The sequence below is a fragment of the Phalangium opilio genome, unplaced genomic scaffold (genome assembly GCF_054372755.1).
Source record: "Phalangium opilio isolate 3A_F unplaced genomic scaffold, DU_Popi_V2 ptg000094l_1, whole genome shotgun sequence".
Lineage (NCBI taxonomy): Eukaryota > Metazoa > Arthropoda > Arachnida > Opiliones > Phalangiidae > Phalangium > Phalangium opilio.
The window spans coordinates 6,902,087-6,974,175 of record NW_028324199.1 but is presented as its reverse complement, the minus strand read 5'-3'; the positions used below and the strand labels follow the sequence as shown (position 1 = coordinate 6,974,175).

The following is a 72,089-nucleotide window of genomic DNA, read 5'->3' as shown; positions in this document are numbered from 1 at the left end:
AGCGTGTACCCACAAAAGAAGCGATACATCTTTTCGCCACTAACGCGGAAGTAAACCAATTCAATTAAAATACGTTTTTAAAACATGAATACGGAAAAGGCTGTTTCGGTTGGTTTCAGTAGATGTTGTCAATGGTGATCTTAGAAGTGTAGTTAAAAATAATATACTTTCCCAAGTTGAAAAGTTAGCAACGTCTGATACGTATGGTCTGCCCAAACAATTGACTCTTGCGTGTGGCGCGAGATATATGATGACCATCAATGTTGACACCTGTGACGGACAACTAATGGCGCGACCGGTTGGTTAAGAAAGATAGAGTGCGGCACAAATAGGCTCGGGGATAAAATCCAGTTCAGGGTATGGATGGATTTTGACGATCCCAAAGTTGGGAAAATGTTGAGGCAAAAATGTCACGGTTTATATATGAATAGTAATATTAACGCTTCGTGGACGCCTGTTGAAAAGGTCATCAAGTCGTTTAATAGAAAATGGAGACAAAATAATGCCTCAGTTTCTAGGAAACAATTGCCTTTGGTTGTTTCTGAGGCCATTACGATACATAAAAGTCAGGGTGATACTTACTCGTCGGTAGTGGTTCAATGTAAGGCTACAAAAAAATTTGAAAGAGCGCATTTATATGTGGCTTGTAGTAGAGCAAAAACCGCTTCAGGTTTATATATTGATGGAAACTTTAAAGTTCCTAATTCACCCAAAAACAACCTAGTAGAATTGAAACTTTTTACTTAAGAGGTTGCGATACACAAAAAGCATCGAACTACCTTTCTTAAATGATCCCGTTTACATTTATGTACATAACGTGCAGTTTTTTAAATACTCATTTAGAAGATGTTTTAGCAGACAATGTAATAATGAAAAGTCAAATGTTATGTTTTGTTGAAACGTGGAAAAAAGAGACGGACGATTTTAGAGTGCCATCTTTTAAGGAAGTAGGTGGTATTTACTTGCCAAGTACGGCACGCAGAGTTGCTTTTGGTTCGTCCATATATTTAAGAGAGACGCCTGGAAACAAAGTTAAAGAGATAGATACTAGAGTTTTACGAAGCGACAGTCCTGTTAGAAATTCTCACGTGGAACGTTGCTGGTTAGATGTTTACATAGAAGGAGAACTTATATCTGTGGTATTGTTGTACAAATCTCCCTTAGCAAGTTTGAGAACTGTGTTTGAGGACTTTAACACTTTGTTTGACATGAAATATGATTCGTCTATTCCAACAGTTGTGGTTGGAGATTTCAATATTAACTTTTTAAAGAGCCAAACGGCACTGAGAATGTTCTTTGATTCATCTGGAATATCTCTTTTGCCGGGTCTAGAACAAAAGTATTCCACTGACTATCATTGTCAATTGGATTTGGAGTTTGGTAACCAACTTTTTCGAGACCGATACGAAGCATGTTATAGAGAGTCTTATTATATCTCGCCATTGCCCACCGCCGGGTTTTTTTTAACTCTGCGACCGCGAACGCCATCGCGACCGCGAGCGCCACCACCATCGCGACCGCGAGCGCCACCACGACCGCGTCCTCGAACGCCGTAAAAATAGGCGTTGTTTATTGTAATTTTTTGGCATTCCATGCTAGTCTAAAATGGCAAACCAGGAATTTCATTGAATCATTTACCATCTATTACTCACTATCTAGTTTAAAATTTGACAATAACTTTAAACATTTTAATTTACATTTTATGACTTAGCTTCAAAAACCCTTAATTAATAATATTAACCATTAAAAATACAATTCCAAACATACTTACAAGGTGTCAAAACAAGGTGTTTGAGAGAGTCTAGAGAAAAGTTTAGAAAACACAGTAAATTTCCGCCAAAAATTAACGCCTAAGAACAGAAGCATGGAGCCATTAAACTAAGGGGAGTAGAAATAGTGATTTCAAACAGTATGCACAGCGACATTACCACTTTCAATTACTCCGTGCTATAGCACCACACTCCAGAGGGCGCAAATTATTTTTAGGCCGGGAATTACTCCTTTCCTATTACTAGTTTACCACTTCGTTATCTTACAATTCTGAAGACTTGTAAGACAATTTTAATTGCCACGAATCTTAATTTTTAAGATTTAAAAGGTTTTGTATAATTTAGAAATGAATTAACTTTGATTTTTATTCTACCTATCTTTTTATTCATTTCAGACTGTAAAACTCTATTCACTCTTAGCCTTAATTCTTAGGTTTTTTTTTCACTTGTAATTACATTTTTTTATTATCATTATTTTAAACTATTTTTTTTTTCTTTTTACGATTTTCAATTCTGTCAGAAGTTTTTTTTGACACTGGGTTCTTTCTGTGCGCCTAAAAGGTTCCCTGTATACCTATTATTCAGCCAATTCTTTGCGTTTGGCAAGTGGGTTCTCTGTGCACTCATTAATTGGGTTCTCTGTGCTCCCATTAATTGCATTTCTTTGTGTTCCCATTAATTGGATTTTCGTGTATCCAAATTGCAAGTTCCAGTGTGGGATTAAGGTTTCCTTGTGATCCTATTGCAATCTGTGTCAAATAGGTACTGCTTGTACTGATTAGAACTCTGCAGAGGTTGAAAAAGATTTGCTCTTTTGTGCGATTCATTAATTTTCATAATTTTTTGTCGGAAGAAAATAAAGAGAAAAAATAAATGCTTAGCAAAGCAAAAAGAAACAGCCCAAAATAAATTGGAACTCTTAGTTAACAGTAAAGCTTTGCAAAAAAAGCAAGCTAAGCGAGTTAAGAATAAGAAATTATATCTGAAAAAAAAGACAATTTTCAGAGAAGAAATGCAAATAACTATGTCCAGCGTTAGCTTGCGCTTGATACAGCAAAAGGTTGTAAAAGGGCTATAGCACCAGGTGGCACCACTAATGTTGCTTTTTCCTCAAAAAAATTAAAACCCAAACATAAACCAACTAAAGTAGATAAATTTGGTTTTGCGAAAAAGCTCCTCAATGCGGGGATTTTCAAATCGAAAAACCAAAAAATTATAGCCGAAAGCTATAAAAGGTTTCTAGTCAAACGTCTCACTGAAAGATTGGCGGCGTCAATGTCTTTTGACACCGAGACCAAAAATAGACGCACGAAGTCTATCTCTCACAAGCTAAAATGCCAAGTGCTAGCTGGTAGAATATTGCACTTAAAAAGGCATTTATATCTGGGTGCACGGCAGTGCACCCGCCAAGTTGTCGTGCACTACCAGCAATCCTTTACCCGAAACATTTCAGCCCCATTTTCACCCCCTCGTAACTCGGTACTGGGGAATAGTACACCACTCATATTTACACCTCAAGGGCACAGTGTTAATCCTAGGAAGTCCTCCAACTTCCAGCTTTCTAACTCATCTGGTTTCTGTGATAATCTTATGTGAAAATGACACATTATGAGACTGACTGACTGACACATCATCAAAACCTCTAGGGCATTTCCGGTGGTGCTAGAATGATGAAATTTGGCATACTTGTTCCACTAAGCATACAAGCAAAGGGAAAAGTCCCAAAAGCGGAAGTTTTCCCCTTTTAGCCCCTGAAATTGGGGTTTAGAATTAGAGTCATCATCTATACCTGTAGGGCATTTCCGGTGGTGCTAGAATGATGAAATTTGGCATCCTTGTACCACTAAGCATACAAGCAAAGGGAAAAGTCCCAAAAGCGGGAGTTTTCCCCTTTTAGCCCTTGAAATGGGGGTTTAGAATTAGAGTCATCATCTAAACCTCTAGGGCACTTCCGGTGTTGCGGGAATGATAAAATTTGGCATACAAGTAGGACTTAGCATACAAAGAAAGGAAAAAAGACCCAAAAGCGGGAATTTTCCCCTTTTAGCCCCTGAAATGGGGGTTTAATAATTTAGATCCCCTCGTAATAGGACATTATAATTTAATTTTTTCGTCTTTTAATATTAATATTTTTTACTAATATGATTCTTTCGTATTGTAAAATTATGATTCTTTCGTATTGTAAAATTAATGTTTTTTACTTAATGTTTTAGTAAATACATTTTTTACTCATTTTCTTTTCATTTCGTCTGAAATGGTTCTATAATAGGTCATTATAATTTAATTTTTTCGTTTTTTAATATTAAAGTACAAATGTTTATTTCACTTCATAATCCTACTTCTATAATTCTACAAGAACATGCACGTACAAAAAGGAGTGAAATCCCAACAAAAACATCTCTGTAAAAATATGCCAAGTTGTTTGGCCATATAAAGAAGTGAGATTGTTTGGCCGTAAAAAGAAGTGAGATCTAAAATACGGCCAAGTTATTATCTCCAGGTGAACCAACATTTTATTCGACTTAAAACTTCTCAAGAATGTTTTTCTGACTTGGCCATTAGCATTTCAAACTTGCATCCTTCTTCTTTGCGCCCGTGAAGGTGAAGAACGAAAGTTACAAGTTTAACCACAAAGGCTATTCAAGAATATTTATCCAATTTGATTTAATATTTTAATTTCGATCCATATCTGGAATTCAACGAATCTTTGAAAAGCTAATGGCCAAGTCAGAAAAACATTCTTGAGAAGTTTTAAGTCGAATAAAATGTTGGTTCACCTGGAGATAATAACTTGGCCGTATTTTAGATCTCACTTCTTTTTACGGCCAAACAATCTCACTTCTTTTTATGGCCAAACAACTTGGCATATTTTTACAGAGATGTTTTTGTTGGGATTTGGCTTACCACGTCCAACTAACGGGGGTTGATAGTGAATTTAAGAATTTTGTTGAGAAAATCAAACAAATTGGGTCCATTGATCTTGGAAATTTGTCAGAAGTTGTGGGTGGCAAAAGGCTTCACAGTAGCATGAAAGAGGCCTATTTTCATGAAACTTCCGATTGGAAATAATGGTAAAATATCGAAAAATGACGATGAGTCACATCACGGCAAAATTTTTCAATTCGATTCAGATGGTCGTGTACGGAAAGTTCTGAGAGACCGTGCTACCAGATCGACTAAAGAATTGTTTGTTGACGAAATGGGAAATTTCGTTGACATAAAAAACAATAACGCAACTAGTAACGTTGAACGAGTTTTACAAGTTAATGAGTCGGTAATTGTTACGAATCTTTTCAAAATTGTTGAAACTCAAGAGTAGAATCCGAAACCAAATTTTGTGATCAATGAAGGGGGGTTTATTGAAACCCATAACAAAACTGTATATCGGGAATGCAGTGATATTTGTAATGTTCGAAATCGAGCCATTGCAAAAGTACTAGCTTTCGTAAACACAGTTGCCCATGCTAATGAAAAATCTTTGACTAAACTTTTTCAGTCTGATTTGGACCTTTGCGAATTAAGAAAAGAATTTTGCAAAAAATCAAACTTGTTTATACCACCAGATGATGACGAAATAGTGGTGAGAATAGTTCCGTTATTAGGACACACTTCTTACTGCGCTGATAGCGAAGAGTGCCAAAGTCATTTGCGCTCTTTCGCTGAATTGGCTCCTCATTATTCGTGAATTAGAACTATTCTGAAAAAGATCTATCAAGCCAAAGCGTTGCTCAACGCGTTAACTAAAATTTCAACTGAAATTGAAAGTGGTGATAACGATTCTCTGACGAATGTCATTGCGGAATCGAGAAAAATCCTAGCCACACGTGGGAAAAATTTTAATAAGGAAATAAACAATGCTCCCACAGGAAACGTTTACGCTCCTCGGCCGAATCTCGATGAAAGTGACATCTTGAGTCTTTACTAGAATCAATTCGCTCGGGCAATGCTACATACCAACGAATTTCACGATACGCCCTAAGACTGCTGTTTAAGATTACTGAAAAAATCTGATTTAAGAGCTGTAGAAAAACTGGTAAACAGTGCTGTTTTTGATAACGATGCCTATCTGATTTTAAGAGCTGGCTGGATAATTAATAATTCGGAGGCTAGAGAAGCGGAAATGCTTCTATGTCGTTACTGCGCTACGGATTTGGGAAAGGGTAAAGTTCCCATTAGATGTTTTCTGAACAACTTGGCGGTTGACAATCCTCCGCTAGATGTTACCGATTTAAACATGTTCGAGAAAGTTTTAATTCAGCTTGTGAAGCCCTTCCACACTGTGTTGCGGTTATTCCAACGTAAAGTTTGGTACGGTTAAAGCTTTAAAGAGAAGAGTAATTTATCTTCCAATACCAGTGGAAAAAAATTTGAATATGATTCCCAAGACGTTGCCCAAAAATCAAGAACTGCATATCTTGGTGAATGGCGTTCCCACTGCGGACAAAAAGGTTTGGCAGCAGGTTGTTTGCCTCGAAAAAGAAAGGTTTAATTAATTTATTTTAGTCAAAATGGTTCTCAAATTGCTGAAAGGCAAAACTGATGAACGAAGTATAATATTGAAAAACAAATTTAATTGGCATGAATTTTCCACTTCCAAAAATATCAAAATCAACTAAACAAATGACTAAAGGGAAAAATTGCAAATGACTATAACAATTTACAACTCACTTAGATGACTTTATCAAAAAAAAGATGACCAACAATATTTAAAATATTTAGATTGGTTTGGTAGACAAAATTGAAAAATTACAAACAAACAAGAAATGACTATCAAAAATTGTGAACTCATTTTCATGAATTTAAGCAAACAAAATGATAAATTTCAAACAAACAAAAAATGACTATCGAAAACTTGAAATTCATTTTCATTAATTATTTTTGAAAGAAATGACTATCATATTCAATTCATGAAATAGCAATAGGAACAAATGGGAGGAAATAACTTTCGAAATTTATAATTAAATTTCATTAATATTGCGAAACATAACTACATGACAAACAAATTAATATGAAAATTTTAAGAACAAAAGGAACAATTGGGAGGAAATAACTTTCAAAATTAATAACTAATTTTTTTCATTAATATTGCAAAACAGAACTAATTGACAAACAAATTATTATGAAAATTTTAAGAACAAAAGGAACAATTACGTGAAAATGACTTGAAATATTTCTAGACTTGTCACAAATTATTCAATAAGTGAAGTTATTGCAAAAATAAAAAAATGAACGGTGCCCCCATAAACCATCTACATATATCGGTGTGGTTTGTATCCAGTATATACTCCATTAGGGTTTGGGTAGAAGTCCCTAATTTTACATACAACACAAAAGGGTATCACTCTACGGTTACCTTTCCCAAGTTTGCCCCATTGTCAATAAATATACTGCTTATAAGCGGCATGGCGGTATTTTCTGTTGTAATCGCCTTCCTTCACGAGAAGGTGCACTAGGTTTTGCCGCATTTCAATTTTTATGTCTAATACACCTCTATTTAATATCAAATTATAAAAATCTGGATTGTCCAGAATGCAACCTGTGCCCCTTCTCCTGGAGCAGCATTTCCACTCTTCTGGGGTGGGCATTTGCTGGCGCCTTCCACATTTACACCAATGTGGAATGTTTTCACCATCAGGATTTGGTGGAGGTGGGGAAGGCTCATCAACTTCAGTCTCTAAATACTGACTTATATCAATAGCGGGGTTGTCTTGCTGAATTTTTTGTAAGATTCGCCGAAGCTGCACCTCTGTCAAATTCTCACTATCAAAAATTGCACTATTGTGAGGATCATTCAGCTGAATTTTTATAATTGGTAGACTTGAGCTATAATTAGGAACTTTGGAAATTAAATGAACTAAGCTAATCCACTTTTGATTTACTGTTTAAAACCTTTTTAACGATACCACCAGAAAAGCTACATCCAAATTAATGTGAGCTTTCACGCTCAAAACCAAAAATTAATGGACACTTACATTCTAATTTAAGTGAGCAGTGAGCTGTGACACTCAATGAAAGGTTACGTTCAACACTTGTTGGTTAAACACTAATTTTAGTTCAGCAGGTTGGCACATATCAGCTTTGATATCAGATATGTATACCACCACCAAACTTACTTTTTTGCATTCCAAGTTTATCCACAGCCCTATATCCAGTAATAGAAAATATAAACGATAAATACCTCATTAGAAACTATCAGGGATGGTGTTTCGCTTCTTTCAACCTCTTGGAACGAAGCTAGAGGCTGAGCTACGTTCTTTCGGGCCTTTTTCTTTGGGGGATGCTTGTTTTACTTACGCCTTTACCATTGTCCTCCTCTTTACCATAAACGATTAATACCTCATTGGAAACTATTAGGGATGGTGTTTCGCTTCATTCAACCTCTTGGAACGTAGCTAGAGGCTGAGCTACGCTCTTTATGGCCCTCTTCTTTGGGAGGGTACTTGTTTTGTTTACGACGCGGCCTTTACCATTATCCTCTTTGCCATTGGCACATTCTAAATGTTCTCCGCATTTGCACAAAATTGTGCATTTTAGGTTTCCAGTTCTACATGTACAAATGTTTCTGTTTCTGGCGCTCAAACAGTTGGTTTTGCAGAAACACGGCATTTCGATTATCAGAATCAGTAAGAGTCAGTAACAAAAAAGCCGAGGCTTAAAAAACACGTTACTTTCAAGTGGCTGCGAGCCTGTACCTCGCTGTTACCCGGTTTATGTCACACTTTTCTAATTCGATAGAAGGCGCTCTCGGCGGCCAACTCATGCCTACAAAAATCTATGTCCTTTCCCATAAAAAGTAGTTCCCTCCTTGTTCATATCCCCCTTCTTTCACTCCCTCCCTCTGGCTAGGTAGGGGGGTTCTGAAATCCGCGGGGCCATGTGTCTAAGGGTCCGAAGGAGCCCTTTAAGAACCATTGCTCGCGTTGTAACTTCCTAGTTACACATTAGCGCTTTATCTAAGTGGTTTTTTAGATGTGTAGATTTTGTTAGATATATACAACTTTGTTTGTAGTCATTTTATGAGCGGCTAAATGTGCGCCAGTTTTTCTTATTACCAATTTTTGTCAACTGAATAAAGTTCCTTATTTCCCAAGTTTTACCAATTGTGATATTTTTTACCCCTAAATATTGGTACCTTTTCATATTATTACTAATTTGCTTCATTATTGCCAACTTATCCACAACGTTCTTATTTTGGTTTTTTCCTGCCCTAAAACTCGATACACGCTCTCTGCGCCAGTTGCTTACGTCCTTGAGCGCGTGATCGAGTAGGATATGTCTATAAAGACGCGCCATTTTATTAACTCAGACCACCATTTTCTGCATGCCAGTGGAAATGAAAGGTAGTCAGCCATTTTGTACCAATTGTTTTTGGTTTTTGCTGTTAAGTTTAAGTTAATTCTACTTTAAAACACAACGCTGCTTGAAAAGCCATGCCTTGCTTCTAATTTTCTTAACTTTTTTATTTCAGCAGTTACAGGTGTATCGATAAGGTTACTCAAATTTCGCGGGCTCTCCTAAAGAGCCCATCACAAGTCGATGGCGTAACTGTCTACGGCAGTATTGATTATTCCGGGATTCCTAAATGTTGTAAAACACGAGTGGGGTCGTCACTCATGTAACGGCCAGCCACCAAGGAAGTTATGATTAAAGTATACTCTCACAACAAACTGGACTAGATATTATAGACACGGTAAACATATCAACCGTTAAAGACATAACAATACATGGTGTCAGAAGGTTTATATCTACGCCGCCTCGTTTTCCGTTTCGTTTTTTGAAGAGATGGGAGGTTTGGATGCCCCGAAACCGCTAAGACTTAGCGGCAGCGTTGACGCTAATTGGAAGTTGTTCAAACAAAGGTTCGCCTTCTATGAAGAGGCTACTTCTGTTACTGCCCGGACTGACGGTAAGAAGCAGGCCTTGTTTTTACATGTAGCAGGACAAGAGGCTATTGATGTATACAACACATTCATATTTGATACAACGACGCCGGAAAATTATGACAATGTTGTCGCTAAATTTGAGGCACATTGTATCCCGAAGAAGCACGAAGTACACGAGAGGCAAGTTTTTCGGTGGCGCATGCAGTTAGAGGGTGAAAACATTGAACAATATGTAAGGCAAGAACCTGTGGTTTTCCGGACCAAGAGAACAGGATTCGAGACCAAGTCATAACAGGTCTTATGGATACCAAACTACGGAAGTTGATACTGGGGGAGGAGTCCTCTGTCTTGAGCCTTTCTAAGATAATCTCCATATGTCAAGCGTCTGAAACTCTGGAGACACAAATGCGCACAAGGGGCAATAAATTCTCACCCTATGAACATAATAAAGAACACATCGAGGTAATACAACACCGCAAACCACAGCGGAAAAAGAAGCCGGCAGCAGCACAGCAACTGCCATCGCGGCCCGCTCCAGCGATGCAGCAACGATCGGGTTCTACCTCGCGTATGGTTCGGACTTGCTATAGGTGTCTGGGGACACATGAACGCGGCAAATGTCCAGCTTATGGTCAACGGTGTGGCGCTTGTAACGAGGCTGGTCACTAAGCACGAGCCTGCCTCAAATCCAAACGTCAAGGTAGGACCGTCAACGCCATGAGCTACAATGACAGCGACAGCCATAACTACATATTGGGTACAGAAGAAGAAAACGCGATAGTCGTAGACCAGACGTCATGTTTCAGGATCAATAGTAAAGACGACTCTTCAGATAGTAAAGATTGGACAGTTCAAGGCTTATTGGGAGAGTTAAAAGTACCGTTTAAAGTAGACATGAACGCACAAACAAATCTCCTCCCCTTCGGATATTATAAACGTCTGAAGCCGCAACCCCCAACAAAAGAGTACAAGAAAACGGTTACGACATATATGGGAGAAACAATCCTGACATATGACGCTATTCGGGTGCCAGTCCAAGTTGGTACTGTAAAGGTACTCACAAAGTTCGTCATTGGGCCCGATAACAACAAACCTATCTTGGGCCTCCGAACCTGCACAACTTTGGGCTTGGTGACACCCAGTAATGGGACGGCTACCATAGAACAAGTGATAACAGGAGCAATCCCATCCTTGCCAGATGAGGAGTTTACTGAGAGCATCAAGAAGCAGTATCCTAAGGTATTCACCGGCATAGGCTGCCTACCCACGGCTTGCAAAACAAAGCTAAAGCCTGACGCTATTCCGACGATTATTCCGACGCTACGGATACCATTCGCCATGAAGGACAGACTGCGGGAGGAGTTGGATAGTTTGGAAAGTCAAGAAATCATCCGAAAAGTCGATGAGCCCACAGATTGGGTAAGCCCCCTAGTTATCGTAGAGAAAGGCAAGAAGGAAGGGCAGCATGAACACTCCGGCAAGGGTCGATTGCGGCTCTGCCTTGACCCGCAACATTTGAACACGCACATTCGGCGTGAGCACTTTCCCATACCGACAAAGGAGGAGATTGAGGCTGAGTTGGCAGGTTCAGCTTACTTCTCGAAATTAGACGCGGCATCGGGGTTTTACCAAGTACCATTGGATAAAGAAAGTGAGCTGATAACCACTTACAATACCCCTTTTGGGCGCAATTGTTTCAGGCGGATGCCTTTTGGCATAGCTTCGGCCCCAGAAATTTTCTTTAAGGCTTTTCATAAGATATTGGAGTCAGTGAACGGAGCGCGGCCCATTCACGATGATGTCCTTGTCTGGGGCAAAACATTGGCGGAACACGACAGAAGGTGGGGTGGCGTAGCGGTTAGCGCTTTCGCCTCGCAGGAAGAGGATCCCGGGTTCGATCCCGGACTGTGGCACCGGGTGAGAATCTCGGAACAAATCCTTCTGCGTAGAGTTTGCAAGTTCTCTCCCCGCTTGTTAAAAGTAGTTTTCCTCCGCGGTCTAACCCGGTTTCTCCTTTCCATCAAAACTTGCTGAGGTTAACGGTAATAGTTAGTATAGGGCGCTGTAGGTTAGCTGTGGCATAGGGGCTAGCCACCACCCCTCTATGCATTGTAAAGGGACCCACCTGTAAATAATCCCTTCGTAGACAAAGCTTAGGTTATTATTAAATCTGCATCACGCTTTAACCCAGTTAGAAGCATCCAACGCGACGCTGAACCCTGCTAAATGCATCTTCAGGGCAACATCGGTCACGTATATGGGAGAAGTAATTTCGAAAGAGGGAATGCGACCCGATCCCAAGAAAGTCGAGGCAATAGCCAGAATGCCTACCCCTCACACCAGAGCCGACGTCCAAAGGACGTTGGGCGTCGTGAATTTTGTTGGCAAGTTTGTGCCAAATTTGTCATCACACACCGTACACTTGCGGTCCTTTCTCAAACAGGATAAAGAGCCTCAATGGGCTGAAGAGCATGACAGTGAATGGAAGAGGATCCAGACAATCTTAATGAGTGACCCTGTCGTCCAGTACTTTGACTTAGCTAGGCTAACTAAGGTTTTAACGGATGCATCATAACAGGGGATAGGGGCAGTTCTTCTGCAGCAACATGGAGCCCAATGGAAGCCAGTAGCATACGCATCGCGGACCCTAACAGATGCAGAGACTCGATATGCCCAGATCGAGAAGGAGAGTTTAGGTGTCGTGTTTGGATGCACGAAGTTCCATAACTATATATATGGCAAAGAAGTACTGCTAGAAACGGACCATAAACCTCTGTTAGCAATGGCTAAGCGACCATTAGCTGAAGTTCCCCCACGCTTGCAGAGGTTGTTTCTAAAAGTGGCTAAATACCAATACCAGATGGAGTTTACACCGGGTAAAGAACTGATAGTTTCAGATGCGCTATCCAGAGCCACTTTGCCGTATACGATAGCTGATCAGGAGTGGCACGAGGCAACACAGGTTCATGTAAGCTATATAGTGAAGCAATTACCAGTTACCAACGAGCTGATGGAACGCCTACGAAGCGAAACAGCCAAAGACCCGATACTGACGGAGCTCAAGGTCTTAATGCGTACGGGTTGGAAAGCGGGAGGCAAAACAGCGGCTTTTTATGGTTCCCTCCAGGCCGAGCTCACAGAGGCCGACGGCTTAATCCTAAAGGGTAATCGCATCGTAGTACCAACGGTTTTGCGTCCGGCCATACTACACTACATACACGATGGACACCTGGGGATTGAGAAATGCCGTCGACGCGCTAGGCAAGAAGTTTACTGGCCAAATATGAATGCTGATATAGACATCAAATGCAAGTCATGCGCTGCTTGTAACAAGTTACAATACACGCCACCACACGAACCGTTGTTGATGCGAGACGTACCAAAGGCCGTCTGAGAAAGATTTGGAACAGATCTAATCCAGGTCAATGGCAAAGACTATCTTGTTGTCCATGATGCATTTTCAAACTACATAGAAGTGGAAGCGCTAAGCTCAGCTACAGCTTCCGTCGTGATTAACGCGCTAAAAAAATATTCGCCCTTCATGGCATTCCACAAGAGTTGTTGTCGGACAATATGCCGTTTGATTCTCAGGAGTTTCGACGATTCGTTGCAGAGTATGGGTTTAAGTCGACAAAGTCTAGCCCTAACTACCCCAGGTCAATCGGGCTAGCGGAAAAGGGAGTGCAGATAGCAAAACGGTTGTTAAGAAAAGCGCAGGAGTCGGGATCAGATTTCGAACTCGGTCTCTTGAGTTATCGAAACACGCCTTTGGACCAAGGAAAGTCCCCTGCACAGCTACTCATGGGTCGTACTATACGTAAGCGGTTGCCGATGTTAGGCATACAGCCTACAGCTACTTCGTCTACGCTTGCAAAACCCCCTCTACGGTCAACCGGGAAACATCTCCGACAAACAGGGCGACATAATCAGAATCAAGAGCCAAAACACCACCACTTGGGACCGTAAAGGATGCGTCGTTAAACAAGTGGCCCCTCGCTCCTACAAACAACAACTCGACGATGGCGCGATACTACGACGCAACAGACATCAGATACTACGGACAGAAGAAGACAATGCCTCAAGACCTTTCGTAAAAAGTGAAGAAAGTCCTTCGGGTTCGGCGGATACACCATCCCCGCAAGTCAAAAACAACGACCAACCGCTCAACATACATTTGGGACCTCTTGCTCCCCCAACGCCATCGAGGGCAAACGCTACGCAAGGAGCAGTCGCCCTGGTCACGGTGCGTCGTTCGAAAAGAGTCAGGAAAGCCCCCGAAAGACTGGATCTTTAAGACTTAAAGTATGAAGACTTTTCTTTTAATTATTGTAACTCTGTGTTGTTTGTAGTTAAAAAATTGAAAGATGTATTGATAAGGATACTCAAATTTCGCGGGCTCTCCTAAAGAGCCCATCACACGTAGATGGCGTAACTGTCTACGGCAGTATTGATTATTTCGGGATTCCTAAATGTTGTAAAACACGAGTAGGGTCGTCACTCATGTACCGGCCAGCCACCAAGGAAGTTATGATTAAAGTATACTCTCACAACAAACTGGACTAGTTATTATAGACACGGTAAACATATCAACCGTTAAAGACATAACAATACAACAAGAGTCTAAGAATATGTGTAGATAGTACAGTTTGTATAGATTTTATAGTTTCGGATTAAAAACAACACGTGCCATTTAATGTAAGTTGCTTAATTTTACTATAAACTAAAAATATTTAGCGAAATTTGAGAAGCCTTGATCCTAAATTCTCCCATTTCGGGTAAGCCCCATCTTAAACCTGTTATTATTAACACTCTCTGATGTAAGACTCTCGTGTCAGCCTCATATTAGACCTATTCTAAAATTTGATTAAGAACCAAAAAGCGTGTATTAACGCCGTAGACCCATCTTATCCTTGTTTCTAAGTGGTATCGTAGATGTGTAGATTGAGTTAGAAGTTTTTTTTATCTGGGACATGTGGGAGTAGTCCAAAGGCTTTCGTCGGGCCCGTCATATTGATATAACATAGGTTACAAATGTTTATAAATCTATCTAAGTAGAGATAGTACTTTTTTGTTAACTTTAAACGGCGTTAGTGTAGCTTAACAACAGTGTGGATTAACGGAGCGTTATGAGCTGGTCTTCACGGCCCCAGTGTATGCGGCCCAGACTTTGATTACCAGCGCAATGATTTTCCTATCCCCGGCCATAGTCTGTCGAAGGAGCTGGTGGGGCGAGAGTCTGCGTTGCGGAAGAAGAGCTTGGAGTTTGGTATGGAGTGTTCGGTATCGTGGGCAACAACATAGGATGTGTTCGCTCGTGTCTAAAGTGTTACACCAGGCACAGTTCGGGCTCGAAGTTTTGTGCAAGGCAAAGAGACGTTCTTTCGTCAACCAACGGCAACAGTGGAGGCGGGCGAGTATGGTTTCTTGGAGGCGGGGGACGCATAGCCGCGTTACGTGGTCTAAATACGGGTGTAGACGGTAGTCCGCCTGAATGAGACCCTCGCGGGAACCGACCCAGTCTTCGAGGAACCGTACTCGGCGGAGTTTAGAGAAGGTTCGTTGTAAAGTCTGTTGGGTAAAGCCAGTAATAGGGTACGTGTTGGCCCCAGTCGATTGCTTTCTTCGCCGCCCGATCAGCCCTCTCGTTCCCGGGTATGTCAACATGAGCCGGGCACCAGATCAAGGTGACTGTTTGTGTGCCAGTCGCAATCATCTGTTGGATAGTAGCCGCCAGGTGGTTTTGGGGATGGCTTTGTAACTGTAGCCGAAGAGCCGCTTGGATCTTAAAAAATAACCCCCGTTTTTTGGTTTTAAAATCACAAATTATTAGCTTTTTCTTTCACTCAACGTAATTTGTCGCATTCACAAAATACAAGGAGGGAGTGGGAAAACCCCGTGTCATGTTGTCAAAATATGTTTAGGATACAAAACAGAAATGTAAAAAACACTTTATTTCGGGTCTTGGTGTGACCTATTCAAGATCTTAAAAAAAACCGTGCCAGGATTTTTACTGTCCTTCGTGACAGGCAACGAGAGTAATAATAAATCCGTGTACCATATCAGAGGCTAGGCGGTTGGGACGGCCGAGTTCAAGTGACCGAGGAAGTCCTGAGTAAGGGCGTTTTGGGGAGTGTCCCCCTTTTTAGTGGCGCCCTGGATGTTGAGTATATTGGGGATTGCAGGGTTCAAGGAGGAGGCCGAGTCTTCAGCAGGGGGATAGGCTGTGCTCCATTTGCTTCCAAGACAACAGTATTCATGTCACGTTTGAAGTAGAGCATGAGCCTGGCTGCTGGCGGCCTCTGGGCAAGGGGCGGGAGGTATGTTGAGGGTGTGTCGTCCCTCTGCAGGGGCTTCTCGCCGGGGTGAGCTAGCTTCCGGGCCAACAAATTCAAGTCCAGGATACGTCTTCTTTCTGAGAGAGGAGTAACGCAGAGTTACGTTTCTATAGCCTGTACGCAAGTAGACCGGGGCGTACCCAAAATAATGCAGAGGGTTGCATTTTGCACAGCGTCAAAGAGTTTCAGATTAGTGGGACTCGCTGTGCCGTATTTTGTAGCTCCATAATCCATGATGGAACAGATTAATGGAACATATAGTATCTTGCCGATAGCCCTGCTAGCACCACAGGTAAGGCCAATTCCTGCCTTCAGTACATTGAGGCGCTTCCGGCATTTAGTCGCTAGATCCTAGATGTGGTCTTTCCACAATAGCTTTCGATCAATCCAAAGACCTAGGTATTTATAAGAAATCGTTTCCTTAATAAGGTTGCCATCAATATGGAGAAATAGGTTGTGAAGTTTGCTGCGCCGCCTGGTGCAGATCAAGAATTGGCATTTTTCGTATTGAAGTGGTAGGGAACATTGTTCCAGCGTAGCGGTCACCAGAGTGAGGCCAGTCTGTAGTGTCCTATACACTATAGATTATATAGTGTCTCGGCTTGGGACCACAGCGCGATTTCGTCGGCATGAAGGCCGTAGTGGCACGAAGCGGGGAAGTCTAGTCCGACGTCGTTAACCGCAAGGAGGAAAATAGTCGGGCTAAGAGGGCTACCCTGAGGCAACCCCGAATCCAGAAGACCGGCAGTTGAACGGGCATCATTGTATCGCACCGTAATATAACGCTGGAGGAGATAATCCCTTATCCAATGAAATAAATGGCCTCCAAATCCTCAAGGGTGAAGACAGCGGAGCACCATCTCCGGGCGGATGTTGCCAAAAGCATCCTTAATGTCCAAGAAGACCGCGCCGAGATATTGACGAGTGGACAACGCAGCGCGGACCGCTACCAGCAAGCGTTCAACATTTCCCATGGTATGCCTGCCCTTAAGAAATCCTGTTTGAGCAGGGTTGAGCAGGCCATTCTTTTTCAGGAAATATTGGAGGCGTTGGTTAACTAATTTGTCCGCCAGCTCTTTCAGCGTGAACATCAACGCTATAGGACGATAACTCTCGGGCGCGTGTTTATCTTAGCCCGGCCTTCAAAACGTAACAATAATAGAATCATTCAAATTTTCCGGGTACTCACGACTCAGCATGTCCAAGATTTTCTGATCAAATTCGTCTGGGAGCGCTTTGAACATAGCCTTCGTAATGCCATCGCTCCCCTCCGCAGTATTCTTCAGAGTTGTGAAGCCCCTGTGATATTCTTCTAGGGTAAAAGGTTGATTGTAGTCCGCCTGCGGTACTGAGGGCTGTGGTAGCGGGGCAACCTCGTGCTTTTTGAAATATTTTGAATGGTAAAAGTTGGCCAGGGTCGTGGCCATAGCCGGATCATCTGCGTGTGGGGTAGGCCGGAGTTGAGTACGAGGGTCCTTAGTGGCCCATTTCAGACTCCCCAAATTTTGGACATAGGGCTGTGAGCAAAAGAGGTGCCAACCCTGTCGTCGTTGAGTTTTGAGATGTCGTCGAAAAGAGGTTCTAATCCTTTTATAGGCACTAAGTTCGGCAAGGAAATTTGGTCGTCGAAAGCGGTTGCAGTGCCATTTCATTTTTGCGTGGCATTGGTTTAATTTCATGGACCACCAAGGTGGCAAAATTGGCCTAGAATGGGGTTGATCTGCGGACTGGCGGCTGTGCCTAGGTTCTGCTTAGGACTGGATGGCGTGACTGACGTCTTGGTAAGTGCATTGAACGTGAGCGTTGGTTTTCATGAACTCCCTAGCCCTAGACCTGAAGACTTCCCCGTTGAGGGGGCGAAAGGTAAACTGTGCCGGAACCTCTACGCCAGAATGTCGCCTGGGCTGAATGGTAGGAAGATGGATCAGGAGGGGAAGGTGGTCGTTACCTCCTTTCGTTAAAGGAATCCATGTAGCGCCTGCCGCCAGAGAGGGGTCCGTAAGAGTGAGGTCCAGAGCCGTAGGGTGGGAGGTCCCCGGTACTCTGGTGGGCTCGCCTGTGTTCAGCAACGTGATGTTGGGGTCATCTTGTAGCGAATCGGCTAGGATTCGGCCTTGACAGTTTGTCACATGATCCCCCCACATAGGGTGTCGACCATTGAGGTCCCCACACAGCACATAGAAGGGCACAAGGTGAGACGAGAGAAAATGTGGAGCGGGCGCCGTCGTCCGGCCCTTCGGGTCGTATAGAGAATAAATTTCTATCTGGAGGCCATGCCAAGTGATTTGCACCGCTACGCTCTAGATCGGACCGGGAAAAATCATGGATAAGTGGACCGAACGGAGATCCTTGTGTGTAACCGTTTTTACCTGGCTCTGCAAAATAAGTTAAGTTTCCCTACTAGCGGATAACATAAGGCACGAGGCTTCTCGAAATCTAAAAGTGGGTTCAACTTAAGTCTAGGGGTACGAATAGGTTTAAGAAATGGAGAGGTTTGAAATGTCCAAGCGAATGACAGAATTTAATCGAATAATCAAAATACTTTCCAAGGCAGAAGGCCTTGGCCAAACAAAGATAAACAATGACAAATCCCATTACTATATATTTACACTGGCCCGCAAAATAATATAAACATGCGAAACAAATATTTAAACATTGACCCCCAAAGTAAACATGCACACTATCCCCCAAAATAATATAAATACACTGTACAGTTTCAATCAAAAAGTTTACGATACCCAATCGTCGCTCGCGAGCTCTCTCTCTCACTCTCTCGTTTTCGCGGAATATTTCGCTGAAGGAATCGTTCGCGCACAAACTTCACCCGGTAATTAAACTATTGCCACGCACGGGGACTTCTAAACTGGCTTCCCAAAAGGTACTGGAACCCTCCTTCTCCGATTAAAGTTGGAGTCTTGGAGCAGGTTTTCCACCAAAAATGGCTAAATATCGAGCCTGGTTGTTCCCCTAAATGGCTAAGTATCGAGCCAGGCTGTTCCTCTTTGAAGCGGTGAACACCGTGCTTAATTCGTGGTCTAGCTCTCCTTCCAAAGTGTCCTCTTTTTATTCTAGGAACCATGTCCCTTGATTATCCTTTTCGCGGGTCTTTTTCCTAAGCCAATCAGGTAGCGCGACCCTGTCCAATTTGTTTAAGTTCTCGGAACTCAGGTAAGGTCGAAGGTCACGCGAGAGAGAGCTATTTCTTGGGTTCAAAGGCGACCCGAGAGAGAGCAATTAGGGAATAGTCTTCCCGGTGCCATTAAGTGGCGACCCTAAGACGCGAATGGTCTGGTGCCATTAAGTGGCGACCTTAAAACGCGAACGTTGAACACAATACATTTTTGAAATATAGCAAAAAGATTAAAATCAAAGTTCAAATGGCCTAAGCCGCCTAAATACAAAAATAGTTTCTTAACCCTTATATACCAAAAAACCTTCGCTTGGACATTTTTGTAATACAAAGAGATAGGGGCATGATAAATGACTGTCAGAAGCGGGGCTCCACGAGAAGCCTAGTCCTACAGAGCCGCCGGTTACCACTTGGGAATAATTAACCAAAAATCGGGGAATTGATAGAGATAAAGCTTAAAAAAAGTTCTCGTTCGGAAAAATATAAAGGATCTAAAATTATAGCCGTGACATGTGCCAAAACGGCAACCCCACCTCGTCTTTGGGTGTCTGAGGTTAGACTCGCTTCGCGATCTTGCCGGAAAATCAAGTATCGGTGAAAGGTGTATAAGCTTTTTGCCGGGGTAAGCCAAGTTTCTTGAAGAGTTATGATATGGGGATTCTCTTGATGGATAAGCGCCGTGAGGTCCCCAAAATTGGTCAACGCGCTTCTTATGTTCCATTGGATAAGGTTTAAATTATCTTACATCTTGTCCATTGCGAAGAAAGAGCTTAAGGCCAGATTTTAACTGATCAAGGAAGAGAGGGTCAACTTCCTGTCGTTTGAGCGGAGTGGATTGGAGCCTGTTAGCAACAAGGGTGACGAGTGAAACAATATCCAAGCCGTTACTAACGTTCTGAATAAACGTCAAAAAGGACCTTGATAAGTGTGTCAGCTGGTTGAGGGGGAAACGGGGGTTTGAAGGGTTGGGCTGTAGAATGAGGCTGTTTGAGCAATGACGTTATTCGCAAAGGAGAGGCAGGCTTGCCCTGGGTTACCGTTGCATAGGTTTTTTGTTGTAGTGTGGCTCGGAATTGTTTTGCAGCGACAAATTTTGGGATATTTTCTTTCTGTTGGATCCTCAGAATTTGTTTTTCCTGTAGCCGTCTTGGGCAAGTGTGGGTTGTTACGGTGTGTGCACTTTTGCAATTGGGGCACGTCGGTTGAGCATCGCAGTCTTTGTTGTCGTCGTGTTCAGCCCCAAAACGACTTCAGCGAAAGGCGGCTCTACAATACTTTGAAGGATGGCCCTAGCGTTTGCAGTTCTTACATTGCATAGGACGTCTCTCATAAGGCGTAACTTTGTAATTGCGATAATGGAAGCGCACCTCCGTCGGTACATCCTCCGTAGAGAAGGACAGGAAGAACATTCTGCTTTCTTGACCAAGTCTGGTTACTGTATTAATCGCGTATCCCGCGAGATGAAGGTCTTCTTTGATTTGATCGTCTGTGAATCTGCCTTGAACATTGGTCAGATTTATTAAAAGTAAATGCGGGTTGTACCTCAAAGAAAGGGTGGGGTTGGGTTGTCCATAAATGCCTCTATGACAAGAACATGTTAGTTCGAATTGTTACTTGATAAATGTAACTTATATGATTTAGATAATAATATATTAAAAACTTTCATATTATTTTTCTTATTCAGATGGGACAAAAACTATAAAACAAATGACGATAAATACTTTTTCCATAATTTTACCCAGGAAAAAAAATTACAAACATTTTCAAGCAATTATATGCTCTCTTTTGGTAAAAATATACGTGAAGTTTTCCTGAATTGTAAAAAAATTTACCAATTTTGTTAAACTAAACATTTTAAGTTTTAGATGCAAAATTTTCCAATTAACCTTCAAGTTTAAAAATATCAAAAGAATTTCCGTCACAAATAATTGATGCGTACAATACGTACAAAGAAATTAACCCCATAATGAAGAAAAATCTATGTGTCACCAGTGACATGAAAGTTTTACTAACAGGGGCTAACAATTTGGAGGATCCTCCACCCGAAGCTTTAGGTGAATGTCTGTATACAAAACTTATCTCATTACCCACATACTAGAGGCAATTTGAGAATCGTGAAGGGGGCATGACTAGTCTAATTTAGTTCAGTTTCTTTTTGAGATTTTCTAATGCCATTTTATTATACCTATTTTATTAATTATATTTTTTCTAGACTAGTCATACTCTCTTTGAAAGGCAAAAAGGACACTTATCACCAAATTTTAATGTCTAACTGCATAGTAAAATTGTAGTTTTGTCCCGCGTTACTGCCAAAAACTTGTGGGTGCTTGTAGGTTTTTGTGGGTGCTTGTAGGTACTTGTGGGTACTTGTGGTTGCTTGTAGGTACTTGTGGGTACTTGTGGGTGCTTGTAGGTACTTGTGGGTGCTTGTAGGTACTTGTGGGTACTTGTAGGTACTTGTGGGTGCTTGTAGGTACTTGTGGGTGCTTGTAGGTACTTGTGGGTGCTTGTAGGTACTTGTGGGTGCTTGTAGGTACTCGTGGGTGCTTGTAGGTACTTGTGGGTGCTTGTAGGTACTTGTGGGTGCTTGTAGGTACTTGTGGGTGCTTGTAGGTACTTGTGGGTGCTTGTAGGTACTTGTGGGTGCTTGTAGGTACTTGTGGGTGCTTGTAGTTACTTGTGGGTGCTTGTAGGTACTTGTGGGTACTTGAAGGTACTTTTGGGTGCTTGTAGGTTCTTGTGGGTGCTTGTAGGTACTTGTGGGTGCTTGTAGGTACTTTTGGGTACTTGTGGGTGCTTGTAGGTACTTTTGGGTACTTGTGGGTGCTTGTAGGTACTTGTGGGTACTTGTGTGTGCTTGTAGGTACTTGTAGGTACTTGTGTGTGCTTGTAGGTACTTGTAGGTACTTGTGGGTGCTTGTATGTACTTGTAGGTACTTGTGGGTACTTGTGGGTACTTGTGGGTGCTTGTAGGTACTTGTGGGTACTTGTGTGTGCTTGTAGGTACTTTTGGGTGCTTGTAGGTACTTGTGGGTGCTTGTAGGTACTTGTGGGTGCTTGTAGGTACTTGTGGGTACTTGTGTGTGCTTGTAAGTGCTTGTAGGTACTTGTGGGTGCTTGTAGGTACTTTTGGGTGCTTGTAGGTACTTGTGGGTGCTTGTAGGTACTTGTGGGTGCTTGTAGGTACTTGTGGGTACTTGTGTGTGCTTGTAGGTACTTGTGGGTGCTTGCAGGTACTTGTGGGTGCTTGTAGGTACTTGTGGGTGCTTGCAGGTACTTGTGGGTGCTTGTAGGTGCTTGTAGGTACTTGTGGGTACTTGTAAGTGCTTTTAGCTACTTGTGGGTGCTTGTAGGTACTTGTAAGTGCTTTAAGCTACTTGTGGGTGCTTGTAGGTACTTGCGGGTGCTTGTAGGTACTTGCGGGTGCTTGTAGGTACTTGCGGGTACTTGTAGATACTTGTGGGTGATTTTAGGTACTTGTGGGTGCTTGTAGGTACTTGTGGGTGCTTTTAGGTACTTGTGCGCGCTTGTGGGTGCTTGTAGGTACTTTTGGGTGCTTGAAGGTACTTGTGGGTACTTGTGGGTGTTTGTAGGTACTTGTTGGTACTTGCCCCGGGTGCCTCTGGGTGCTTGCCCCGGGTGCTTGTAGGTACTTGCCCAGGGTGCTTGTAGGTACTTGCCCCGGGTGCTTGTAGGTACTTGCCCCGGGTGCTTGTAGGTACTTGCTCCGGGTGCTTGTAGGTATTTGCTCCGGGTGCTTGTAGGTACTTGCTCCGGGTGCTTGTAGGTACTTGCTCCGGGTGCTTGTAGGTACTTGCTCCGGGTGCTTTTAGGTACATGCTCCTGGTGCTTGTAGGTACTTGCCCCGGGTACTTGTAGGTGCTTGTAGTTGCTTGTGGGTGCTTGTAGGTGCTTTCCCCGGGTGCTTGTAGGTACTTTTTCTTCTACATAGGATTAACATTACACTAAATTTTGGAAGCTCGTAACTCTGGTTATATTTGAGATACGGGGATATCCTTTGATAATGTAATAGTCCTATATGCCCCTTCCCTCCTTCGTTAACATTTGTTCCATAGGATACTCCATATACGGGAAAAACCTGGAAAACTCAGGGAAGTATATAGGGAAAAGCCTGGAAAACTCAGGGAAGTATATAGGGAAAAGCCTGGAAATCTCAGGGAAATTTTTTTCCAAAGGTTTATGAACCTTGTTATGGAACATATCTTATAAACTTATGGTTTTAGTTATATAAAGTTTTACCAAGAAGCGATATCTAGTTTACTAGGGAGAAGGTATAAGATGCCCAAGTATTCGCGCGCCATACTCCCAGACCCACTTTCAAAATACAAGGGGGGACGTAAAAGGAGGCCGGGCTATTTTGCCTCTCCTCAGTCGGAAAATACGTAGTTTTCGTCATTCGCGTCGCGTTTACGTGAGTTTTCTGGTCCGTGACCAAATAAGGATTTTTTAAACCGGACATTAGGCCAGCAACTTTCCTGACTTGGAATAAATAAACTGGTCCGTGACCATTGACCAGAGCACGTCGTCTGCTAAACTAAAGAAGTGGATAATTAAAATATTATAATTTTAATGTGTGGAGTCTGGTTACCCTTGAACTTTCTTAGTAGTCTCGTGGACCACTGACCCCCCCCCCTCCGATTTAATTTTTGAACTGACCAGGCAATTTTTAAACTGGTCATTTGCCCTGTGTAACCGCCTTATTTCCCACGCTGGCGCGAGTTGCTTTGCGTTGTCGAGTGCGTGATGGAGTCGGCTATGCCTGGAGTCCCAACATTGAAGGAGAGAAGAATGGAGTGGTAACCCCTATACCTATAGCGTTGCCTGTGTACCCCCACCAACGGCACCATAGTCCTCCCAGCATCCTCAGCGGTTTGGTACGGTCGTACTGGACGAAATTGTAAAGTGCGCTCCCTCTATCTTCAAAATAGAAGCTAGTTCTCATACAAATAAAATGGCGCTACGCGGCAGCACTTAGCAATCGCCTACCGAAGGGTAGGGGCGTGCACGAGGTACATTGGGAGAGATACGGTGCCGCAGGTCGCCCATCATCATTTCAAATCCATCAAAACTCCATTATTCCTGTCCCAACCGCCGAGACTTCCAACGACTAGCATAGCCCACTCGATCACGCTCTCTTTTCCCCGGCTACATATTTTGAAGATGGCACTTTTTAGACGTATTAACAATCTTTGTGAACTTTTAGGGTAGCCCTGACTATTTTTTGTTTAAGGTTTTAAGCTTAATATCAAACAGACGCTAGTTTATGCTACAAAAAAGTTTGAAATGGACAATCTCGGATCGTCTTTATGAAGTTTTAAGGATATCCGAATTTCATATTGGGCTTATGAAAATTTTGAGCTAAATGTTAAACGGACATAAATCAGCATTTTTAAAAATTTTGTAAAATTGTCCCTTTTTCTGGAATTTTTAGGGGGGGCAACTCGCGTTTCAATAAATGATTGAAAAAAATGTATTAAGTTAATTACAATAAGAATACAAACTTTTATTGACTTAGTGCAGATTTTGAAAATGTAAAACAGTTTCTTGACATTCTTAATTAAAATGAAGACTGAAGGAACAGATATTAATCAAAAATGTCTTGATTAGAATCAAGACCTAAAACTTATCGATAAGACTGAGGTTATCACTTGTCTGAAGGATCAGATATTAGTTGTTCTTTTTAATTGAAACTTAAATGCATGCTTAAGAAAAAACAACGTTCCATTACCGTTTTCCGTTCAAATAAATTATTTTACTGATAATCAATTTCAAAAATTTACTTATCTCGGCTTTTCGACCACAATTCCATTCCCCGAAAACATTTTATCATTACATTGATTACTTTTTGGAGATAACGTGTCAAAATAGCCTATAAAACAATAAAAAAACTTTAAAAGCGGTCTGTTTAGCCATGACAACAACCTTTTAAAAGTTACAAAGACTATAAAACCCTTTTGAGACTAACAGGACCTGAGCAAACTGTAGCTTAACCTGCTACTAGTACGACCAGGGAGAATTGATGTAAACTGGAGTTGAAATTTCATCATGTGCGACCTGCGGCCATGAAACTCTCCCATAGTCCCAGTGTGTGTAGAACATAATTTTTTCGCTGTTATCTGCCAAAATCAATCTTTCTAGGTAGTGCCGCCTCCTCACTTGAATTTTTCATGATATATTAAGGTTTGAACGAACAAAATTCTATATTACTATTTTCACTACCATGTCCCTCTGCTAACTTGAAGCAAACTTTCCTCTCTTTTTGCTGCTCATTACCGGTGCCATTCCCTTAACTTTCTGTTCGTTATAACTACTATCATGAGTTTATTTATTTCAAACCAAAATATAAAAAATGGACTCTTTTTCCTTTTGTGCTACTTAGAATTTACAAATGTATATAACGTTGTGCCGTGACATATCAAATAGTCTCTAACCATTGTTAGAAACTACACTGAGAGAAATTTATGTTATTTTTACAGAGAAAAATTACAGTAGCTATAATTTTATCTAATTTACAGCATGTTCTGTAATTTTAAAATACAGATACAGTAGTTTTTTTGAACCGCTGAAAGGCTCTGTAACTTTAACATTAAATTTAGGGATTTTACAGTTTCAACTGTAAATTTTACAGGATCAATTTAAAAAATGCAATACAAACATTTGTTTTCTAAAATATCTTGTTTAATGTACTTCAAAAATACAGAATATTTTTTTAATTGAAAATTGCACTGGCTCTGTATTTTCCACGCAAAAGACCTAAAATTATGGAACTGTCTGAAAAGTTTACAGTAAATTTTTCAAAAGTCGAAAACTAACCGTTTCTGCTTCCAATCCTAAGAAACACAGAATTTTAACTTTTTCTTCAAAAATTTATATATTTAGGAAAGTATCCATCGACTATAAGCTTCCTGGGCAGTAACTAGTCCTTCGTTTATTCAAATGGTTCCGTCCATTTTTCGTTTAATTTTTTGCAACCCTGTTAAGGGAGTGTGACTAAAGAGATGGTGTGCAAAATGCTCCCAAGAGCCTGTCATGCAAGTTACGTGACTTTATTTTGTTACAATTTAGGAATTCTGATGGAAATAGAAAGGGACGTTTCCAAAAACAATACACCAGATTTTAGCCAGAAAGGATACTGAAATGAAATATATTTCCTATTTGCTTTTGTGATGATAAATGTAACCAAATTGTCACATCAGTCTTAAATGGTTTTTCTTCCCGTAACTTACACAGGGTTGCCACAGTACCTGGAAAACCTGGAAAAGTCAGGGAATTTGAAAAAGGGTGTAAAAAGTCAAGGAAAAGTCATTGAATTTGAAAATTGTCGGAAAAGTCAGGGAATTTCCGTTGCATACCGACTTGAGAAAATCTATAGTCACGACAAACTAGGCGCACCAGCTTAAATACGGGACAATGATAAACATAATCCCGGATTCTAAGCAGGCAGCCAGTTATAAGTTGGCCATGTAGTCTAGTAGATATTATTCCCGCGCGAGCAGCGTGATCGAGTAGGCTATTACTTTCTCAGCAAAACTAAGCGAAGAGTCGTCTGCTCTTCAGGCTATGGATCCAAGGGACCGGGACTTAAAACTGTATGTCTGATGGTAAGAAATATACAATACAAATTTGAGTTTACATGAATATTATTAATGTAGTTAACAAAAGCGCATCTCAGTTTCATAATCTGTAAAAAATGCCGAACAAACTGACTAGATTTAATTTGGATTGGATAAATGAAGAACTTCACGAAGAATGGGCTTTGTGGCTGAAGCCTGTAAATAATGATATATTTTCTACATACTGTAAGGTTTGCAATAGAAAATTTTCCCTAAGTAACATGGGCGTCCAAGCAATAAAAAGTCATCAGACAGCCATAGGAAAAAAGTTAATCAAGGAATTGCTTGTAAGGAACAAACCAAAATAGACTCTTTACTAAAAAAGAAAGAACTTGCATGCGTCGGTGAAGATACAAAAATGAAACCAGAATCTTCGTCCAATGTATTCGCAAGCTCCTGCCCTTCCACTTCTACTGGCGAAGTCTGTGATAACTCAAAGAAAGAGACTGAAAATCAAATAACGTCCAAGAAAAGCTCAATTAGCAATTTTCTACTGAAGGAAGAGGTTATTAAAGCTGAAGCTTTGTGGACAATGCGACTTGTTATGACTCAAGCATCATATAATTCTGTAAACCATGACTCCGAAATTTTCAAAAATATGTTCCCTGATAGCCAAATTGCTGAGAAATTTAGCTTAGGACGAACAAAAGCTAGTTATATCGTTACTTTTGGATTGGCACCTTATTTTGACAATGTTTTGCGCCAGAATTTGGCAACTTGTTCCCTTTATGTTGTTTGTTTTGACGAAGCTCTAAATAAAGTAAGCCAAAGAGGCCAGATGGATATACACGTGCGGTTCTGGAGTGGAGTTGGTCAAACTTCAACACGGTATTTGAAGTACAACTTTGAAAAAGCTTCTTGCAATTGACTTTTCAGAAAAATCAGAAAACCTGCTTCCGTATAGAGATGTGGATGTAGGTTTTGGTGCTGCAAAATATTTTGGAGAGAAAGACCTCAGTGAACGTATGAAAGTCGAATTCAAAATGGAATGTAGCAAATTTTTATCCGCGACTGTCTCAAAAATATTGGAAAGATCACCATTAAAATATAGCCTTACGCGAGGTATATCTGCGTTTGACCCAAGAGTCGTCATTGAAAAACCGGATATCGCCAAAGATCGTGTAAAATTAGCTTTGAAGATTCTTCACGAAAGCAACCGAATTGACGAAAGTGTTGCTGAAAGATCGAAACAGCAATTCGTTTCTTTTGTTAGACTGGTAAAAACGAAGCACAAAGAAATTTTTAATAAGTATAAGGAGAAGCATTTTGCCCTTGATCAATTGTATCGTGATATATTTGACGGTGAAGATGACTTTAAAGATCTTTGGCAAGTTATAACAAGACGGCCCAAGGGCTCGTAATAGTAGCCATATCGTACGAGTGAATAGCCCCTCTATACCCTACCCTAATGAGTGGATAACCCCTCTATACCTTACCCTAATGAGTGAATAGCGCTATCTTTTTCAATGCTTAAATGATTTACCGTGCATAAAATCAGAATGAATAGCCCCTTGATTCCCTACTCTAAACAGTGATTAAATTATAACCGTATAAATTTACTTATGCTGTAATTCTAATATTCCGGCGAATCGAAGAACAGATAGTTTTTAGTGATAATCCCCTCGATGAGTTTACAACATAGACTTATACCGATGCACACTTATCGCATCTTATAAATTTCTAACAAGGACTTATGCCCAGAAACGTTTGAAAGAGAAAGTTTAGTTATAGTGATTACGCATTTTAGTGATTATCCCCTCGAATTACCTTTAGCAATGCTAAAATGATCAAACGCATAACGCTCATTTAACACTATGTTTGCTCTATCTAAACCCACATTTGAATTAACCGCCAAAACGTTCCAGTCAAACATAACATTGATGACGATAGCTACCGAACGAGAACGAAACACATGAGGAGCGCGGTAGAAAAATCGTTATCTATTTAATTAGCACATACATAAAAAGAAAATAAATATAAAAACCCCAAACATACAAATTCATAAGTATCCGACCCCACAGATAAAAATTCAAAAGTTTTCGACCCCACAGATTAAGAGGTACCCCACCCCATATCACCCCGACATTTTAGAGATAAAAATAAATAATAAAAAACTCGGAGTTTCTATCAAGTCTCTGTGGTTTAGTGGTTAGAACGTTTGTCTACTACGCCAGCGACTCGGGTTCGATTCCCGGGTCTGACCTGAAAATATTTTAATTATAATTAAATCTCTAACCGAGCCCAGTAACCCCTATGGGTGGGTTGTGGTAATATAAAGTTCCTTTTAAGCTAAAATCTGACGATAACGAAGCGACAACCCCGGCCACTACTACTACTACTACTACGACGGCTCGGGTCAAACTAAGAGCCTATCGTATACTACGATATGGCTAAAAATTGTTTTAATTTTATCACATGGAAATGCCTCTGTTGAGGGCGGATTTTCAATCAACAAAAGTTTACTTGTTGAGAATTTACATGAAAACTCAATTATCGCTCTGCGACAAGTCTACGATGGAGTTAAAAATCTTGGAGGAATTAAAAATGTTACAGTGGATGCAAGTTTAATAAGGTCCATTCGTGGATCCAGAATTCGATACCAGCATGAATTAGAAGAAAAGAAAAAAAAAGAGGAAAACGCAGTTAAGTCGAAGATACTAGAAAAAGACATCTAAAGACGTTGAAGGAGCTTCGAGCAAAGAAATCTAAGTTAAGTCAAACCCACATACTAGAAAACGAAGAGGTGGACAAAGAAATTCTAAAATTGGAGAAGACCTTGAGTCATCTTTTGCCATGAACATGTTCAATCCTATATTATTCTAGTCTTAAAGACAAGTGATTTTTTTAAACTGTTTCAGATAGTTCCTAATAAAGTTTTAAGTATTAAATAGTAGTTTCAATTAAAAACTGTGATAAATTTAGCATAATTGTACAAAGCAGATGATAAATAAGGAATTTTTAAAGGTTCCATTCTGACTTTTCAGCTAGTGTAAATTTCAAAATTGGTCAGGGAAATTGGCTTTGGATGGTCAGGGAAAACCTGGAAAAGTCAGGGAATTTTGAAATGAAAAATCTGTGGCAACCCTGTTACAATAGAAGAAAGGGACCATTCATATATTTTCATCAAAATCTTTCACAAAGTATATTCACTCAAAGCAAATTTAGAATCAACCCACTTTTCTAAACTAAATTACAATTCAGATCCTCAATTGAAATAAATCACTACCAGTTTTACACAGGTTGAACCTAAAACCATATTTCTTTGGAATTTCGGTAACATCTTAAATTAGAATTATGATAGTTTGAGAATTAATGCATATATAGTCTTGGCTATAATCTCACGAACTTTTGTTGGTTTCAAATTAGCGTTTTTCTACTATTATTTTTTATTTCGATTTTGACAAAGTTAAGCTTATTTATAAGTATTTCTCCTCAAAAATTGTTAACATTTGTTTCTGAGTCATTTTTGTTTCAAGGTGAAACTTGATAATAAAAACAGGTATCCCAACAGTAAGTTATTTTTGTATCCCATTCATTTTATAATTTGTTGAAGCCCATAGTGTAAATTCTTTGTATCTCCTAATGAAAAAGAGAGAGCTGATCTGCTGACATCATAAGCGAAAATATTTTTATTTATACTTCACATTGATTAAAAATGCCCCATCCCCCTCTGAAACTGTTATCGGTTTTGAAAATTTCGCTCCATTCTCGGGATTTGGAGCCTCGTAAACGAGGTGTTGGTCTTCGAGAGAAATTTTTGTGAAACGAAATGGAATCATAAACACTAAATAGGACTAGAATTACACTGATGACGCTATGTGTAATTTAATAAGGAACTGTACGGATCCAAACTCGCCGTCTAACGAGATATTTGACGTTCCTTTTGTGTTGCTAGAAACTTGTGAGAACAGTCTAAATCACAGATAAAGATACTTTTGAAATAATAAAGACTAAATTACATTCACGAGTGATTAGTAACTCAGCAACGACTATCAAAGTGAGATAGATGGGATGAATTTTCCCTTGCCCATAGACTAGTGATATCAATAGAACACGAGTCATTCTAATTTTGATTTAAACATAACATGATTGTCCGTCATCCCCACCGGGTATGTCTTCTGTTCCATTCCTTATGCCTATTGTCCATGATAGGACCGGTTAGAAAGAAAACATTCTTTTCTCATTCGTGGGGGTGAATAATAGGAAGTAATCCTTTAGCATCGGCCATTTCTCGTCCACTGTTGGCTACCATTAAGATTTCAATGGCGGACCTCTCGGAAAAACTATTCAGTCACTCACGTGACCCAAATTCTAAGAAGAGGAAACTCTAGATACTTCTAGGATGGAATTGCCAAAGGTCTTAGGCGCGCTGGGTATTTGAACTGATCTGTTAAGGAATAGTAGAATTAAAACTACTACAATTTTTATTACTCCAGCAAGTGTCTTACCTCTATATTCTTGCGGAATTGTTTTATAATCGTCTTTTTTAAAGTGAGAAGAGCAAACAACCATGGTATTACTAGGTTTCTTTCCCATTTTTAAGGTAACTTCCCAAGCCTTGGCTAATTTCGGTAGTTTTGAAGGAAAACGATGAAACCGCATACCTTTCATGGTGCCATTGTTTTTACACCCGTAAACACAGCAATATGTAACCATTTTTGTAATTTAAAACACAAGTAAAAGAGTGTTTACTTAATTATAAATTAGTTAATGTCTGACTTTACTTTCACTCCCTGAGATTTGCGCCTAATAGTCTACCAAGTCGTCTGCTCTGTTTCCTCGATTTTCCCCTCTTTCCACTCCTCCCCTATACTCCCTTTGGTTTCCTTAAGATCGCGCCATATTGGACAAACCGAAGCGCCCCCTTTTAATTCTTTCGAAAAAGCCAACAAAGAAATAAAATTTTGCACAGTTTTTGCAGTCAGTAGCACTGTAGCCTGTAGAGTGTAGACTTGGGCGCGGCGTGTCAGGCGACAGACGTGTTGCATTCACGAAATTGTAGCGTTCGCAACTGGAGAGGAAAATTAAGTTTGCCTATGTGAATATTCTGGTAAGTAATTTAACGCTGTCCATACAGTCATTTTATATATATATATATACATTTCATAATCGTTTTATGTTGTTTAGTTGGAGTATATTCTACAAAAAGCTCGTGAATTGAAATTGGTAGATGATAACAAGTCTAAGGTGAGTTTAAAATGTTGTTAAACGCATTAACTGAAATCATACGTAATATTAGCTATGCAGTTCAGTAATACCATAGAACAAAAAGACCAAACAAACGATTGTAGTCATAAAATTCAGTTGGTTTTCTTTTTAATAGTATAGCAGAAGTAAATATTTACTTCTGAGTTTAGTCAAAGTTAATACTTCAGATTCACATCATTTATTGATAACTCTTATTTCACTTTAAATTACGTTGTTCAAATAAAAAGAAATGACGCCATTATGAACCGCCTTCTCTTCTCAACCGTTTTCGCGCCAAAATGTAGGGCGGGGCACGAAACAGTCCTGCTAGTCTCTCTCTTTATGCGAACGTATCATATACAGGGTGTTTCTGGCAAGTCTAGCACAAATTATGGGGGCAATATAGAGTTAATAGAGCTATCTCAGCTGTGACGTCAGTGCCTAGGTAAAACGTCATAGGCTTAGCTTTGGCAGTGGGCGGCCATGTTTGGTACCTCTTTGGTTATACAATTTTATCGACTTGAAACCGCATTTATTTTGAGCCAATGAGGAGGCCGGGATGGACAAGGACCTAGATTTTGTGGCAATGACGCCGTGGGTTTTTGGGGTTTTTGGTGGTCTTGTCTTTTCATCCATCCCAGAACTCCTCCGTGACCTTTGCGTTTTCTCTTGAGCATTGAAAGGCTTTGGAGGGGCTTTTGGGTAAATTTTTCTTGTCCCAAAAGCTTCCCTTTACAAAGAAGGTCAAAGCCCTTCATGCTTTACAATTATAATGTTTCTTAAGGTTTAATACATTTGAATTTTGTGGTTTTAATACCATTACATTTTGAATAGTTAACAATTTTATATTTTATGTTTAAATAGTGTTTAGATTTTACATTTTTTATTCTAGTTTATTCTTACAGTTTTATTAATTAATTACATATTTTTACACATTTTGAATTTTACGCTAAATAATTCTACACCCTGTGCCAGAGAAACGAAGGGAAAGGGCCGCGTTGAGAGAGAACTAGCTGCCTCATATATAAATGATGGGGGGAAGGGAGAGAGGGGGCGTTTACCAAGCAAATTCCAAGGGGGCTGCCATTGCGTCTTAGTAGTTTTTGAAACCGCCATCTAGCGTCGAAGTAAAGCGTAAAATTCGGTATTTTGTCTCTTTATACGTCGGTGCTTAAAGCCATCTAGCGTTCAAAAGCAGGAAGTTCAAAACCATCTTCTGAAATCCTTTGGCGCGGTGAATCCGGTGATTTGAACATATTTTTTAATTCTCATTGGTAATTAGTGTGTTTTGAAAAATAAAAGTGGCAAGTTGGGGTAGAACATGTTCCGTTCTTGGCTGTTAAAGTAGTGATAGGGATTTAAGGGAGTGGACATCGCGCGTTTGCAAACTTCATTCGGGGCCTGACAAAGGGTTAACTCTGTGTCATAAAGATTGTTGTTGTCCTCGGCCATTTTTAAAATACGGAATAAAATCAAAGTACAGAATTCGCTCACTAGATGGCGCTTATCAAAAACTACTAACATTTAAGAAGTGGGAGGTAACCTCGTACATCGCGTATAGAAGCGAAGGGAAAAGTGGAAAACGTTGCATACATAAGTGAGGGGGAGAAATGGTGAGGAGAGATGTAAGATGGGTAGGTTAAATTTCGCGGCCTTTTTGAGTGAAGGATATAACATGATAAATTTCGTGCACTTTGTGCTGGATGGTTAGGTTAGGTTAGGTTTCGTTAAATTGAGGGGACTGTGTTACTGGCGCATTCGTAAATGAATAAGTATTGCTTTGAGGGGTGTGATTGTAAAATTTTTAAATTTAGACAGACTTGTAAGGACTGTTTTCCTTCTTTTATTTATAATTTAGATTGCTTTTATGATACGTTACATTACGGCAAAATCAAAATGTACTTTAAATGCACCGTAAGGGACTGTGAGGGTTTTTCAACAAACGAACTGGGTTTATATGTTAGTCACATCTCACTAAACAAACGTGAACCGAATGTAAAATTTTCATGTGTCGTTCCCAACTGCGGTATGACGTACTCCTGTTTTGACTCCTTGAAAAGTCACACACAGCGTATTCATAGAAATAAAAGCGTTTGTATTAAATCACATAGACGCGTTGAAGTCCAAGAACAGTCACGTGGGAATTATACTTGCAACTTTGCGACTTGCCAAGCCATATTTTTTCACCCAAGACTTCTTATATCACATTTGATCAAAGAACATTTGAAGAAAGGTGACACACTTTTGTGTCCATTTAATCATTGCGACAAACAATATAATATACTCAGCTCTTTTACCTGCCATTTGAGTCGATACCACAAAAAGGATATTTCTAACATTCGACCAGAGCTCGTCACAGGAAATATAATTAGCAACGAGTTTGAAACTTCGGATATAAATCTTAATGACCAGACTGATATGTTGCAAGAAGAATGGGAGGGAGAAAATCTGTTAGAATTAGAAACTCAAGACAACCTGCCATTGAGCGAAGCAAGTGATGAAAATTCTGAAGATTATAACCTGTACATGAAATATCTTGGGCTATTTTATCTGAAACTTCAAGCGAAAAAATTTGTTCCAAGTTCAACTATTCAATTTATAGCACAGGAAATGCATGAATTAAAAACTGTAGAGAACACTTTCATTGCTCAAAATGTTTCTCGCATTCTAAAATCTTCAGGGGTGGATGATGAAACTATTAGTAACATCATGGCAAAACTACCAACCTCTAGCCTCGTGCAGCAGTGCAACCAAGAATTTTCATCCATTCACCGTCGTCATAATTATTATAAAGCTAAAATGAATTACGTGGACCCAATTCCGGTTTTCTTGGGCTATTCGGAAGGTGTTAAAATGTTTTACCATTATGTCCCCATTAAGGAGTCCCTTTCCGCACTAATCAAATAATGCTGTCCAAAAAATTATTCAGTTTCCAAAGCCGACTTATAGAACTGGTGAAAATCAAGTTCTTAGAGATATAAGTGATGGAAAGATCTTCAAAAAATCTTGTTCAGAAAATGGTGAAAAATCCATTCAGCTTCTTATTTTTCAAGACGCTTTTGAAACTGTTAATCCACTTGGATCAGCAAAATGCCAACACAAAATTGTGGGTGTATACTACACCCTTGTTAACATTCCCCCAGAATTTCGTTCGTCGGTTGATCACATTCAGCTTATTTCGCTCAATAACGACAAAAACATAAATACTTTTGGGATTAGAAAATGTTACCAAAAACTGGTGAGCGATTTGAAAAAATTAGAAGACGAGGGACTCCATCTTAAGCAAGGACAAAAGTTGAAATTAAATCTTGTTAGCCTTCTTGGGGACAATCTTGGTAATAACGAGATCGGTGGTTTTCAAAAGAGTTTTGCAAATGGAAATTTTTGTCGCTTTTGCTTAGTATCGGCTGAAAACCTAAACGAATTCATGTCATTTGAAAAAAGAACCAAACGTTTATACGATGAAGATCTTGAAGTACTTAATCGTAATTCGTCTTTGAATGTGAGCCGCGGTATTAAATTTAATTCCCCTTTCAATGACTTGAAGAATTTTCATGTATGCGAACCAGGACTAGCGCCGTGTTTAGCGCATGATCTTTTCGAAGGCGTGGTTTCCTATGATCTTTACTTATTTATATCATATTGGGTTAAAGAAAAATGGTTTTCTTGGTGTTATTTTAACTGGCTTCTGCGCAGGTTTCCTTATCAAGGAAAAGATGCTGGCAATAAGCCAAGTCCTGCAAAACCAAACTGTAAAAAACTGAATGGGGATGCTTCACAAATCTGGTGTTTATTAAGGCTCTTGTCTCTAATATTAATAGGCAAAGTTCAAGACTATAAAAATCCTGTTTGGGGGCTTTACCTGCAACTAAAGCAAGTTTTAGAAATTGTAACTGCTCCAGCAATTTCGAAAAATCAAGTTGCCGAGTTAATGATCCTCCTTCAAGATTACAAAGCGGATTTATTAGCTTTATTTCCGGATTACAAACTAAAACCCAAACACCACATATTTTTTGAGCATTATCCAGAACTTATATTACATTTCGGCCCGCTAATTCGTTTATGGACTTTAAGATTTGAGAGCAAACATGATGTTTACAAGAAATACGCTAAAAACACAAAAAACTTCATTAACATTACCAAAACACTGAGCGAGAAACATCAACTGCAACAAGCATATCTAAGCTCAGGTTCGCCATTTCCACCCGATATTCAAGTTTTACATTCCAAGTATTTTGATTTGAAAATGTTTGATAATGATGTGCAAAGAGAAATTCGGAGACTTAAGATAAACACAAATGCAGCAACTTCTATGAAAAAATTTGACTATAAGGGAACTACGTACGAAGAAGGTCTTTGTTTATGTGTGGACGCTAATGAAGACAGTGTTAACTTCGGTTTAATTGAATCGATGCTGTTCGAAACGAATTTATACAGCATAGTTTCCATGTATAGCTCTAAATACCTTCCTAATTTGCACTCATTCGAATTGGTAAAAATGAACAAGTCTAAGATAATATTAGTGTCAACTTTATCTGATTATTATCCTCTTCCATTGTACAAAATTGACGGGAAAGATATAATTACGTTAAAACACTCAGTGTATCACCATTAGACTCGTATATCGTATAGCCATTAATAATACTCCGTTTATATTTGAAAGTATATTTAAGTCGATGCTATTTTGCGTAGCATGAATTAATTCATATCTTCACACGAGTAAAGAACACCTTAAGAACAATTGGTTGCTGTATCTGTCCATAAAAGGTTGAGCCCCTAAAAATCGAGATTCAAGGGAATTAATGCCAACCAATTTATGACAGTGCGGTTACCATTGCAAAAGCAGAAGGGTCTTTTCTCATGTACATACATGGAAAAATTCATGCAAATAGTTATGTTGCAAGTATACGCACACGCCATAGATTAACTAATTTCTTTCAGATGGCTGAATTTGAAGCAGCTCAAACTATGGAAGGATCTATAACTTCTCAACCCTTTACTCAGTTGGTTCACGATCTGACAGCGATCAACCCTGTGACATCTGAAAACAATAGCTATGTTGGCCTTAAATCTTTGGTTATAGGTGCGTTGCCATCAGCACCTTCAAACCTAGTTGATCAGATTGTTAATCATTTAATCGAGCTCGGAGTTGAAAACTTGAATGACATGGAACTAGTAGATGAGAATATGTTAAAATGTTCGTTTTTAAAACCAGTCCAAGCTAGAAAAATTTGTACTTATGCCAAAAAACAGCTGGAAGAATGTTTGACAAAAGGTATAAGGCTCGTTTCCTTTGCTAGTACACAAACCAAATTTTGAGAAATGGCATACAAACGTTTATGATTTTATTTATCCAAAGCTTCGTCATTATCCATGGATAAAGCAATGCCACTCATTGACGTAGATTCGTTTGACTTATCTATGCACTCGAGGGAAACTCCCTCTGGAAACTCTGAAAAGGCTTCTCAAATTACCCCGGTAAGAATACTAGAAATTGGTTGTTTTCAAGTCGAAACTGTTGTATTTTCGTGGAAATATAGACCAATACGAATATTACCTATGGGAAGAAACAAACTTCCAGGGGCACGCCTACATACTGGATAATTTCCCTGTCGCCACAAGGCAACACTAGAGGCAGCCCAAGCTCACTGCGTCTGAGAGGCTAGCCAACTCGGTCATGCCTCTAGCGGTGTCTCCTGACATGATTGAAATTATCCACTATAGAGGCGTGCCCCTGGAAGTTTGTTTCCCTGCATGTAATGTTCATTCATTGGTCTATTAAAGGATTGTTTTACTAGGCCTACTATATTTAGAGTGTATCTGATAAGCCGGTCATAGAATAAAGGGGATGTTCTTTGGGCGATTTTTAGTCGAAAATGTTCTATGACATTTTGCCGTTCGGGTTTGATTGTTCTCAAGTAAAGATTGGATTATTTTACTTATGACCCCTTAAATTTAATTAACATTTCTTAGTAAAATTTAAGAGGTCATCCGTAAAATATTTCATTCTTCACTCGAAAACAGTGGCCCGGATGGTAAAATGTCATAGAAAAGTTTGGACTCGAAATCGCCCAAAGAACATGCCCATTAATTTAAAAAGTATCCAAATCTGAATTTAAAATGGTCACGAAACCACTTTTACGGTTTAAACCGATTTAAAGATTTTAAAATATTTGCTTCTCGTATCTACAGAGAGTAAAAAAGGTGTTATTATTTCCACGTAGGAGACATGGGTACAGAAGTACAAAATCTCGACAAATATATTCAACAAACAAACGCAAGAAAAACTGGGAAGAAATACAAAACTGGATGCCAAAACCCGAAGGCGACTAGTTCGTGCATTAGTCGATGATACCTTAAAAAAATGCAGCAGGCCAAGTAGGGGTGACATGCGCGTAGTTGCTGAACTATTCACCAAAAAGTTTCCAAATGCAGTCAAAGACGAAATAGATGGTGAAGTTATTGGGTCTGGCTATCAAAGCCTAGTTGTGCAACTTTATGGAAGGCTAGATCACCTGTCGCGCAGAACGGAAGGAGCGATGCCGCCAGTGAAGAGGTCTTCAAAATGCTCTCCTAAATTATCTAAAAGTCCACGCCTTGAAACTGTGGAAATTAACGAAATAGACTTGAAACGGCAAGTTTATGAGGAAGAAGAGCTTAGAAAACTCTGGATGGAAGCTGATCCAAATATGGCTGAAGTTGATCTTAAGCTAAAGATGTGTTTTAAACTTCAAAGGAAACAAATTAGCGAGGGGATCGTAACTTCGGATTTTAAAGAAAAATGGCCTTTCCTCTTTGAGCTACGTGGTTTGGCAATCCACCTTGAGATGTTAACAATGAAAAACATTCCTGAACTATTTATTAACTTTTTCGAGAAAAAAAGCAATCTCCTTTGCCAGTATTTCTCGAGAAGCAAAATGGCCTCGACTCAAGCAATTTTGGCTGAAATAAAATCGGGGGGCAAAATTCAAGATAGTAGCCCTGTAAAACAGGCTTTGGTTGCAGGGGTGGTGTCCTTGGTATTGAACCACTTTGGTGAAAAATTCGATGCTATTTTTCCAGTTGTCGAGGTAAGGTGAATCAGAATTGAGATAAAAGTTCTCGGAGTTAATCATATAAAACAACAAAATTTGCAGCCTGGTACTCCTCAGAGCGAGGTAATTAAGAAGATTCCATTACATCCCTGTCTGGTCATATTTGGTAAGATATAGTTGACAAGACTATGTCGTTCGATTTAGCAAAACATAACGATATTTTATCGAAATAGGTGATAATATGGCTAGTGCTTCTACCTTCTGGGTGACGGTAGATAACATTATAGTGAATGACCACTTCGGAGGACAAGAAATCATTGGCGCATTAGCCATGTTCTTTGCTATGTACTATATGTTCAATGTTGAATACCCTGAAGAATGTGTGGCTACTCTGGAATTCTTTCAAAGGTATAAATAAATTAATAAAGGAATCTGTGTAGATTCACATAAATATAATTTAATCATTTCAGGGGCATTGCCAGGTTCAATCCTAAGAAAGGCAAAGAAATAAATTCAAAAGTTTTACACTTGCTAAATAAGTTCTTCGAATTTGATTGGATGGAATAGGTGCCTATGGACAGTGGCTTTTTCTTGTATCTGAGCATATTTAACAATGTACTTTAAATGCGAGATCAAAAGGGTCACGAAAACGGATGAAAAATTTACTAGTCTCTAAAGGACTGTTTATTATTTTTATTTTATAATTTTTAGTCATGAAATTTAAAATAAGAACTGTTGTGAATGGGATTTTGGCGGGATAATCACTTAATTTCTTTGGTTGTTGTCTTGGAGCGTGAATTTTTCTTTACTTCTTTTTATTGGGTTCCACAAATGAATATTAATTGTTTAGATACATTTCGTGGATTTTGAAATTAAATAAGTTGTTTTGATGCAAATAAAATGCTATTTTAAAAAACACACACCCTCACCTAGCCATAGATGAAAAGTGTTGCATGCTCGACTATAATTCATCAGCAAATAAGTACTAAGTAGCTACTAATACATGTATATTAAGCGGGTTTTTTATGATTTGCATAGAAAACAGAACTTGCATATAAAATGCTTGTGTTTTCCATGAAATTTGGTGGTTTATTGCCAAATAGTACCTAAATAGCACTTCAAACCGTTCATAATTAAATTAAATTTAAAAAAGTTTAATCTACTCAACACAGTGTAAAAAATAGGACTTCAGGAAAATTTAATTCCTGTGAAATTTTTAGAAATAGTCCTTTGTGAATTACAACGAAACTTTATTTGCGCAATCCACAAATATTATGTTGTGAAAAGTAGAAAAAAAACGTTCTAGAGAAACTTCCATTTTTCATAGAGCTTTCTGCGAAAACTGATGAAATTATGTCCAAATTACATACAGCTTCCTGCGAAAACTGTTGAAATTATCTTGTCCAAACTACATTGGACTTTCTGCGGAAACTATAGAAACTAATAGGTCCAAATTACATAGAACTTCCTGCGAAAACTGTTGAAATTATTATGTTCAAACTACATTGGGCTTGCTGCGGAAACTGTAGAAATTATTATGTCCGAATTACCCAAGTTTCCCTTCAAAACTGGCAGAAATTTAACTGTAAAATATGCTGCGCGGTTTGCATAGAAATTACATACATTATCATGTATAAATTACCTAACTGTTTTTGCGATATCTACAAACCTTTTCCAGTGACATTTACGTAAACGTTACTTCAAAAATTACGTAAACTGTCCTGGATATAACACTAAACCATGGGAAATTTGCAGGATAACTTTCTGTACTTTTTACAAAACCTACCATCAGTAAAATATACAGAAATAATTCTGGAATTGAAAATACCATAATTTTTCTGGAAAAATTACTGAATACTTCTGGCATCCAATGCTTCCAGTAATTTTCTGTAAATTTGACAGTGCATTTTTCTCTCAGTGTAGAGAGAGAAATTGGGCAGTAACACTGATCATGCCCTGAACTATGAGAAAGAACAATACGACGGTTGACTAAAGTACACTTGATATTACATCATTTTGCAAAACCGCGAATAAAAATCTTACTGTCCCTATTGAATTTGGTGCCATTGGTTTTACAATAATTAAAATGTTCCACTGCGAAGCGTGCCGGTCACGAATGTGGATGTATCGTCTTTAAAAACCTTTTAAAACGCAAAACTATACACGTATTCTCGCAAAAGTAGTTAATGTAATGATAAAATGTTTTCGGGTAATGGAATTGTGGTCGAAAAGCCGAGATAGGTAAATTTTTGAAATTGATTACCAGTAAAATAATTTATTTCAACGGAAAACGGTAATGGAACGTTGTTTTTTCTTAAGCTTGCATTCAAGTTTCAATTAAAAAGAAAAACTAATATCTGATCCTTCACACAAGTGATAACCTCAGTCTTATCGATCCGTTTTAGGTCTTGATTCTAATCAAGACATTTTTGATTAATTTACCATGCCGTTAAACGTCCCCTAATATTCGATGAAACAGACGTCGAATTCAAAATCTTAAAATACCCTCGCTTGTAATTTTACTTTTAATGTATAAATTTAAACTTTACCCCCAATTTCCCGTGTAATTTAAAAATCCTTATAAAATATTTAATATTGTTTAATTTCTGTTACTTTTGTATTATATTCCCTATATCATGTAATACGTAGTGTACATATGTATTTTCACAAAGTTTCTGTAAGACTCAATATCATATCGATCATAATAGCACGTGAAACAAGGTTTTTTATTTAGTTTATCATTAGTTTATTTAGTTTATTATTATTAGTTTATTTATATATTGTGTATTTATAACATTAAAGTAAAACGAAATAAATTTCCTTACCTACATTCCCTCAATCCAATATTATTTTGATATTTTCGTTTGAATCAACTTACCATAACATTTCTACGAACATCTGTCACGATAAAACAGTAGGTGTATGAATTAATCATTTTTTGAACGTTTTTCTCCCAATGTTAGTTCAATATAAACCTCTTCAACTAGTTTTTTTCTACCTTTGTCTGCATAGTGATATGTAATTTATCTTTGTGTATGAATTTACGATTGAAGGTCTGTTGTTTGTACATTTTTTTATTTAAATGAGCAATTATACAGATCATACGCATATAACATTGAGATTAATTGAATATCAAGTATAGATTAACTTAGTTTTGAAGAAGTCAATATCGTTTATGATACAATTAAAAAGAAATGGTTCATCAATTGGCTGGTTAGAACCAAAATCATTTCTATAATTTTCCAAAACTTTTTCATAATCAATTTTTTTCAAGGCTTTAACGAGGTTTTATTGCACTCTTTCATTTCAATCACCTTCTTCTAATTCACATTGTACGTCGTGAGCAATCTGGTTTTGACAGGCCTCGTTTTGACAATATTTGGTTATTTCCAATAATATTTCAGTCAGATTCTTAAGTACAGCTTCTCTCATGGATTCCACGGCTCTCGTTTTCTCTACCAACTCATTGTCAAGCAGTCCTCGTATTTTTTTAAGTGTTCCCAAGCAGTATGATTAAGGGAAATTCCCTCGCCAGTAGCATACATAACGTTTTATTTTTCACATTTTCCTCTAATGTATTTTCTTATGTCCCATATACGTTTCTTTCCACGGGTAAAACTTTCCAATTTCAAATTTGAAGTAGTAGGATATAACCAAACGGAAAAACGCGGCGAATTACCCATGAAGAACGTATCAATCTCGTTGGCATACTCAAAGATATTACACCATAGTTCCTTTTGTAAGCATAACTCTACACCCGTATCAGTCCTTTTCCAGTAAACCTCTAGGGTTAAGACATTACTTATCCAAACCTCTACTTTATCCGCTACACTATGAACTTGACACATCTTCATTTAACAATGATATGATAAAACTTTACCATAACCCATTAATATACGTCACGCAGGTTACTGAAACAACAATTCTTCGAATGACGTCACAGAAACAGGATTTAACCCTTGTCAATGTACGTTTAAAGCTATCCATTCATCCTCATCTCTTATCAATGACGTCACAAATACAGTTGTAGAAGAGACTGACAGATTCCCGCGAGGGGGCGCAGTTTTCACGCGAGGGGGCGCGCGGGTTTTCCCGCGAGGGAGCGCAGTTATCACGCGAGGGAGCGCGCGGGTTTTCCCGCGAGGTGGCGCGGGAGTTTCCCGGGGAGGGCGTTGCTCAATTACGTCATCCTTAGGTCATTGACCCTTTGACATACTGACATAGTGACCTTGACCTACATTCTACACCTACGGAGGTACGAAATGTGGGGTTATACTTCTGTAGGAGGAGTATATGCGGAAGGGGTAGAATGAATAATTATAAGAGATGGTTGGATATTCGATGGGGTTGGTGGCTGACTGCAAACACTAACGGTTTTAGGAACAATGATTTTTTGTGAACTGATATTTTTGAAGCAATTCCTGATACCGTCGAGTTTTTTCTCTCTATGTAAGACCTTTCGTTCGAATTACCGTGGACATTTCCTGGTCCAGGTCCGTCATTTCATCGTTATTTAGATCTTGATATGATCGAATTTGTTCATATGGTACAAGAATCATTTTTTGAAGGGTATTCATTGTCCGAGTAATGTAGAAATACCCCTAATAATGCTTGGTAAAAGCGTGGTAATTAACGGAAAAAATCCACCGTGTTGTTTTAATTTCAGGAGAGACTTTTTCTTTTCAGCGAAATATTTTTATCAGCTAGGTTACGAATCCAATTTTTGTACTTGGCTAATTTTCTTCTTGCCTTAATATCTATGATAATATTTTCCTTTTTTAAGTTACTCGTTAGTTGACGTATGAATTTCAGTTGGGGATCGTTCACGCAGTCCACCTCTCTTAAAGGAAGACCACTTAAGGCTTTTTCAGACGATCCAACTTTTTGTCTCAGCTCGATGGGTCAAAACGTTGTATCAACTTGCCCAAATTTTGAAGGGAAAAGTGAAATAAATCCTTCCTATTCACACGTCTAAACTTTTACCGCTAAATGAAACTTTTTATGCGCCACCTACCTTATCACTTACGAAATAACCCGCGAAAAAGGTTTGTTTTGTAATTCATTTTGATTGGCTGGAGAAATAAAATGAAAAAGTTGAGTCAGCAAAAATTGGATCACTGATCCAATTTTTCCAAGCCAACTTTTTTGGTGACTCAATTCATCCAGCGTCTATTCACACGATCCAACTAATTGATTCAACTCGAGTTGACCCATCAAGCTGAGTCAAAAAGTTGGATCGTCTGAAAGAGCCTTTAGGGTACTAAATCTCCTCGATGTTCTCGACATAATGATAAAATTGATAGCTAAATATAGCTATTTATAAAAATATCATAGGTAGATCTTCCAAAATTCCGTGTCCTCTTAACCTCAGATCATCGGGACAATCCACCCTGAGATCTACAATTAGATACGCGTATGGCGATAAACTAGTGGCGTCCTCGTAGGCTGACAGTAGTTTGTTCGGTCGGTTGCTTAGGAAAGATTTGTCTCGAAAGCAACGCAATCTGATTCTTATCACGCATCATTCGCTTCAAAATCAAGTAATGCGTGTTCAGGCTGATATCCCTCATTACGGAACCTTTAAAATTTACATGTGAAGTTTAGGAGAAAGATGCGCTTGAATTCTCTATAAGTAAAATCCATACACAACCTTGCTTGTACATATTTTGACTTAATAATATACAGCTTGCATTTTTATGGTGCGCGTTTTTAATGAATAAATTTCCAACAGTTTTATTGTCTATCAATTCGTTTAACAGGTCGTCGATAATAATCAAGTTATTTACATTGTTGTCTAATAAATTTTCAAGATTATCGGGGATTCCTTTCACGAATTCCAGTATTGGAAGTTCTTTTTGCAATTTTTCAAACTCGTTTTGGTATGAACCATACATGTAAATTATAGCCTGTATTTTCGGAGTTATGCGAAGTTTGTGATTACGCAGTAATTTGAAAACGAACGTGCTTTTGCCTGAAATAAATCTAGAATAACTACCATGCTAATTAAAACCAAATCTGAAATTAACAAACCTGACAAACTAGGACCGTAAATAGCGTAGTTGCTGGGATGACGAAACTTCAGATAGCACGAATTCATTTTTAACAATGGATGAAATGACGTTCTGCACTCCATATTTATAAGTCATTATTTTTTCCTGACTAAATCGATTTCACTAATCCATGAGTTGAAGGATTCGTCGTACGAATACCATTTAACGTAAAGTTCTTTGGTACCGTCGGGGTTTTTACGAGTGTTTAAAACTTTTTCGACGCCGAAAACACAATCATTCAAGTCTTTCCCCACGATTTGCATTTCCGATTGAAGAAAAGTGCCCTTAATTAAACGAGAATTCAAATCTTCTATCTTGTACACCCTTGGTTGTTTATTTAAAACCTCACACACCCTAAATAGTTCATCACTCCATCTTGGCTTGAATTTTTTATTAGATACGTTTGTTTGTTTGGAAATTCTAATAATGTTTCCAACGTACTTATCTTCAGAATCTAATGGTGGACTGAAATCGATTTTACCAAACATTCTATACCATACTTCGGCTGAGTTTTTACTGTTGACCTCATTAGGACTCATTCATATTGTTCTATGGAAACTGTCGTTATAAGCCTTTATTAAATACGGTAGAACATTATTATAGTTAAAGGTGTTATTTGCTGTCATAAACTGATAAATTCGGTGTTTCATAGTTTGTATAAATCTAAAATAATAAATAAATAACATTCTATTTAAAAAAGACTGAGTCAGTAGCTTCCTTTCGTTTTAAAAGTCTTACCTCCCACATATGGATGATTTCATTTCTGAAAACGTGGTATAGTATTTTATACTCTTAGTTTTTAAATATTTCTGGAAGCGAGGACCAAATTCTGCACCTCTATCGCTTGTAACAAATTTGGGTTTATGTCTATTACTTTTCAATAAGATATGTTTAAAAGCTTGAATTACCGTCTCCACCCTTTTATTTTTAATTGGAATTAGCGAACCTCATTTTGAAAAATAATATACACAAGTTAAATGTATCAGTCCCCTTTATTATACCTTTTTAAGCTTTGCATATCCATTAAATCCAAACCCCAAATTTGATCAATACCAAATGAAATAACTCGAGGTCTTAAATAATTAATTCTAGCGGGTCTGTGCAAAGTATAAACATTTTGTTGCTTGAGAAATTCTTTAACCTCTCTAAACCGAAAACCAAATTTCTTCGCCTCCCTAAAGAGAGCTGCCACGCTCGCGTATGACCCAGGGCTTTTACTTTCATAGTAAATGCTTTGAAGTTTCCCCCAATCCGCCTCGTTTTTTCTTCGAACCCGTGTCTCACCCACTCTACACTTTCTCATCCCGTATTCCGTTGTTAATCTTTCGTGGTCTACGTGCTCTCTTTACCTTCTTTAAAGAATGTTTATTCACATTCCAATATCTTTTCTTCTGTCTAACTCCCCTCTTTGCCAACATAAGTTTCCGGGAAACCTTAGCGGGGACTATCATAATTCTCTTACGAAACATCACGCATCTAAATTCTGAATGACTACGGTATATATTTACACATGATATTTAAATGAAAATAACGCAAATAGTTTTATTATTATCATACACTACAAATTATTTGTCACTATATCCTTATTCCCATAAGGTAATGAAGTAACAAAATGTCCCAAAATATATCGCTTATCATCGTAACACGATAACGCGGATTAACAAACTTTCACGGTATAAAGCTCATGATTCTCAGACTGGAATCGATACATGGTCTCTGACGTACGTTTCCTTTTGAAAAGACAATTTTTATAGTCCTCGTGCCTTATTTTGTTTTTCACGACAGTTTTACAAATCCCTTTTAATGTCTTTTTTTCTTCCGTCTCACTCAACAAAATACTATACATTTTACTACGTAGTCCTACGAATTCGTGAATGGGCTTCCCCGAAGTTTCATCTTTGAACTTTCCCAATGCTTTTTTATTCGTCTCGTTATACAGAAAATGGTTATTAGGATAATTACTAAAGTCAAATTTATCTCCGTGTTTTTCTGAATCTCTGTACATGTCTTCTGTTTGACCTCTATAGAAAATGAATCGGTGTCGCTAAATAACAATTTCACACGATCATTATATTCCCGCTTTAAGAAATCAAAGTAAAAATCAAACATGAGATGTTTTGATAATTCTAAAACAGAAAACCCTATGTAAGTTGGTCTATTTAAAATAATTTTTTTGGCACATAGAGACGCCCACTAAATCTTTATTAAATACGGTCACACTTTTAAACGAGGGTTGACTGACTTTCTTTAACAAATTTTTTTTCGTATGAGCTAAATGAAATTCTATTCTTTTCCTTAAGTTTTCCATTGATTTACCGAATAATGAATTAACAATTAGCTTGAACAATGATTGTGTAAGCTTCATTGATGTTGCAAGCTTCCGCTGTTCTGTATTGAATTCGATAAACTGTCTGAGCCAAGGCTCTTGTCGGAATTGTAAAGCCCTATGTATTTTCGTCAACACCATACCTTGTTTTAAATAAAATTTTAAATTTCTATAGTGTAGAACATATTTCACTTTAGCCATTTGATTAGGAATTAACTTGGGATTTGATTCTTTAGGAGGTATGTTAAATTGGAGGGTTCCCATTCAACCGAATCTCAATGGACAGAATCGCATTCGACAGAAAGTGTTTGGCTAGAATTTCAAAATCTAGCCCAATGGCTATATTCCCGATGGACCGAAATCCCAATCGTTCGAATATAACCTAAAAAATACATCAATATAACTTGAAACACGATAGCCGTCAGCGATTCGGTGGTGTAGTTTTAAAATATATAAATTAAATGTTTCGTGATACTAATTAAAACGCTCACTTTCATTCCTTTCAAGGCAAGAGATATTTAGAATTACTAAACAAATTGTGCTTAAAATGAAGTATAATCTTAATGGTAGTTCCATTAATTTTTAAGTTTTAAATTAAAATTTTATTATTTTGGTTTCGGGTAGGTTAGGTTCGGTTCGGTTAGGTTATTTTCCTATTAATTAGCTACCACCTTTTCCAAAACATTCTCCTACTAATTAGCTACCACCTTTTCCAAAATATTCTCCTACTAATTAGCTACCACCTTTTCCAAAATATTCTCCTAATAGTTAGCTGCCACCTTTTCCAAAACAATGGTTCCAATAATTCGTTGCGACCTTTTCCAAAATATTCTCCTATTAATTAGTTGCCACCTTTTCCTAAATATTTTCCGATTAATTAGCTGCCACCTTTTCCAAAATATTCTACTATTAATTAGCTGCCACCTTTTCCAAAATATTCTCCTTTTGATTAGCTGCCACCGTTTCCAAAATATTGTGCTATTAATTAGCTGCCACCTTTTCCAAAATATTCTCCTATTAATTAGCTGCCACCTTTTCAAAAATATTCCCCTTCTAATTAGCTGCCACTTTTTCCAAAATATTCTCCTAATAGTTCGCTGCCACCTTTTCCAAAATATTCTCCTATTAATTAGCTGCCACCTTTTCCAAAATATTCTCCTTATAGCTAGCTGCCACCTTTTCCAAAATATTCTCCTATTAATTAGCTGATAACGTGATAAATATGACTTAAAATAATAAAAAAAACCACAATTCCCTTTAAAAAGTAATTTTTCGGGGATCTGAAAGTATTTGATTCTTCTAAACTAAAATAGGTGCTTAATATTTTACAGAATGTTCGCGTATGGTGCTCAATTTCTTTGACCATTATTTTATTATAAGTCAATTAAATTGTTTGCTTGCAAAGATGCAATCTTTTGGCTCCCGGGAATTAAATTCATTTTAGTTCCATCGGGTGTATATGCATTCCTGTCCCAATGGACCGAATCCGAAACCTGGAGAAGTGCGGGTTTTCGCTCCAATGGGACTCTCCCATTGGACCGAATCCGCCAAAAGTGCGAGTTTTTCGGTTCATTGGGACTGGTTTCGGCCGAATGCGATTCGGTCCAATGGGGCAGAGCCGTTAAATTGTTCTAAAACATTTCGACAATATGGTGAAAGTTGCGGAACCTGAACACTCAGCTTTTCCGGAGCCAAAGGGAAATCCGACGTGAAAGTGTGGATTTCGGGTGTGTAAGGGAAGGTCACATTTTATAATGTACCCCATATTGTTATCATCGTGTATTTCGCGGATTTTAGTCATTAAATCATTTAATTCTGATTCGGAGACCCACTTAAAACCATCAATTGGCAAATAATCACTTAAACTTGTGCCGTATCTGAAACAAACATTAATTAATCCCTCACATTTTTTTCAAATTATAAATAACTCACAGGTTATTGCAATCGAGATAGAGAATATAACTCTTTGGTTTATCTTTGTCATATGTTTGAGGAATAAGTGGGATATTAGCGATGGCATATCGGTGTGTTATCACGAAAACTCCACGGATTTCCGATTCTTTGAAGAGATACTGGTTGATGTCCAATAATAACTCTAGCTTCACACCAGTTTTGAAAAGCATCGCTTGCCAAGAGTAACCTGGTACTGTTGTAAATATTATTTTCTGGTATAAACTATATTTCCAACAACTTACGTGTGAACGAATGTAGAACATCGAGGTTGTAAAACTGAAAATATTTTTCTCTAAATTCATTAAAAACATCGCATAATTGAACGCAGTCGGCAAGCACATATAGATCATGGAGATCTCCTAGATATTTAAATGAATTTGTTTAAAACTAGGACAAATAAAATTAATAAATTATAAAAACAGAAAGCTATTACCCATATTTTTCAATTGGAATGTATTCCAAATTAATTTCACTTGCTCATAATCTTGATCTTCAATACTTTTATCTGTTAAAGTACTGAAAAATGCTTTTTTATCTGGAAGCGTTGTCTCATCAAAAATCTTTGAAGAAGTTATGTATTCGTAATGCTTTTTTATCTGGAAGCGTTGTCTCATCAAAAACCTTTAAGGAACTTATGTATTCGTAAGGATAAGGTAATTTTTTTAATAGCAATTACGCCTTCTCCTCATCAAATAGGCCGTTAAAGATCTTAAATTTCCCCATCCCTTCTTTACCCAAATTCGTCACTAGATTTGCTAAAGAATTATTTACAAATCTAAAAAAAACAGTTTTACCAAAGTAATGAGAGAACATACGTTACCTAAATGAGTCTATAAAAAGGATATTGTTAAACGTAAATGAAATGTAACGTTCCGAGTTTGAGGGAATGCAGGACAGTTTTGCGTTTTTGAAAGATCCGGCCTTTTGCAGTAAATGTAAATCGTAACTGAAAAATGTACTCATCTTTTTAATCCGTTTTTTTAAGATATTTAAATTCCTACTTGGAGAGATTATGGAAAATGCATGGTAGATATCTAGGAGGTTTGATTTTCAAATTACATGATGAATGAGCTGCTCCTCGAAACTGGCCAGTTAAATGACAGTGGTCACGTACTGGTCGGTCATCATCATCATCGGCGAAATTCTTTTTACAAACTCTGCAGTGACTTGCAAATTGAAACTCTTTCTCAAGCTTGTCAGTCATAATTAGTGGAGTATTTATAGAGAGCGTGTAACTATTAATGTCAGCCTCCATTAGCATTCGTTCAAGAAAAACACAAACATCGTCCTCTCCTCTTTTTAAAGGAGACTATAATTAGAACCGACGAAAATGGTACAAAAATTAAAACGCACCTGTAAACAAACGGTTTTGATGCTGTTCCATCATCATTCATGACAATGTATGCAAAACCGCAAGTTATATGTTGATTTATTTTGTGCGTGTGTGAAATTTTGTGATCTTGCTCAGGACCCGCAATCGGGGATAGGATCGATTCGAAATCGGCTACAACGTACTTAGGTATTTTTTCCGTCATTTCATAATTCTTAAATGTAAATTCTGGTTTTTCCGGCATTTCTTTTAATGTTGGCACGTGTATTTTACAGTCGTCAACGTGTTTGTCTCTTAATGTTTTTTTGGAAACTTTATGCAAACATCTCCGACAATAAAATGTCTGGGCTTTCTTTTTAGTTAAATTAGAGAGAAGCCTTGATAAACTTGAAATGTTTCTGTTACCCTTTTGAAACTAATAACAGGTCTATTTGTCGCCGTTCATCACATTCGAATTTACTGATAAATAATGGGTAGACAAACTTTTCGAATCCAAAAATATTTACACTTAAATTGTTTCGTTTTTCGAAAGCAGTTAGCTCAATTGTTGATATTTTAAATGGATTTTTCATATTTTCCATGTTTATTTCATCCAAGTATTTCACGTAATTACTAACTCTTTCAAGGTGGAATTTTGCAGGATGTAATTTAGCTAGAATAGAGTATTGGAAACATCTCTCATCCTTATTTTGAATATTTATCAATGCTTTTTTCGCTTTTAAAAACGGTGGTAGTTTGAAATATGACGCTGGTCTTAGCGGTTGATATGATACGATATTAGTTTGCAAAAAGATAATTTTATTTAAAATCCAGTTGCTACCGCCTTTCTGAAATTGTTCTAAAGAATTCAAAATTTTCTGAACACTTCTATCAATTTTTTCATAAATCTCATCATCGCTGAAAGTTGTGTTCGTATAACCACGGAAGAAAGGAAACTCGATAACTTCTTACGTTGAATTGACTAATTGACGGCTAAATTTAACATTAACCACTAGGTAACATTTAATACCTCGTCTTTCAGTCAAATGGTTTTTCAAATAGGTGTATATCGCTTCCCTTTGTCTGTTAGTAAACGTCAAAATATCAACTTCATTTTCATTTGCCACTATGCGTGTCGTTACTAAAGCGTTTCGTAAAATGGGAACCTCATTCGATTCTAAGTCATTAATTCTCGATTGATTTGAGTTCCTTTCACCCGATGAGTTCTCACGTGAAGTACTAGGTTGATTCGAGTAACCGTGTGAAGTACCAGACGGGTCTGTATCATCCTTTTCTCTACCGGTATATTTTTTCCCCGTTGATTTAATCGTTTATGAACGTTCAAATGTTTTTCCAATCTATAACTGCGGGAAAACGTCGCGCCACAAATTTTACAAGTTAATTTGTTTCTTGCGTGAGCTTCGCGTTTATGTCTATTCAATGTTTTCTTAAATCTAAATTCACGATTACATTCTGAACAGATGAATAAATTGTTAGATCGCTTTGAATTATCACGTGAAGTAGAGGGTTGATTCGAGGCGTCACGTGAAGCAGAGGGTTGATTCGAGGTATCACGTGAAGTAGAAGGTTGATTCGAGGTATCACGTGAAGCAGAGGGTTGATTCGAGGTATCACGTGAAGTAGAAGGTTGATTCGAGGTATCACGTGAAGTAGAAGGTTGATTCGAGGTATCACGTGAAGTAGAAGGTTGATTCGAAGTATCCCGTGAAGCAGAGGGTTGATTCGAGGTATCACGTGAAGCAGAGGGTTGATTCGAGATATTCTCATCATGATTAGGACAATGCTTTCTTGAGTTTTTTAATCCTTTATGAACTGTGAGATGTCTTTCCAATCTATAACTGAGGGAAAACGTCGTGCCGCAAACTTTGCAAGTTAATTTGTTTTTCTCATTAGCTTCGCGTCTATGTCTATTAAACGTTTACTTATAACTAAACTCGCGATTACAATCTGGACAGAAGAAATTCATGATGACGATCCAAACTTAAACTGTGAGTCGTTTTCTCTAGTAGGACGATATTTATACATAATCAAGAATAAACGAAGGGAGGGTCGAAACTACTTAAGAGTAAGTAGGTTGAACGTGTCTCGACATAAAATACCTAGCTCATCCTTTTTTACGACAAAAGAGCGTCCCCGATCGTTACGTCATACAAACCCCCCTCCCCATAGGGGTGTCAGTTAATGGGTACCCAACGGGGTGCTTCCATAGGGTTCCAATGGAGTTCCAGCGGGGGTGGGTTCCATAGGGTTCCACTCATAACATGGGGTTCCCATAGGGCTCCGGTACCCCATGGGGTTCCTCATAGGGTTCCACTCATAACATGGGGTTCCTCATAGGGTTCCACTCATAACATGGGGTTCCTCATAGGGTTCAACTCATAACATGGGGTTTCCATAGGGCTCCGGTACCCCGTGGGGTTCCTCATAGGGTTCCACTCATAACATGGGGTTCCCATAGGGTTCCACTCATAACATGGGGTTCCCATAGGGTTCCACTCATAACATGGGGTTCCCATAGGGCTCCGGTAATCCGTGGGGTTCCCATAGGGTTCCACTCATACTATGGGGTTCCCATAGGGCTCCGGTACCCCATGGGGTTCCCCATAGGGTTCCGCGGTGGAACCCTATGGTGTTTAACATGGGGAGACAAGTGGAACCCTATGGGGTTTAACATGGGGAGACAAGTGGAACCCTATGGGGTTTAACATGGGGCGCGGTGTCCCAGACCCCCTTTTTCAAACTACTGACGAACCACCTTTATATCCCAAGCGAAATTGCCGTTATATTAGGGTTCACTACGAAACTAAAGAACGACGTTACCGTGGTCGCTTCCATGACAGCCCCATTCAGTTGCGATATTGATGCTGGAATGCACTCCTTATTCGTATACTCTGATATAATTCAGTCTCAATTAGTAGGAGACTCTGACGTCCCTCTCTTAAGAATTATAAGTATCAACGGGAAGGCTGGAGACACGGTGGAAAAAGAGTTTGCTAAACCTCATTATATGCCCATAGCGAAAAACAAGTTCCAGACAATAGAAATAAACATTATGAGTCAAATGGGTGAACCGGTTAAGTTCGAACGAGGGAAAGTTCACGTCACTCTACATTTCAGACCCATAAGAACTTGGCACTTGCTATAAGAACTACGTTGAATTCAATCTCCGCCCCATTTATGCCGTGATTGTCAAAGTGTAAGGATATCTCCATATAATACGGGTCACGTTTCTGTTAAGGATTATGAGGATTATTATCTAAATCAAATTGGACATGGATCCATCCCAGTATATAGAGGTTTGGCCGTGCAACGTGGTTATGGTCTGGGAAGTATATTCTCCTCGCCGTTCAGATCAGCCATGCCATTACTTAAAAGGGTTGCCACGTTCCTAGGTCGAAAGTTTTTAAACACTGGCATGAAAATTGCGACGGATTATACAAGCGGTGTACCCATTAAACAATCATTGAGAACTAGGGGTAAAGAAGCGGGTAAGGAAACATTGAGAATTGCGGCCGAAGAAGTGACCAAGCTAACTGGAAACGGACGTAAAAGGAAACGCAAAGTGTCACCCATCATCAGTTCTATTCGAACTAAGAAGAAGAGAAGGTCGTCATCTTTACACCCGGATATATTTTCATAATGTCGCTCGCACACCCAAACTCTATGAATTTGCGTCAGCTCGGAACTAAATGTTTTTTACATACCCTTTACCCAAACTGGGATAATAGGAAGTCAATGGGTGGAGTATAACTCTACCTCCAACGCAGATGAAAATCAGGCTATTATATTTCCCGTCACCGGGGACTCCGAGTCATACATGGACTTGAAAAACACGCTCCTGCAAGTACAAGTAAAAGTGGATAAAGCGGATGGGTCTCTAACTAAAGCCGCTGTGTACGACAACGATGGTAATTTGACAACTCAGGCGGATAAAGTTGGGCCCGAAAACCTATTACTCTCCAGTCTTTTTAGTGAACTACACGTATCATTGAATGATAGATCAGTTACATCATGTCCTCAACAATACGCATTCAAGAGCATGATTCAAACGCTATTGAAATTTGGTGGTCCAGCGAAAAAGAGTTTTTTGACCGGGGCACTATTCTACAAAGATACGGCGGGACATTTTGACGAATTTTTCGAAAGTGAAGGGTTTGAGAAACGGAGTAAATTCGCCCAAAATGGGGTTATAGACTTGATTGGTGTCGTACACGCCGATATATGTCAGCAAAATCGCTTCATCCCCAATCTGGTCCATGTGAATTTTAAATTCGAATTCTGCTTACATGTGGATGGAATTAAACCGAAAGTTATATTTACCCACGCTTCGTTATTCATAAGAAGAGTTAAACTAACCCACGAGATTATGATATCACACGCCAAAACCCTGGAACTGGCCACGATTAAATACCCCATAACATGTACGGAATGTAATACATTTTCCATATCTCAAGGAAGTAAAATAGCAGTCAAAGACAATTTATTTAGCGGTCAACAACCGAATAAAGTTGTAATTGGATTTGTAGACCAGAACGCATTTTTAGGTGATTATAAAATGTCGCCTTTTAATTTTAAAAATGAAGCGCTGAGTCAAATCACCTTATCCGTTGATGGGGTTAGCGTACCCCTTAAACCCTTAAACCCCAACTTTAAGGATAACCTATGTATGAAATCGTACGCCAATCTCTTTCCTCAAACCGGACAATGGAATATCGACGAAGGTAATTTCATTGACCGTGACGAGTTCGCCAATGGTAATGCTCTTTTCGTTTTCGACTTGACCCCGGACCTGAATGGTAGTTCGACTGAAAGTTTCAACTTTATAAAGAACGGTAGTGTCCGATTGGAGTTAATATTTGCCGAAGCGCTATCGGCTACAATTACCGTCGTTTACTATTTCGATTTCCAATTTTATTGAAATTGACAAAAACCGAGCCGTTTTATTCGATCAAAGCTCATAATGGACTCTCGACAACTTCAAAGAATGTTAAGGCGTGACCCATACACTAGGAATTTGTTCCGGGGAATATTTCCGGCGGATAAACTACCACTAACTGTTAAAACATTTCCATCGCTATTAATTGTGAACACTGATACGTCTAAAGGGAAAGGCGAACATTGGACGGTTATATACATTTCGAGGAAAAAGAATACTGAATTCTTTGAAAGCTATGGAAATCCTCCGGATGTATTTAAATTTAATGGTTTTGTAGAGCGAAACAGCCTAACTGTTACGTTTAATTCGCGTCAACTGCAGGGTGAATTAATTCAAACCTGCGGCGGTCATTACTTTTACTTTTCATTGTATAGATGTAGGGAGTTAAAATGTTTCATATAATAAAACGATTTTCTAAAAATAAAAATGTTAACGATAATATGATTTCGGAATATATGTATAAGAACTACTCAATAAATTTGTCATAATTTTTCTTTTTATTTTGGATTTTTATGAACGTGGGCTAGAGTGGAAATACCGTTCATTCAAAATATGTCTTTTATCATCGCAAGGGTTTAAACACAGTTTGGTTTGTTTAACAGTTTTTAAAATATGTTTGTCGCTGACTATTTGGACCATCTCCGCGGTGGTCAACTCACGGTTCAGCAAGCATTCGCGATAATGCGCGTGCCGGACGCGTTTCCTCACGACCCGCTTGCACACGCCCTTGCACGTCTTTTTCTCTCCCTTGGCCGATAGGATGCTGTACATCTTGGGTCTCAACCCGCAGAACTCTTGAATTGGGGTGCCGTCCAATTCGTCTTTAAACTTCCGCAGTCTTTTCTTGATAGCATCAATGTGAAGTGAATGGTCACGTGGCTACCCCGGGAAATCATACTTGTCCGCTTGAGCGGCGAGCTCAGCGTATAGATCCCCCGTCTCAATGTGATAGGTGAGACTGTCTATAATTTTACAAAAGGTTAGTACACGTAAGCCTTGCATATCGACCTAAAACATGCCGGTATCGGTAAAGAGGAGTTTCGCCCTATCACCATACTCCTTTCTAATTACATCATAGTGAAATTGATACATCAGGAGTTTTGAGAGATCCATGATGGCAAACCCCGTGTATATAGGTCGATTTAGGACTAGCTTCTTCTTGGCAGAATGAATTCCAACTAGTTCGTTGTGGAAAATTGGGAATAATTCAAAGGCGAGTGAGCTGGCTTTCTTAACCGCCTTTTCGGGGGTGGTCACCAATTTGAAATCTTGGCGATTTCTAAGGTTCTCCATGGTTTTGCCTGGAAAAGTGAGAGAGGAAATATTATAAGAGATCTTAATATAATAGTGATTAATTTTACTACGTACCGAATACCGCGTTGTTCATGAGTTTAAAGAGATCCTTTTCAAAATCGTCCGTCACCTTGGTTCTCTTCTCTGTGTTGAATTCAATGTAGGGTTTCATCCAAGCCGCTTGCTCAAATTTCAATATTCGGTGAATATTGGTTATTTTCAACCCATTCGAGACGTAACATTTCAAATTACGATTGTGTACAACGTATCGTTCTTTTTTAAGGAAGTTGGGGACGAGTTTGGGTAATGACTCCTTGATGGGGATTTTAAGGGAAGTCATCTGTTCTATGGAATATTCGGAGAGGGATTCCGGCGCAAGAGGATAGCAGTTGTGAGTATCGTGAAGGTTCTCAGGGTACTCTAGATCAACCTCGACAATAAATCCCTCCGGTGCAACGTCAGGACAGTCCAAAATCTCGCGTTCGGAGTTCTGGGCGGGTTCAACCCATCGAAATTGTTTCATCGGTAGGGCGTCACACATTACGGTCCCGTAGAGGTTGTTGCAATCTATTGTTAATATTCGTTAGTAAAACGTTGTATGATATTATGTTTTCTCGAATTTCATACCTAGATAACATATATAGCTATCTGATTTCGTGTTGTCATACGTTTCTAGATATTTTTTGTTAGCCTCTGCAAAGCGGTGGCTAATCATCGACACCCCTCCTCGAATCCCCTTTTCGAAAAAAAGGTGCATATCCTCATCCAGGAATGGGTCCAACGACACCTTTGTCATACACAAAGCGGCATTCCTGGCGAAACCGGGTAGTGTATAGGCGTGGGCTGGGTCTAGACGGTAATATCTCACACACATTCGACGAAAATTCTGAAACACATCAGCCAGGAGGAGTGTGTCCGACAACACGTACAAATCGTGGTAGCCACCTATTTGAGCGAGGGAGAAAAAAAATAAATTATCTTATCTATTACAATATGTGCGTATATGTGTGAATATTTACCCAAGTTTTTAATATTAAACGATTCCCACACATTCTGGGCATGAGTGTAATCATCGGCACTCAGCGGCTCGTCGGTTAAGTCGTTATGGAAGCATTCGATTGGTGGTAGCTGTGCCTCCCTAAAACGCTCTTCTGAATCCATATATGTATATGGGTAAACACCCTTCCGTAGAAGTAATTTTACTTCCACCGGTTTAAAAACTGTGCTTTATAAAGGGAATTTTTGGGCTCCCCCCTTAGCTAAATTTGAAACTAGTGTTTCTAACGATGCGGGGAGAAAAAGAACGCTATCTATGAAGCGAAGATTACCCAGCGAGAAAGAAATATACGTCTCGCTATTAGACGCTATACAGTCTATCTTTGTGTTTTTTATGGTGCCTATATTCTGCATGATGAGATGAGCATCATATCTTTGAAATATAAATGATCGGTTAAAATCTCTCTCAAACTATGAATTATTATTATTATTATTATTTTTTTTCGTAATAATAACCTGCTTAAATTGTGCATCACAACTGGGATGAATTTTGGTGCTTTTAATTTTAAATTACAGCTCTGACAGGCGCTTCCCCTATACGCTCCGGGGTAGTGATCATGGTCACGTGTTTTGACCGATGTTTCCAAGAAAGGTTCTTCACATACGTAACAGCAACGAGAAGATTGAAACGCGGCCTCCTCCTCTTCCGTCAGTTGCATTGGTATATTTTCTTTCAAATTTTCGGCTATTGTTTTTGACTCGTCCATGAGCATTTTCAAAAACTTCATCCCACCGTCACGTCCTCTATACGTTTCATGTTTAACTAGTTTTCCTGAATAGAGTATTTAGTTAGATGACCATCGTATTGTTTCACAGATTTGAAATAACCAGTTGGACCAATAATGGTGTAGGAGAACCCACAAGCTACATGAAGCGCCAAAGTTGTGGTTGATGATAGCGAGGTTTCTGGTAGACATGTTGCCACCTTTGTCAACAACGATTCGAAATCCGCAACTATTATGTATGGAACCTATAAGAGAAACTGTTATAGAGTTCTATCAAAACTATCATATTGTTAACAAATTACCATTTGATTCCATCCGAAATTTTTGAATTTCAAAATCGGTTCATTGTGTGGTATTATAACTCGCTGCGGGTCGTGCACGTTACACTCGCGAATATGGTCATTATATACCGCTTCGGATGAGCTTCTTTTTAAACAATAATGGCAGTAAAACGATTCATGACCGTGCTTGGTGAAACCACTAAACAGTCGACTTAGGTGACGAATTAATACGAAATGTTTTGACTGTCCATTGGACACCAAAAGTAGGTCAACCTCCCTAGATTGGTGGACTTTATTCTCACTCAAAAAACGCGGAAAATATCCTTTTTCATATGCGAAAATATTAATTGGTAAATTGTTTTTCTCCTCGAATCGTTTTAATTTAAACGCGTCTAGTTCAAAGGGGAATTTAATACCACATAAATCGAGTTCGTTCTCGTATTGTTTATAATGCGCTATGCGACTTGGGTTGACTAAAGCCGGGTGTAGTTTGGCTAAAATCGACCATAGGAAGCACTTATTATCCCGGAGGTCTTCTGGGTTAACGTTGACTGTTGCCCGTTTATTCGCAATCACACGCGGCAATTCGAAGTGTGTACCTCCGACGAGGGGTAAATATTGGATGATATTAATTTGTAAATATATAATTCGAACCAACACCCAGCCGCTCCCCATAGCTTCGAAAGTGCTCATACTTTCGGCGATCTTATCCCGACTCGAGTTAATTTGCCCCGGAATAACTTCCGGTGTCATTGTTACATGCATAAATCCTCGAAAGAATGGTAAATTTTCTGCCTCAGTAGCAGTATTAGCCAACTCCCGAGTGTACCACGATTGTACCACCAAGTACCATTTAATCCCCTTTTTCACGCTTAGTTTGTTTCTGAGATAAGTTTCTAGTTTTTCCCGGTGTTTGTTTATGAACAAAACGGGGTCCGTCACAACTTCTGGGGCGGTAATTCTGGCCGAGAAAATCGCGTTATCGAGCGCGTTAATTTCCTCAATGTCCGGTTGTTGACTCCTGGGTTGTTCTACCGCGTTTTGTTCGGCCTCCCAGTGGTCCATAAATTCATTTAACCCGACGTCATCTTGTGAGAGCATAACGTCTTCATCTACGTCCTCCCTACCTCCCCCATCTTAATTATGACTATCCTCCCACATCTTTGCAGAATACGCGGTCGTAGCCTTGTACTGCAGATAGGAGGCACTCCCGGAGTTTATCGTAGGGCGTTACTCCATCATCCCATCCCAGGCCGTGCAGGTTGTTCAGAAGCCACCTGTTCTGACGCACTGTGTCGTATGTAAGTTCTTTCTCACTGTATGGGGGCGCAAAAGACCATGAGCCAACCCTCGGTGTTTTCTCTACGGATGTAACGGCCACTTCCTTGGCTATTTGTTCCCGTTGAACTCCAACAATTCACCCGGTAAGAAAATCAAAGTCAACGACCACGGATTTCCTAAGCCTTGGTGAGGGTAAAAAAATCTCCCATTAACACTGATATTTACGGTTCAAACTTTAACTTTAAAAATATTAAGTACACAAAAACTATACTTACATTGTACTTGGTGGCCGTTCCTTCCTTCCTCGTCAAACTTTAGTGAGATTGTGATGGTGGTTTAACTCAGGGTCCTGGCTATTTATACTATTTAATAAGATCATCATCCTAGCTTTGACTGTACATTAATGGTGTTTACGCCGTGGGTTTTTTCTGTAAGAATATTCTCGAACGATCGACAACTTTGACTGTACATTTTACATCCTGACCTTAAACAACGTTAACCTGGGTTTTACGGGGTGAATTTTAATTTTTATGGAATGATCTAGAATAATCGATAGAGCTAGGTTTTTACGGGGATTCTTTATTTCCCCCCTCAACGTCATCTGGAGTTTCATACGCCCCTTAACTATTTGATTAATACGGGAGAAATTAATGGTTCAAATTTTAATCTAATTAACATATTAAAATACTCTTTATTTCTTAAATCATAACTCACCCTATCTTCATACTCCAATGTATGTACTTCTACATCCGAGAATCGAACACGCTTCATTGACCTGTCAATCAAAAACACCCCTTGCAGCTCTGAGAGAGGGGTGCGTCAATCAAAAGGCTTACGTACAAAGTCTCATCCACCATCTTATTTTCTCACCCGCCATCTTGCAATCCTCCAATCCTCAATCCTGAATCTTCAAGCCTCAATCCTCAATCCTCCCCTGCCTTCCACTGTACTGTTTTGGGATCGGCATTTATGTACTACTTATTTGCTAACAATTTGGAATAATTTTTAATTCGACCGTTTGGTAAGATTAGATTGCGGCAACCCTGAAGTTTGAATTTAATTTGATGGACAACTGTATCGAAGCCGATTTATTTGAAACACATACGAAACTATCTCCTCCCCGTCCCCAATCACACCTAGATAAAACGGACTTTATTTAACTCGAATGTTTTTAATCATTTAACAATTCATTAGTCATATTGCTCATGACCATAAGGCCATTATGGGGCTAACCATTATGTTTATCCGGCACCATACTGAAAGCTATAAATGGCCTTCCTTGGTTTTGGGCTAAAAGGCCCAGACGGAAAAATTTCAACATTACATTTTCACCATTTTCAAAGAAAAAGAAGATTGAAGTGAGAAGCGGCCGGGTTTCCAAGAACCTTAAATTGTGGCACGCAAACAAGGTAAGTTTTGGTTTCTGATATCGAATTTTCTTCGCAAAGTTTTGTAAGAAACGCTTAAAAGATTATTAAATAGAGCGAATCTATTATTCTGCATGCCATTTTAACTATTATTACGAGAACAATTAACTTAAGCTAAACAAACTTTTACTGAAAAACCAACCAAAAGTAATGGTCTTTAAATGGTTTATAATATGAGTTTAACTATAGTAGAATATAACCACAGAAAGGGTAAATATTCTCGTAGAAAAACGATTTTTTTCCTTGTTAAACTTTCGAGTGACTAACTCTTCTATAATGTTAGTTTAATGTTAATGATTAAGTCGCCGCTAAAGAATAGGTATAAAACTCTATTTTAATTTCTATAATTGCGTCAAGCTTCGTGATTTCTTTAAATTGCCCTATTATACTCTTAAATCCATTATAGTTTAAGAAAGTAGAGAGTGGTTAACAGAAAGCGCAGTTTCCGGGGTGCGTAAGGACGCGATAGCCAATGTCCGCATGGAGTAATTGCGCGTTAAATCCCGAGAAATACTCGAACAAAAAATGAAGTGAAAGGCAAGTATCAAATTTTCTTATAATTCTGTAAAATTATTATTGCTAATAGATTTGAGAAACTCTGCAGTAAGAGGCTGGTTTTTTGACTTAACCATAATGAATAGACCTTGAATATTTATAATATTCATATGCAACTTATCAATTCAAAAGCTTTGATTTCTGCCAATTATAATAAACTAGATTAAACCCATTTTTTTAAAATACTGACAGCTTACCAGGAAATAAAAGAATTGAAAAATAAATTATACACTTATGCTTTAATTATGTTAGTTTAGAAAGTCTTGTTTAATACCAGAGATTTGTTCTTGATTCAAACAGGAATACATAGATTTTTCTACTTGGAATCTTTAACAGGCCTTTTCTGGGTCTTTCTGGATGACTTAAGGGGGAGGAGGTGTTGAAATCGTCATTCCTGACGTCATCATGTATTTGAACTTAAAAACCGCGTGATATAGACGTAGCTAGCGACCTGCGCCGCGATTCCCGCGACCTATGAGCGCCAAACCCTAATATAAATAAATTCTCTTTGCATGGATATTTTTTCAATTTTAATTTTTGTAGTTGAAGTTGGGATTCGCCTTAAGTAACTTTTTTCTTTGAGCTACTTTTTTACTATTATTATTTGTTTTTAATGGCTAGATATATATTGACAATAGAAGTTTTATTGTATAAGCGTATGAGTTATTTAGAGTCGTTGCGAGAGGAGGATTTATTTTGTTGTTTGATTGATTAGGGATTATTTTTGCTGTGGTTTTCTTAATTTCTTTTTGTTGCTATACATGTGAACAGCCAATGAAACGCAAGGAGGGAGTCGCGGGCTGTTATACAAATTTTTCCCTTACATTCAATCAGTAATTAGTATGGGGTCTATGACCTCATAAAGATTCCTAGTAGAAGAAATTTATGTATTCCTGCTTCAAACCAAACACTCTTAACTAATCTTCGTCTGTTACTGAAGAAACACGAAAAATCTCTCAGCAACTCTTTACAGTTTTGAAAGTATTTGGATTTACCATTCTAGGAGTTAAGTGAACTACAAAATGGCATTGAACGAAATTGAATTTGTTGGAAATGGTCGATATTTCAAATACAGGTATAACTTGGATATTTTAATCCTAAATATTATCTTTCATTTGAAGATTAAATTAATATTTAAGGTACACACATGAGACATCTATTAATTGTTCGAAAGATTAGCATTTTGAGGTGAGCTGGCGTTGTTTTTGTTGAAGCCAGTCTTCAGTGTCTATTAATTAAGATTGCATTTTGATGACAATTAAACTTTCAATTTTCATCAGTATATGCCGAATTTTCCGGAACAGATGATGTTCATGGCAGAATATTTAAGACGATTCCTCAACATGAAGTAAATTTCACACTTGAAGTTCGATTCGATTTTTAATTAGACTTACACTGGGTTTTCACTGGGCGTTTTTCGATACGCATATATATCTAAACAAGACGGCCCAAGGGCTCGTAATAGTAGCCACATCGTACGAGTGAATAGCCCCTCTATACCCTACCCTAATGAGTGGATAACCGCTCTATACCTTACCCTAATGAGTGAATAGCGCTATCTTTTTCAATGCTTAAATAATTTACCGTGCATAAAATTAGAGTTAATAGCCCCTCGATGTCCTACTCTAAACAGTGATAAAATTATAACCGTATAAATTTACTTATGATGTAATTCTAATATTCCGGCGAATCGAAGAACAGATAGTTTTGGTGATAATCCCCTGGATGAGTTTACAACATAGACTTATGCCGATGCACACTTATCGCATCTTATAAATTTCTAACAAGGACTTATGCCCAGAAACGTTTGAAAGAGAAAGTTTAGTTATAGTTATTACCCATTTTAGTGAGTATCCCCTCGAATTACCTTTAGCAAGGCTAAAACGATCAAACGCTTAACGCTCATTTAACACTATGTTAGCTCTATCTAAACCCACATTTGAATCAACCGCCAAAACGTTCCAGTCAAACATAACATAGATGGCGAAAGCTACCGAACGAGAACGAAACACATGTGGAGCGCGGTAGGAAACGGGGAAAATCGTTATCTATTTAATTAGCACGTAAATGAAAACCCCAAGACATTTAAATTCATATGTATCCGACCCCACAGATAATAATTCAAAAGTATCCGACCCCACAGATTGAGAGGTACCCCACCCCACATCACGCCGACATTTTAGAGATAAAAATAAATAATAAAAAAATAGGGGTTTCTATCAAGTCTCTATGGCTCAGTGGTAAATGTCTGTCTACTGCGTGAGCGACCCGAGTTCGATTCCCGGATGCGAGCTGAAAACATTTTAATTACAATTAAATCTCTAACGGAGCCCAGTTACCCCTATTGGTGGGTTGTGGTAATATAAAGTTCCTTTTAAGCTAAAATCTGACGATAACGAAAGCGACAACCCCGGCCACTACTACGGCTCGGGTCAAACTAAGAGCCTATCGTATACTACGATGTGGCTAAAAACGCGAAAACGTAAAATTCACGTCAGCGAGCTTTATAACACATATCTCTTGAATATGAATTTGAGCAAGTAGGCTCGTGGTATGGGGGTTAGAGGCGTTTCCTTTTGCGCGGCAGAACCATGGGTCGCCTGTTAGATTCCACACGAAATATTTTTTTTAATATGTTTTGAGACTAAATTTATCTTAAAATAATGAGGAAAAAGTTTTAAAATTATAACAAAATAAATTTATTATTAATACAGGCCTGAGCGCGCTACCTCAGGGAAGGGGATCAAGACGTATTTGGGCACCACGCATAGATGTCGCTTTTAAAAACCTCAAATATCAAAATTACCCGCGAATTTTTAAACCCAGCAAAACTTCAAAAGAGAGAGAGGCCTTAAAAACGATAAAAAGCACAGCGTTTGCAATTGTGTCGTGTTTCAGCGTATGAAGGTTGCTCTATATATTTTTAGCTTAGAGTAGACCAGTTTCAATGATCATCGGAAAACAGTCAGACTCAATAGCCCATACTTTTCCTGCTATAATATAGTCGGTAATCGCCTTGGTTTGTGACATTGAGAATTTAATATCTCAATTTTACTATCGTTAATTTGGCAAAAAACTAAATTGAGTCTGCTTCCATTATTAACCTTGACTATTTCCCCTAAAATAATTTGATATTATTCTTTTGTAGTTTAAAGTTTACGTTTAATAATCTATATGGATAGAGGGACACTTAGATTTACACAATAATCTAAGACGCCTTGGAATTTTTACTTGAAATGAGAAATTTAACGGGCGCCCATGTATAGAGTTAAATACCATTTTCTTGCCCTGTCAAAGGTTGAAGCTTCTCCAAGGTTGTTCGGATAGAAATTTTATTTTATTTATGTATTTTTTCGCAGATGAAGTTTTACTGAAATTATATCATGAATATTTAGAAAATAATTCATCTTGAATATTTAGAAAAGAATTCATCTTGAATATTTAGGAAAGAATTCATCTTGAATATTTAGGAAAGAATTCATCTTGAATATTTAGGAGAATTCCAACTTGAATATTTAGAATAAAAAATTCATCTTCAATGTTTTCAAAACAATAACCTTTAGTATTTACAGAGTGGCAAAAAAAAAACAACTGGCGTTGCCCATCGAGATATATTATTACATTTCAGGCCACCATTTTTAACGAAGGTGGCAAATCGAGCTTCAAAAGACATGAAGTCAGTCTTACGGAAATTGGGAACCAGTGTTTTAAATGTTATAGATTCGATTGAAACACGTAGACGCCGCCATTTTTCAAGATGATGAGGAATTGAAAAAAATCTTAGAGCCCGCCTACTGCCTTTCAGTACCGTCCCTGCAAAATTTCATACCTCTAGATAAAACTGTTTGGACTCGGAGTAGATTATCAGTCAAATTGTAACTATAGATGTTAAGCATACAAGTTACTGAGCTTTACGTAGGCGTCCTTGTGATTTAATTTAAAATTTCGAGTTTAAAATTTAACTTGTTGTCTTAGATTAGAGGTGTCTTTCAAGTTTGAGTAATAAATGGTTTAGAGAACACTTTAGGACACGGGTTTGATTTGTTAGTTTTCGAGTATTGTTTCCGGTTTGACGGTTTATTTACTTTTGCTAAAAACGCGATAGAGGTTTGCGTGCAGTTCAATGTCGCCATTTCGGTTATTGGAAGTAATTAGGTTTTAAATAAGAACACAGGACAACTTGTGTAATGAATTTTAAAAGAACTATACGATCATATTTATTGCTTTTTTATTAAAACTTGACGAATGAAAAAACAGTTGACATCGCCAGTTATCATTTCAGTATTTACATGTGTGGACATTTTTCCACTAAAACCAATAATTATCCGTTAGGAATAATTCCTACGATATTTATAACACAAGATTTTAAGAAAATTTTAACCAAATCTAATATTAGATCTAAACATGTAAAAAATTACACAAAACCAATTAAAGTTTTTACATGACGAAGTTAACGGGCATTGAATGATGATACGCCTGGAATAGTTCCACGTTCAACTTGAGATCGCGCCAAGCATTTTGTACCGCTTCCAACAACTCAGCAGGGTTCCTGACGTTGACATGGTCAACTTTCCGAACCATCTCTGCCCACAGGTTTTCGATTGGGTTCAAGTCACAACCTTTTGAAGGCCAATTCATCACCTTCATGAGAAATTAACGGTTGCAACGTATAAAATAGAGATTAAATCAGTCTAATGAATTACATTGTTAACTACAGTGACAAGATATTTACCGTAAAACCATGAACCGCACTAAGCCTTTCCAGAGCTTGAGTGGTCACTCTTGCCGTGTGGATCGGAGCGCGGTGGAGCATAAAGATGAAGTTCCCGTCGGGAAACCTTTCCAATATGCTAGGAAAGCAATCGTTCTCCAGGAGTTGGACATATCGTTGGGCATTGTTCCGTCCTTCGATATGAACCAAACACCCGGAATTCGTTGCCGATAGCCAGCCCCAAACGTTGATCGAGAAACGGCCGCTGCGTTGGACCTCGGCGATATAAGGCTCATTGTAGCGCGTGCAGGCAGGTCTCCTCACCCATATCTTTATAACATTAAAGAAATATAAATATTTGAATACTCAAGTTCACTGAAAATTATATTAATAGACTATGTTGATCTTATCCTGCCATTCATCTCATTGCTTCCTCTCAATAAATGAAATTACCTGCCCATTATGTCCGACGACGAAACTTTTCTTGTCCGTGAAAACTACTCTTTCCCACTGCTCTAGTGTCCAATTTAAATGTAAACGAGAAAATTTCAGCCTCCCTCGTCGGTTCATGGCGCTCAACTTTTCTTTAGGACACGCGATCCTTCCATGAAGGCCTTGACTTGCGAAGGCTCTTAGTACGGTCCTCACACTTGTCTGTAGCGCAAGTTCCGTTCTAACGAGCCGCGCTGTTAGAAATGGCTGTGCCCTGCTTGTTCTACCAATTTGTCGAACTTCTCTATTGGTTAAAGCCCTTGGTCGTCCTCCTCTTTGCCTATCAGCTCCACCGTTAAACTCGTTATTTCTGTCACGGTCAATCCAAGTAGCCACTGTCGTAGTTGAAACATTTAACTGCCGAGCGAATTCGCGATTACAAAAACCTTGCTCATGAAGTTCAACAATTTGACGACGAATTAATAATCAGCCATTTTAATTGTTCGGAGAATATAAAAATTAAGTGATAAGAAGAGTGGTTTGCGGTCTCTTTTATATAGTAAGCGTGAATAGGTGAAAATATGTTTTCGTCGAGTGGAAGGTAAAAATTAGTTTTTAGTTGAAAATAGACATTCTTAAAAAATTAATTTAACGATGGAGGTGATAGGCAAAGAATAGGACGACCAAAGATTTGACCTACAGAGAAGTTTTTAAGCGTGATACTTGTGAGCAACTTCAAACAAGTTTAAAACCGTAAGATGAACTTTGGTGAGACAGGGTCTTTTTGAATGCTTCGCGTGGCACTTAAGAAACGTGAAGTTTCTTTTCTCTAAAAGTCTAATGAGGCTTCAATTTGGAACAGAGCAGGGTTGTTGATTATTTAGATTTTTTCAAATAAAACAAAAAAGCGATTTTTTTATTTAAATCAGAAGCGCATGACATACGAAGTGATTTTCTAGACTCTTTGGTAGACCCGTCTTATACGGAAAGATTTTTATTTGAGTCGGCACTAGCCACCTATGGTGGGATACTGACAAAAACTGCATCGATTTATTAGGGTTGCCGTCTGGCGAGAATAAGGGGAACTATTTCTAAGCGGTGACATATGCGTAAAAAATGTATAAGCCAATCACCTTCTAAGCTGAACCCCACCCGCTTGGATTTCTCGGCGCGAGAGGAAAAATAAAGTTGGAAAGGGGGCTGACATTCCCCCCCCCTTGATGGTAAAAGCTTTCCGTATAAGACGGCCGCTATGTTATGCATAATAGAAAATCACTTCGTATGTCATGCGCTTCTGTTTAAATCGATTTATTTGATTTTCCTTGAACTACTAGATAGTAAATTACCAACATGAAAAGTCTTGAGTCAAAACTAACCAAAAGGAAAATAATCATGACATTTAAGCAGCTATTGGATATTGTTGCTATTGAAATGCTTGTATAAAAAGACTAGCTTGACCGTTATTTCATTTCTTAGCCTATCCAGCAAGACAAACTGAAGTTCTGGGAAAAACTTAAACTGAAATATAACAACACTATGATTGTTTTTAATTATAGGTCTTTTCTAGTTAAGTTTCTTCTCGAGTTTCTTAACCTACTTCTTGGAATATTAGAAAACATTTTTTAAAAATAAAAATATATTCTTGATTTTAATCAAATGATTTTTTTTAAAAAAATCGCTTGATTAAAATCAAACAACCCTGGAACCGAGCACACAAATTAGACACTCGAGCAGTTAGAATGTGTAGTCTTTACGAATGATAAACGTTTCGTCGTCGGGCACAATGGCCAGGTAATTTTTTAGAGGATGGATGTGAAACAATTTATGCCCATCCACTCGAGCACTCGAAAGGCTAAATGTGGTTTAGTAGGGTAAAAGTCTTAAAACGGAAGTTAAAGAATGCCATTTTTTACAACTCAAATAATAGAATTTATATGTTGCCTTTCATAATTTCTCTATTAGGTGATGAAATGATCTTCAAAAAGCTGCGATATCAAATTATGAATGGTTTTAGCATTTTTAAAATATTATAATTTTTTAAAGCGCTATTTTAGAGGAAACCTTTTCGTATATTTCTATGTAAATATTGTAGTTCTATTGTAAAATATAATGTTTACCAATAGTTCTACCGCTAAAATTTTAAAAATCAATTTCTATTTATGTAAAAAGGCGGATCTCAGTCTGTTTTTCCTTCCAAGGGTTTTTATCCTACTGGGTACCATAGGAGCATGGATATAGAATTCGCGTGAGGAAATTTGTTTTCATGCTATAGGATAGGCAACTCCCCTATTTCTGACGACAGCTTATTCTGTATAATCTGATTCAGCTTGGGTTTCTCTGGATTTAAAATATCCGCGAGTTTTAGCTCAAATGTATGGGCGGAAATTCTACTAGGCTTCGAAAAAAGTTGAAGTGCCTCGACTGTCGAGTGTCGACTTCATAGTCGAGCCAGTGACTTTTAAAATTTCTAATTTAGACTATTACAGAAGGATGTTAGAGTTAGTATTATAAATATTTATTACGTTTCTAAATCTTTTGGGAATCTCAAGAAATAATTTTCGCTATTTTTAATAGCACAACGTTCCTTGATAATGTTTGAAGGACCCACCAATTGAATACATACGACTATGCACGTATTTGAAACTAAAGCCTACAGGTCCGTGCATTTTAGATAAAAGTCACGCGGATATTTGTAATCCTTTTTTTTTCTTCGTCGTTTGTCAGCACGCACAAAGCTACATAACATAGAGACCTAGCTTTGCGTGTGCTAACAACCGAAGCTGAAAATAGAGTATATACCGAATAAGCTGCTGTCGGAGATAGGGGAGTTGCCTATCCTATAGCGTGAAAACAAATTTCCTCGCGCGAATTCTTTATCCAAAACAGAAGGTTGAAATTTGGCAAAGAGTTTCCTGAGATCCCGTGAATGGTATGAGTAATTCTAAAACTCCCACAAGTGTTCTTTCAGTGGTTGAACTTATTTTTTCCCTTGAAGTGAATGAAAGTCAACGAATTAATTAGAAATAGTCCAACGCCTGATCTATTGCACGACCGGATTGCTGAAGTGTTTCGGATTATATTGATATTGTATTTTTTCTATGATGGGGATAATTATAGGGGGATTTTTCTCACTTCCCTCGGATAGGGTTAACAAGCGAGGATTTTGTCTGGGGATGGGGGATTTTGTACAATTTCAGTAATGGGAGATTATGCCTGGGGTTCTTTGTCTTGGAAGTGTTTAGTCCGTATACCCATGTGAATCGGTAAAACCTAAAAGCTATTTTTCAGTTCTAATATGTAAATCGAGGTATTGAACAGGTATTGAACACACTACCAGCTGTTTATACGTTAATCAATCCTGTATCGCGTTTTTGCATAAGTAAATAAACCGTCGTAAGTATACCAATACAGAAATTAGTACATGTAGACCAATAAATCAAACCCATGTTCAATGCCCTATATACCATTTGTTACTCAAATTTCAAAGACACCACTAATCTAAGACATCGAGTTTTTTTACATTGGGGATTTCAATTTAAATCTTAAGGACTTCTAGGAAAGGTCAGACACTTTTTGGCTTAACATCTATAAAACCATTCGTTATAATTTGAAAATATTCAAGTATTCATGATGCATTTTTTCTCTTTATATTCATGAAGAATTTTTTTTCAAATATTCAAGATGGATTTTTCTAAATATTCATGATAAATTTTTTCTTAGTTATCATGGTTGATTTTTCTAAATTTCCATGATTAAATCCTTGAAAAAATTCATGATGAGATTCTTAAAAAATGTTCATGATCAAATTTTCAAAGATATTCATGATCAAATTTTAAAAGATATTCATGATTAAATTTTTGCAAACATTCATGATAAAATTCCTGAATATTTTCATTAGTGAATAAACGTAAATCGTAACATCATCTCCAACGTAGGCAGGCACTTGTTTACCGTGATTATACACTTTGGCGTGGCTGATGAATTAAGTGATTGCCATGCTGCAAGCTTAAAAAACAGGTCAGCCTACCAACTCGGAAATAAAATACAAAAGGTATTTTTTTCTCTTTTCATGAAGTCCAGCCCCTATTATTATTATTATTATTATGATGTTGATGACTGTGTAAAATTGTTTGAAGACTACTTTTTTAAATACAGCGTTCTATAATTAACCTTAGATTTTAACAAAAAATATATGGCATTCTAAAATTTAAAGAGATAGTTGTCTAATTTCAAAAGTGGTGGAAAAATTAAACTTCCAGACAAAAGGAGGAGTATTCGAATATCAATATTTTCATGTCATTAGGACAAGTGAGTCTTTTTAATTTAAATAATATAATAATTCGAACGATTAATTAATATTCGCATCCTTCTTAAAGAATTTGTCGTTGTTACATTCTTCTCTAATTCATGTCATTGTGGGTCTTCATTCCCGATTCTCCGCTACATTTCCATGAAGACACGTCACCTATTCTGCAAACTGGAGTTCTGCCGCGATATTTATTCTCCAAGCACTCAAAACATTTCCAAACAAAATCCAACCAAACATTTTGATACCGAAAAGACAAAAAAACATTATTTACCGAAAAGACACCAAAACATTAATCACCGAAAAGCCACCCTCCCGGAAGCTAGACAAAATGTTGTCTCTTTAAGAGCTTAAAACATTTACTACAGAAAAAGGCACAAAAGAATTCAACCCAAAACGCAATCTTCGCGCATTATAGAATATTTGCAAAATGTTTAATATCGAAAATCCGTCCA

General features: G+C 38.3%; 4 protein-coding genes across 4 annotated transcripts; 2 read left to right on the top strand and 2 right to left on the bottom strand.

Annotated features, from left to right (window-relative positions):
• Positions 1–26,887: 26,887 nt before the first annotated feature.
• Positions 26,888–29,426, top strand: LOC149640014 (uncharacterized). The gene is made up of 3 exons (XM_089850859.1): positions 26,888–27,588; positions 27,836–27,968; positions 29,142–29,426. Exons 1-3 carry the CDS (start codon positions 27,110–27,112, stop codon positions 29,424–29,426), a joined length of 897 nt encoding a protein of 298 aa, XP_089706985.1. The 5' UTR covers positions 26,888–27,109.
• A 1,629-nt stretch (positions 29,427–31,055) lies between these two features.
• On the bottom strand, positions 31,056–31,709 carry LOC149640013 (THAP domain-containing protein 1 A-like). Its single transcript, XM_089850791.1, has 2 exons — positions 31,200–31,709; positions 31,056–31,138 (listed from the first exon to the last, which is right to left on the bottom strand). The coding sequence occupies exons 1-2, from the start codon at positions 31,405–31,407 to the stop codon at positions 31,089–31,091; spliced, it is 258 nt and encodes an 85-aa protein (XP_089706917.1). The 5' UTR covers positions 31,408–31,709; the 3' UTR covers positions 31,056–31,088.
• Positions 31,710–33,944: 2,235 nt separating this feature from the next.
• LOC149640012 (uncharacterized) lies at positions 33,945–35,702 on the top strand. Its single transcript, XM_089850858.1, has 5 exons — positions 33,945–33,964; positions 34,050–34,785; positions 34,868–35,440; positions 35,486–35,548; positions 35,592–35,702. The coding sequence occupies exons 1-5, from the start codon at positions 33,945–33,947 to the stop codon at positions 35,700–35,702; spliced, it is 1,503 nt and encodes a 500-aa protein (XP_089706984.1).
• A 20,166-nt stretch (positions 35,703–55,868) lies between these two features.
• LOC149640011 (uncharacterized) lies at positions 55,869–58,021 on the bottom strand. The gene is made up of 7 exons (XM_089850857.1): positions 57,880–58,021; positions 57,488–57,805; positions 56,936–57,427; positions 56,587–56,868; positions 56,466–56,529; positions 56,106–56,405; positions 55,869–55,905 (listed from the first exon to the last, which is right to left on the bottom strand). The coding sequence occupies exons 1-7, from the start codon at positions 58,019–58,021 to the stop codon at positions 55,869–55,871; spliced, it is 1,635 nt and encodes a 544-aa protein (XP_089706983.1).
• Between the last annotated feature and the right edge of the window lie 14,068 nt (positions 58,022–72,089).

Bases quoted from the DNA above. Each gene is read 5' to 3' on its own strand.
- LOC149640014 (XM_089850859.1), top strand. From the start codon at position 27,110: ATGAAACCAGAATCTTCGTCCAATGTATTCGCAAGCTCCTGCCCTTCC. The intron at 27,589-27,835 runs GTACAACTTTGA...GTTTGACCCAAG, and splicing joins ACTTCAACACGGTATTTGAA to AGTCGTCATTGAAAAACCGG. The intron at 27,969-29,141 runs GTAAAAACGAAG...ACTACGATATGG, and splicing joins TCGTTTCTTTTGTTAGACTG to CTAAAAATTGTTTTAATTTT.
- LOC149640011 (XM_089850857.1), bottom strand. From the start codon at position 58,021: ATGGATTCAGAAGAGCGTTTTAGGGAGGCACAGCTACCACCAATCGAA. The intron at 57,806-57,879 runs GTAAATATTCAC...TCGCTCAAATAG, and splicing joins GTTTAATATTAAAAACTTGG to GTGGCTACCACGATTTGTAC. The intron at 55,906-56,105 runs GTATTTCCACTC...TGACCGCCGCAG, and splicing joins AGACATATTTTGAATGAACG to GTTTGAATTAATTCACCCTG.
- LOC149640013 (XM_089850791.1), bottom strand. From the start codon at position 31,407: ATGGTTACATATTGCTGTGTTTACGGGTGTAAAAACAATGGCACCATG. The intron at 31,139-31,199 runs GTAAGACACTTG...ATTCCTTAACAG, and splicing joins AATTCCGCAAGAATATAGAG to ATCAGTTCAAATACCCAGCG.
- LOC149640012 (XM_089850858.1), top strand. From the start codon at position 33,945: ATGTGTCGTTCCCAACTGCG. The intron at 34,786-34,867 runs GTTAAAATGTTT...AAAATTATTCAG, and splicing joins TCTTGGGCTATTCGGAAGGT to TTTCCAAAGCCGACTTATAG. The intron at 35,441-35,485 runs GTGAGCCGCGGT...AATGACTTGAAG, and splicing joins ATCGTAATTCGTCTTTGAAT to AATTTTCATGTATGCGAACC.